Below are 72,089 nucleotides of genomic sequence, written 5' to 3'. Positions count from 1 at the left end.
AGACACATACCAGCATTACTTGGGGAGGAATCAGTGGTAAATTCATTGAGTGGTGAAGTCGTTTGATGGGCAAAGATTTATACTTCAGCCCTCTATCTTTCAACTTTCAATTTTTTAAAATGTAGATTATTGCATGGACCAGACTTGTGCTCATTCCTTTAGTTGTTTCCTAAACTGGCGGTTACTAAAGATCGAATATCATCCACAGTCTGTGGTCAACAATAGAAAATATCCAAAAACCTCTCGAACAACTGATCTACCTGTCCAACAATCTTCAGGGATCTGTGAATGTCCACTCCAAGATCTCTTTGTTCATGTACACCACTCAGAATCCTCATTGTTATTGTTACAACTCCCCAAATTCACTACCATTCATTAGTCTGGATTCAATTCCATTCGCCATTTTTCCTTTCCACCTGATGGATACATCCCTGCGGTCCCTGACATTATTCATCATAGTCAACTACACGACTATGTATCGTCAGTAAACTTCTAAATCATGACTCCTAATAAAAAAGTTTGAATTATTGATCTACATCAGGAAACAGTGGTACTTCACTGGGAACAAGCATCCAAACATGGTTCCTTGCTGCATGGAATGAACAACTGCCACGTTCCAATCTCCAAGGGTTGCTAGCCCAGTATGTCGCCACTACATTTGCAGATGACACAAAGATTGGTGGAGTAGCCAGAAAACATAGGGGACTGTCAAAGAATTAAGTGGAATATAGGTAGACAGAAGAGTTGAGCGGAGAAGTGGCAAATGGTGTTCCATTCAAGCAAATGTGTGGTGATGATTTGGAGAAGTCTAATTCCAGAGCCAAGTATACAGTAAACGGAACAGCCTTGGGTAAACTTTATGAGAAGAGAGATCTGGGAGTTCAGGTCCTTTGTACCCTGCAGTTGACTGCACAGGTGGATAGAGTGGTCAAGAAGGCATATGGCATGCTTGCCTTCACCGGATAGGGCATTGAGTATAAGAGCAGGCAAGCCCTGCTAAAATTGTACAAGAGTTTGTTTCGGCTGCGTTTCGAATACTCTGTACAGTTCTGGTCGCCAAATTATCAAAATTATGTGGATGTTTAGGAGAGAATGCGGAGAAGGTTTACGCAGATGCTGTCTGGTATGGAAGATGCAAGCTCTGAAGAGAGGTTGAGTAGGTTACTTCTGCTTTCATTAGAAAAAACGAGATTGAGGGGACCTGATTGAGGTCTACAATATCATGAAGGGTACAGACAGGGTGGATAGAGATAAGCTTTTTCCCAAGATGAGGGATTCAATAATGAGAGGTCACGCATTCAATGAGAGAGGTGAAACGTTTAAGGGAGATAGACATGGAAAGTATTTTACACAGAGGGTGGTAGGTGCTGGAATGCGTTGCCAGCAGAGATAGTAGAGGCAGGCATGGTAGATTCATTTCAGGTGCGCCTGGACCCATGCATGAGTAACTGAGAAGCAGAGGGATACGGATGCTTAGAAATTGGGCGACATGTTTAGATAGTTGATTTGGATCGGCTCAGGCTCAGCTGTCCAAAGGGCCTGTTCCTGGGCTGCACATTTTCTGTATTCTTTGTTCTTCTTTGTTCACTACACTACCAACTGTGGGTTACAGGTGAAGTTGTGTTACCTCTGCAGTCATAATTACTTATGCAAGGTAAATTAACTCACACCAGTGTCCAATTGTTTCAACCAAGAGCTGAGTCAACAAGAATGTGAAGGAAATATACAATTGTTTTCATATTAGCTAAAATGTGCATACAAGAATGAAAGGTGTCTGCAGACAATGGTAGATGGTACAGACAAATAGATAAGGTGCTGTGAGGATGTCGGTTAAGCTAGAAATGGTTATACAAGCAGTAGTTATAAGCATTTGTTTCCCATTACTGCAAAAATAAAAAACAAACCCCAATTAAAAGGTCATAAGGTTCAATATGGTTGGGGTAAGGGAGGAAATGTCACAAGTTGGGGAAATAGATCGCAGTGAAGGAGGATATACCTAACAGTTGACTACAGCCAAGATGTGGTGAAAAGGCCAAGTCAAACCTGTACTTTGTTATGCCCAAGGCCGGATAAGGCAAGAGAGAAACAATAGTAATGGGTACCGGGTTTGGAGTAGTGAATCCTATGTACTTGCTAAACTCTGCGAGTCGATTTCAGGAACCACGCTTGCAAGCGTGTAATAAACATACTGATTGCTTCAGATCATGTCTCGCACTGAAATTATTGAAGTGAGTGGGCTTAGCTTCATACAATTGGGGGATCGTCCGGGATATTCTTCCATCGCCGGGGGGAGTGGCTGGCCCTGGACACTGGGAAGTTGCCTCCCATTCACAATTGAGGAGCGGTTTCTTGTCCAGGTTTTGTCCGCTCCCTTGGGCGACTGGTACGAATCCCACAAGAGAGACATCTGAATCAGACAGTGAAAGAAGGTCAATAAAAAGTATAGAAAAAAGGGGGCAGGCAACTCTGTGCACAGACCAACGTCAGAAAACGGACTTTTAAGTATTAAGTTGGTGGCCAGGAAAAGGGATATTTAATCGCTGAGGGACTGGTGAGGGCCCCGAGAAATGGGGGGGAGGGGGGGGGGGGTGGCGGGGGTAGGCAGAGTAAGTCGAACTGTCACGGAATAAAGAAAGAAAAAGTCCCTGGTAACATTCCTCCTGAAAGTCCGTTGGGGAGGATGTTGAGGGAATGGACAAGTGACACTTGTACAAGGGAAAAAGATAAAAAGAAAATGATTAAATATTGTTGTTTGGTATGGACCAAAGAACCAATCCTTCATCCAGCTGTCTTCTGGCCAAAGTATGATTCGGATGAGGATTGGGTATGTCAATATTTACATTTGCATGTGAATAAAAAACAAATTTTTAGTGAAGAAGAGGTGGACTATGCATCCTGTTGGAAGGGAAGTTTGGCAGTGATGGTAGTAAAGACAAATGATTCCCCCTCTGCCCCTCCCCCCCCCCCCCCCCCCCCAGTCCCTGGGATCCTTTTGCCTGTTTGCACTCCCGCCCCCCGTACCATAAAATCAGATTAGGTGAAAATGGGGGAGAGGAGAGACAGACAGACAGGGACAGGGAACGGATGACCCACAAGAGGAGAACGATGGGGCGGTGGGCGGGGATGTTGTTGTTCCCGACCCTCAATCCGCAACAAAAGGAAGGGACGATCAAGTAGATGTAGAGGAGGCCTCTGGAGTAACTAAACGAAAGCCTAAGGGGGGGGAAAAAAAGGGGAAGAATATAAAGACTTATCCCCTTCGCGAGGTACCAATAGGGGACAAAGAGATTGGGTTTGTAAGTGCCCCCCTCACCAGTGGGGAGGTCAGAACATTTAAAAAGGAGATGAAGGTCCTGGTTGAGGATCCGGTAGGGCTGTCTGATCAAATTGATCAATTCTTGGGGCCCAGTCTGTATACGTGGACTGAGTTAATGTCTATTTTGAATGTACTATTTACTGGGGAAGAAAGGGGACTTATATCGGGAGCAGCCAATAAAATATGGGACAGGGAACTTCCCATTGGGAATGGGGATACTGGACAGGGAGAGACGGAGGTTCCCCTCAGAGACACACAGTGGTAAAATCAAAACCCAGAGCATAGGGAAGAAATGATGGAATTGAAAGACCTGATTCTAAAAGGAATAAGAGAGGCAGTTCCGAAGTCGCAGAATTTGACTAAAGCCTTTGAAGTTAAAGAGGAGAAAGATGAGACACCCCCAGCTTTCTTGCAAAGATTAAGAGACTCAATGCGGAAATATTCTGGAATGAACCCTGAGGACCCAGTGGCACAGGGTCTTTTGAAAATATATTTTGTGACAAATGCATGGCCAGACACAGAGAAAGATACTGAAGATAGAAGGGAGGAGTGAAACACCATTAGATGAATTGTTAAGAGAGGCACAGAAAGTGTTTGCAAAGAGAGAGGATGAGAGACAAAAACAGAAGGCAAAAATGATGGTAGCTACAATTGATTATGTAGTTAAGAAAAGAATGGAACCAATAGTGAGCAACCGGAGCAGCGGGTGGCAGCATGTAGGACAGAGAGGGAGAGGGAGAGGGAGAAGACAAGGGGGAGCATTTGATAGAGGGTTCGGGCGACAGGGGCAGAGATGGAAGACTCCACAGGCAGGATGATGTTATTGCAGAAACTCGGGCATTTTAAGCGGGAGTGTCCTGATCTACAAAGGGTAGAAATGGCAATTCCGCTTATGAATTTTGATGAAGAATAGGGGTGTCAGGGGTTCGTGCCCCCGGGGAGCCACGAGGAACTGTTGATAAACTTGAAAGTGGGACCCTGTGGGGAAGAGGTAGTCTTCATAGAAGATACGGGGGCAGCACGGTCATCACTGAATTTTAAACCAAAGACAGTAGGAATGTCAACACGGTCAATTACTGTTTCCGGGGTAAAAGGGGAAGGATTTCCTGTTCCAGTATTTGAACCTGTGATGATAGAAGGTCTGAAGGATACAGTCACAGGGGAACTGTTGTATATCCCTGATATAGGAAGTAACTAACTAGGCAGAGTTTTAATTACCCTCTTAGGACTGGAGATTTGAATTCAGGAAAAAGAATTAGTTGTACAAATGGCAATGTTGACAGAAGATGTGGAGAGAGAGGTAGACTCGTGGAAAAATACAGATCCGTCCCCTAGAAATAAGTTTAAAAAGGAAAGGGGACGTTGTTTATGAGCGACAATATCCCATTTCCATAGAAGGTAAACGAGGACTGCAGCCAGTAATTGAGGGGCTAGAGATTGACTGTTGGAGCCATGTATGTCTCCTTATAATATCCTAATTCTACCAGTGCGAAAATCCGATGGAACCTATCGATTGGTGCAGGATTTGAGAACATTGAATCGAATAGTACAGATCTGGCACCCAGTGGGGCCAAATACGTTATTTAGCAAGATCCCTCATGACCACAAATGGTTTACTGTGATAGATTTAAAGGATGCCTTTTGGGCTTGTCCCTTGGTGGAGGGAAGTAGGAAATTTTTTGCCTTTGAATGGGAAGATCCCAAGACAGAACGGAAACAGCAATACCGGTGGACCGCGCTCCCCCAGGTGTTTACGCAATCCCCGAATTGATTTGTACAGATGCTAGAACAAATATTGGAGAAATTTAGCCGCCCTAAGGGGACTACCCTGTTGCAGTATGTAGACGACCTCTTAGTATCAGGAATAAGAAGAGAAAGAGTAGTAGAAGCCACTAACAAATTATTGAATTTTCTGGGCCAGCAGGGACTGTGAGTATCTAAAAACCAAATACAATATGTGGAGTGAGAAGTGAAATACTTGAGACATTTAGTTAGTGAGGGAAAGCGAAAGATAAGCCTGGAACGGTTAAAGGGAATAGTGGGGATTCCACTGCTCAGGACCAAACGGGAATTACGTAATCTTTTGGGTTTAACGAGATATTGCAGATTGTGGATTGATTATTCTGCTCAAAAGAGGAATAAATTATATCTCAAACTATTAGAGGAGGAACCAAAGTGTCTGAGTTGGGAAGAAGAGGAAAATGAAGTATTTAAGAATTCAAAAGTGATCTAATCCATGCCCCCATGTTAACCTTACCTTCTCGAGATAAACCTTACCATCTTTTTGCTACCGTAGATAAAGGAGCGGCTTTGGGAGTATTAACCCAGAGATGGGGAGGAATGAGACAGCCAGTAGCATATCTTTCGAAGCTATTGGATCCAGTATCCCGGGGGTGGCCTGAGTGTGTGCAGGCCGTGGCTGCCACTGCACTGTTGGTGGAGGAAAGCAGGAAGCTTACATTTGGGGGAGTCCTAATAGTAAGCACCCCACACCAAGTGAGAATGATCCTAAACCAAAAAGCTGGGCGATGGTTGACAGACTAGCGGGTTCTGAAATATGAGGCAATATTAATACAAAAGGATGATTTAGTGTTGGTCACGGACAATTGTTTAAACCCAGCTGCCTTTCTTTGGAAAGGGGAAGGAGAATCTCCTCAGAATCCAGAGCACGACTGCCTTGACATTATAGAATACCAAACTAAGGTCCGCATGGACCTGAGAGATGCTCCGCTTCATGTAGGAGCCTGACTTTTTATAGACGGATCATCCCGGGTGACTGAAGGGAAAAGACATAATGGGTATGCAGTCGTAGACGGGACAAACGGTAGTGTGGTAAAGGCAGGAAGGTTGCCAAATGGGTGGTCAGCTCAGACCTGCGAACTCTATGCATTGGAAAGCGCCCTTAGGGCATTAGAAAATAAAGAGGGAGCAGCATACAGTGACTCTAAATATGCATTTGGTGTTGTGCACACTTTTGGAAAGATATGGCAGGAAAGAGGACTGATCAATAGCCGGGGGAAGGAATTAGCAAATGAGGAGTTGATTAAACGGGTCTTGGAGTCCCTATTACTTCCCCCCCCCCCCCCACCCCCCCACCCCCCGAGAAATAGCGGTAGTGCATGTAAATGGTCATCAGAAAGGAAATGAACCAGAAGTTAGGGGGAATAGATGAGCCGATGAAGTGGCTAGGGAAGCCGCCCTGAACCCACAAGGGGTGCTGATTCATTCCCTAATACCTATTGTCCCTGATCCCCGGAAGCTCCTATATTTACTGAACGAGAAGAAAAATAATTGAAAGATTTTGAGGCTGCAAAAAACAGCAGACGGGCAATGGATGTTACCTGATGGACGGGAAATGTTAAGCAAAATGATGATGCGAGAAATTATGGCTGTCCTACACCAAGGCAGCCATTGGGGAGTACAAGCAATGTATCTTTTAGTTCTTAGGGAATACGGATGTAAAGGAATATATACCATTGCTAAACAAATATGTGAGGAATGTATAATATGCAGAAAGTTAAATAAGAAAGTCTTGAGAAAATAGACCCCGGGAGGAAGAGACCCAGGATTCAGACCCTTCCAGAGTATACAAGTAGACTATACTGAACTACCCAGAGTAAGAAGACTAAAATATATGCTGGTCATAGTAGATCAACTATCTGGTTGGGTTGAGGGATACCCCTAGCTACCGCCACTGCGAGTGTGGTGTCTGAAACAATATTAGAGCACATAATTCCCCGATATGGGCCAGTGAACGGTATAGAATCCGACCAAGGAACTCATTTTGCCTCTAAAGTGTTACAGGAGATAATGAAAAGGTTGGGAATTTCCTGGGCGTTCCATGCTCCATGGAACCCACCATCATCAGGAAGGGTTGAGAGAATGAACCAAACACTCAAACGACAGCTCTCTAAATTGATAATAGAAACCAGACTCCCTTGGACCAAATGTTTACCGATAACTCTCTTGCGAGTATGAACAGCCCCAAGGAAAGATTTGGGACTATCCCCTATGAAATCATATTCGTTCCCTTACCTGGGAACGAACGGAGAATTGACAATTCCCGAAACTAAAGACTTGTTCTAAATAAATATATACTGGGCTTGTCCGCCTCTTTGTCTCTCCTCAGGAAACAGAGTTTATTGGCACAGACTCCGCCCCTTGAATTCACCGTTCATCACATGCAGCCAGGAGATTGGGTCGTGGCAAAATCATGGACAGAGACTAAATTGCAGCCGGACTGGGAAGGGCTGTATCAGGATCCTTTGATTACCGAAACGACAATAAGAACAGCGGAGAAAGACTGGACTCACTACACTCGGGCCAGTGAAATCTCCAGTTGAGGAAGAAGTCTGGACAGCCGAATCAACGCAAGACGCGCTGAAACTCAGGCTGAAGAGACTTAGAGTAACTGATTATACAGTGGCGACGCGAGCGCGGGATTATTTCTGTAGGATTGTATATTAAGTTTTTTTGTGCTTCAGCACAATTTTTAGAATGTTGGGGATGCTTAGAGTTATGATGCTAGCTCTCTTAGTAATGGGATTTTGTCAAATATTATTTTCATATGTGTTATTAACGGTCTCTGAGTCTGATAATCCGCAAGTAATAGACCTGATGCATGTAGCTTAGTAAATTGTGGGGATGTAGATAATCAGAGACAGTACCGCAGCTCAGAGATACATCTTAAGTCCTTTGGGGATGGTACTTGGTATAATAGTCTTGTCACAATACACAGGGCCATCTTCCGATTACCTCTCGATTGTCCCGATAAAGAGCGTAACCCAATATACCTAATATAAAGAAAACCATATGGCACAAAGCAATTCTCGGGGTGGGGATGGAGCACCTATGAGATACAATTAGATGAAACATTTGGGACAGAAATGTAAGCAAACGGGAAGGATTTCTAGGGCTGTTGTTTTCAAATTAGTGTAGGACAGGGAAAACGGGCAGAACTATTGGATACTGAGCTGAAAATGTGTTGCTGGAAAAGCGCAACAGGTCAGGCGGCATCCAAAGAACAGGAGAATCGACGTTTCGGGCATAAGCCCTTCTTCAGGAATCGGGCATAAGCCCTTCTTCAGAACTATTGGATAATAAGGTACAACCTTTCACCCCTCCCGATGATCCTGAACTAGTAAAAATTATAGAGATAAAGGACTTGAAACAGACCATTGAAATACAAACTGGGTACGGGGATGCAAACACCTGGTTTGAATGGGTAAAGTATACTGTAAAAAGTCTGAACAAGAGCAATTGCTATGCATGTGCCTCCGGTAGGCCAGTGACCCAGGTGGTTCCCTTTCCGCTCGGGTTAAGCGAGACAGGAAGGGCTTGAAATGTATAATAGCCCTGTAACAGGATAAGACTGCATGGAATGATAGGAATTGTACCTCCCTATCTCTGAAGTTCGCTCCCTTGGAGAAGAAAGATTCAAAAGACCCCCTACTTTTTCAGCTGCAGTCAGAAATCACACGACGTGTGTGCATAGACGAGATACAAGTCAGTCTAGAGATTTGGGGGAGCTGAAAGTATGTTCAGAGATTAAGAATGTTACCAAAACGGAGAAGGGAGGGAACTATTCAGCACCAAAGGTTCCCCGAGCGGATCTGTGGTGGTACTGTGGAGGCAAAATATTGAGATCCACCCTACCACCGGATTGGAGAGGGATATGTGCAATTGTACAATTGGTAATTCCATTTACCTTGGCATTTGAGAAGGAAAAGATAGTAGGGAAAAAGGAAAGGGATAAGAGATCACTGTTAGGCACTTGATTCGATGACAGGATTTATCTCGATTCTGTAGGAGTCCCTAGGAGGGTACCTGATGAGCTCAAGGCTCGTAACTAGATTGCAGCAGGCTTTGAGTCAGCTCTCTTTTGGTAGGCAACAATTAATAGAAATGTACATTGGATAAATTACATTTTCTATAATCAACAGCGATTTATAAATTATACAAGAGATGCGGTTAAAGGAATATCAGAACAGCTTGATGCGACAAGTAGGATGGCATGGGGAAAACAGAATGGCCTTGATATGATTTTAGCGGAAAAAGTGTGTGTGTGATGTTAGGAGGAAGCTGTTGTACCATTATTCCTAATAACACTGCACCTGATGGTTCAATTACTCGGGCCTTAAGGGGATTGACTACCTTCGCAGAGAAACTGGCTGAGAATTCAGGAGTAGATACATCTCTCACGGGACGGCGTGAATCATGGTTTGGACAATGGAAGGGGGTGTTGGTTTCCATCCTTACTTCCCTGATAGTAGTAGCCGGGGTATTGGTAGCCATTGGCTGCTGTATCATGCCCTATATACGAGGACTCACCCAAAGACTGATTCAGACAGTCTTAGTAAAACAGATACCCCTAAAATGGAATCAGGCAGAGGAACTTTGTCGATTAAATAATGAGGGGATGGGTGAGACCAAGATGGATGAAATCTCCAGAATGATTATTGCGAATTTTGGGGGCAATGCTTAAAAGAAAAGTGCAGAAGATAACAAATGGTAATTAAAGAAAAAGGGGGAAATTTTGGGATATAGGTAAAGTAGTGTCACTTCTGCAATCATAATTATTTATGCAAGGTTTATGCACTCACACCAGTGTATAATTGCTTCAACCAAGAGCTGAGTCAACAAGAGTGAAAACTATGTGAAGGAAATATATCATTGTTTTTGTATTAGCTAAAATGTGCTTACAAGAATGAAACGTGCCTGCAAGCAATGGTAGATGTTACAGACAAGGAGATAAGGTGTTGTGAGGATGTAGGTTAAGCCAGATATGTTTGTACAAGCAGTAGTTATAAACATCTGTTTCCCACTTTTGCAAAAACACAAAAACAAACCCCAATTAAAAGGTCATAAGGATCAATATGGTTGGGGAAAGGGAGGAAATGTCACAAGTGGGGGATTTAGATAATAGTGATGGAGGATATACCTAACAATGGACCACAGCAGGATGTGGTGAAATGACCAAGTAAAACTTGTACGTTATTATGTACAAGGCCGGATAAGGCAAGCGAGAAACAATAGTAATGGGCACCGGGTTTGGAGTATTGAGTCCTATATAAGGTATGTATTTGCTAAACTCTGTGTGCCTTATTCCAGGCACCACGCTTGCAAGCATCTAATAAACAAACTGATTGCTTCAGATCTTGTCTTGGGCTGAAATTATTGAAGTGAGTGAGCTTTGTTTCTCACAGTCTGTAATTTAAATTTACTGTGTTTTCTATTCTCTCAAGTTCTCATATTAATTGCTCCTCGTTTTCTTCATAACTTTGAGACAAATCTCAAAATTCCGGGCACAATAAAAGCGATATGAATTATAAATTAGTATCTGACTAGAGAACCAATGAACAGCTACATAGACCTCTTGAACATGCGGTTGGGCATTAAGAACAGAGGATCAGTGGTTAGCACTCGTGTCTTACAGTGTTATGCACTTCGGTTTGATTCCATCCTCGGCCACATGTTTGTGTGGAGTTTGCATGTTCTGGTTTTCTCCCACAATCCAAAAATGTGCAGATTAGGTACATTGGCCATGCTAAGCTGCACGTTCTGTTCAGGGATGTGTAGGTTATGTGCATTAGTCAGGGGTAAATGTCCTGTAATGTGAGAGCAGAATGGTGCTGAGTGCATTATTCTTTGGAACGTCAGTGTCGACTTGTTGGGCCAAATGGCTTGTTTCCACACAGTAGGGATTCCATAAACGTAGAATTGTGTTTCGCTAAACATAACTGACATTTTTTTTAACGTTGCATTTAAAACTTATCTTTAACTGTTAATTGTCAATCTTGTAAAATATCTCAATGTTACTGAAATCAATGTTCAAACAAAACACTGCACATAAAGCCACACAAAGATCTTCATGACCATCTAATTACTGTTCAGTGGAATAATCACAGTAAACTTTTATTGTTTCTGAGATCAATTCCCACTATCACAGTAAGGATCTGGTTATCATTCCCTTCAATAAATGCAATCGTTGTCCTCTGGTACTTCAGTTCAGTAGTTATACACCACACTGGCTGTTCAAAGCATGGTTATTCTTTATTATGAAGGGCCACGGGTTCTAACGGCAAGAGATGTTGTTCGATCTTATTTGTTGCACGTTATCAAACAAGTTTTCACTATAAATATTGCAAAAAAATGTGTTTATTTGGTCTTGTTCAACTGCTGATCCTAACATTTTCAGTTCATGTTCATTAAGCATATTTGGAGAAAGTGAGGAAAGCTGTGGTGTTGGAGAAGTGCAAAGAGCAGGAGTATCGAAAAGATTCCTGATGAAGGGCTTATGCCCAAAACGTCGATTCTGCTTCTCCTTGAATGCTGCCTGACCTGCTGTGCTTTACCGGCACCACGCTCTTGCCATTAGAAATATTTGACTGAATATTCAGAGACAATACCAGAAGTTACCTCTGTCAATTTAATTTACTGTGCTTTCTATTCACTGAAGTTTTCATGTTAATTGCTCCTCTTTTTCTTCTTAAATCTGATACAAATTTCGAAATAAAGAACACATTAAAATTCACATGAATTATACATTTACATTCGCGACAAGAAAACCAATGGAAGGCGATATCGAATTCTTGAACAGCCTACACATTTGAATGAAAAAGCAATTCCTTCTAAAAAATGTTTCCATGTCTATATCTTTTTCTCAATTCAATGATCCTGCAAATAGTTTATAATTGTCAGTTGATCTCTCTGAATGAGTAGCTAATCAATGTCAATGTAACAGCTGAAACATTAATAACAGATTGATAACTGGGTGTTAAAGACCTTATTTGGAGCCAACAAATGTTTGATATTTACTAGAATTCCACCAGAAAACATTCTTGAATCATAGTACAAGAAGTGAGATTTGTGAGAGATGTGCAAACCTTATTTTTAAATGAACAAACTCCAATATTTTCAAAGCATTTCAATCTTACGGTCAAAATGAACAGGTGAATGGAAAAATAAATACAAGTTTCTGACAATTCATAAACTGAACAACAATTACATATTCACTTTGATCAAAGGACAGAGGAATATTTAGATGAATCACAACATTTGGTTACAAAGTAGGTAACCAGCTGACTGACAAGTAATAGGTGGTAGCATTTGTTAGTTTACTGAAGAAGATATCAACTTTATTTCCAATTTATAACACGAGAGAATAATGTTTAATGTGTTTCAATTTTTTGGACTTGCCCCTTTGCAACAAAAAAAGATCAATCTCATTACTTAGACATCGTAATCTTTAATTCTGCAATATTTTCAAATATTCTCAAGGAATTTATAAGCAACAGAATTAGATACAGGTATCCCCACTATCCGAACATAGAGGGTATTATGAAACCTTACATAAACTGAAAAGGCGTAGATCGAAGAAGCATTAATTTATATAGGAAACACCTCCCCTTTTTTCGTAAAAGTGAAAATCCTCTTCAGATTTCTTTCAGTTAGAGAAAACAGGGCAGATGTAAGTCTTTTGTAAAAGCAAAGTGGCTAAAGCGAATTTTCCAACACATATTTCTTGGTACCCTGACACAAGTAAGTATCAGATTTTGTGATTATTGATATAATAGATAAAAACAGATCTAATGTTGGATTGACAAGCAACTCAGTATTTTACAATAACAATAGAATAAATGAATGATAGTCTTAAATGAAGAGGAATCTCATGACAATTCTTTCATAGACACATTGACAAATCTGCGTGATCATTGTACTTTAATTTTAAAAATGCATCAGTCATTTAATGTGAATATTCAGCCGAAGACAAGTTCCCTTCCTTTCAACAATGTACAACTTCCACAATTTCAAAATGAACAGTCACTGATAAAGGAAGGAACAAGCAGATGTTAATTCTATTTTCTTCACATAAACGTGTGATTAATTTAAGTAAGTTTCATATATGTAAAAAGGAAACTCTTATTGTGGTTCAAAATACAATAAATGTTAGCATGAAGTGAAATGTAATCAAATCAATTCAACTGTGTTTTCTCAGTTAAAATACCGTTCAATATTCAAAGCAGTCGAGTGATTGTACACTGCAATATCTTTACATTAATTCAGTGCTGAGACATAATTCCACATTTATACCCCTGATAGTGAAGCAAACTTGTGCCAGGAGTCAGAGGAGGTAGGGGAGGTCCTTAATGAGTACTTTGCTTCAGTATTCACGAGTGAGTGGGACCTCGTTCCTTGTGAGGACAACATGAAACAGGCTGATATGGTCGAACAGGTTGATGCTAAGGCGGAGAATGTGCTGAAAATATTTAAAAATCATGGAGATAGATAAGTCCCCTGGGCCAGAAAGGATATAACTTAGGTTTTTATGAGAAGGGAGGCAAGTGATTACTGTGTTTTGGCAATGATCTATGCATCCTCACTGTCCACTGGAGTCATACCAGATGATTGGAGAGTGGCAAACGTTATTCCCTTATTCAAGAAAGGCAATTGAGATAATCCTAGGAATCATTGATGAGTCAGTCTTACATCAATTGTGGGCAAATGTTTGGAGAGAATTCTGAGAGACAGGATTTATGATTATTTGGAAAAGCATAGATTGATTAGAAATGGTCAGCATGGCTTTATGAGCGGCAGGTTATGCCTCACAAACCTCATTGAATTATTTCAGGTTGCGGCAAACACATTGGTGAGGACAGAGTAGTGGATGTGGTGTATAAGGACTTTAGCAAGGTGTTTGATATGGTTCCCCATGGTAGGCTTATTGAGAAAGTAATGAGGCATGGGATATAGGGAATCCCGCCTGGTTAGATAATAAATTGGCTGACCCATAGAAGACAGGGTGAGATTAAATGGATAGTTTTCAGTTTGGAGCACGGTGACCAATGGTGTTCTGAAGGAATTAGTTCTGGGACCTCTGCTCTTTGTGATTTGTGAAGTTATTCATTTTGGAATATCAAATTTGAATGCATATTTTCAGATTAAATGCAGGATTCTTGACAATATGGAGGAACAGAGGGATCACGGGGTGCACGTCCATACATCCCTCATAGCTGACATCTAAGGTGATAGGGTTATTAAGATGGTGCATTGTGTGTTGGCTTTCATTAGCGGGGAGATTGTGTTTAAGAGCCACGAGGTTATGGTGCAGCTCGATAGATCTCTGGTGAGACTACACTTGGAATATTGTGTTCTGTTCTGATCACCTCATTAGACATAGGATGCAAAAGTTTTAGAGAAGGTGCAGATGAGATTTATCAAGATGTTGCCTGGACTGGAAGGCATGTCTTATGAATAAAGGTTGACAGAGCTGGGACTTTGTTCATTGCAGTGAAAGAGGATGATAGTTTACTTGATAGCTTTGTGTAAGATGATGAGAGGCATAGGTAGAGTGGACAATGAAAGACTTTTCCCCACAAAGTGGCATAATTTTAAGATGAATGGGGGAAGTTGTGGGGAGATGTCAGAGACAGTTTCTTTATCGATAGTGGTGAGTGTGTGGAATGCACTGCCAGTGGTGGTAGCAGTTTCAGATCCATCAGGGACATCTAAGCGACTCTTGGATAGGCACATGGATGATAGTAAATGAAAGCCATGTTGGTTAGTTTGATCTTAGAGTAGGAGAAAAGGTCGGAACAACATCGTGGCCAAAGGGCCCTGACTTTGCTGTACTGTTCTATATTCTATGGACTGAAATGAGCAATTATTATATATTAGCAACATATAGATTTTCAAAATTCCATTAGCATACTTAAGAATAATGATTACTGTCATCTTGCTATTGACTGTGCTATCTGCAAAAATGACCAGGAATTGTTGCAGGGAAAGCGATTAGGTTTTTCTAAATGTATAAGGCTGGGATGACACAGATCATTCAAACGGGAAAAGTCATATTTTTAACAGTGCACGTTGCATCAGAAATAATGGATTCTTTTGTAGGTGGGTTGATTGGAAATAAAATGGATTTTTATATTACTGTATAGGTACTAGGGAATATTGGATTAAATTCAAATATAAACTTTACTGTAGTTGTTAGCAAGACTAAACTAAAGTATACTATAATTATTGTCATGCAAATGCCTGAACAATTACTCTTAGATTCCTGAAAAAAGGATATATCGTACCATTTTTCAAACAGTTAATAAATTAAATTGTGAACCTCAGTATACTTGTTACCCAGACCAATTATTATGCAATTATTGTAATGGTAATGACGTGATAACTAATGCTAAAACCTAAACAGGTAAATTGGTTCAATACTTTGTCAGCATGTTGCTCTGAAATTGATTGGATATTTATTAAGATCGGGAAACTGAGGGACAAAATATAATAGCTCGCTTGATAGAATTGAAGGAAAAAATGAGACAGTGCTTATTGAACAGGATTGTTTTTGTTTAAAAATGCAGTTGATGCAAAAATAATATATTTTCCTCCATTGGTTTTCTTGTAGAGACATGTTTTTTTTTAATTGTCATGATTCAAGGTTGAGACACTTGTGTCAGAGTCTGCAAAGGGGAGAGTGAGAGAGAAATATTTTTTTAAAAAAGCAGAAAGGAAAGGAACTGGCGAGCAGAGGAGCTCCAACTGTAGTGTCTTACCCTGCCAACATCTTATTGGGTGAGCTGGAACGCAGACTAGTGAAGCAACAAGCTGACACAGTCATACGCACAGAATTATAGCTGACAATGTCCTAGACACCATCGTCACCATCCTTGTATGTCCTGTCCAACCAGCATGACATGGATGTAACTGAAATGCTGGAACATGCAGGGTTATGGACTAAGATCTGCAGAATGTGATCAATGTGATTTATTTGACATTTCTCCAGAATATTAAACTCCAGTCCAATTTGAAAAGTTACTATCGTCATCAGATTTGAACTACAAATGTCAGAAAAAAAAATATCAGAAAGTTACAGCACACTTGGCCAATCCTGGGTATATGTTGGCTGTAATAGAACTCCCCAGGCTTTACAGCTTCTTGTACTCACCATTGAGATTAAAAATTTCAGACTGAACTCTGCCCTCTATGCTTTTATAATCTGCTTTTTAACATATTTCTTTGGCAGCTGCATACCTTCTTTTCTTGTTTCTTTCCCAGCTCAAACTCCATTCCCCGTGGCCTTGAGGGACTACCATTTCTGCTATTTAATTTCTCCTGCCATCCCCCGTGTGACAGACTGTCTTTTTGTCCTTGTCTCACCCCCACCTTGCTCACAACCTGTTACATTTCTGATGGTTCCCAGACCTCTGTAACTTTCACTGCGCCCCCCTGGATCAATGGCGCGAGTTTTGAATTCTTTTCCTCCTGAGATAATCAGAAATTTTTCCGGTTGCAGTATCCCTCAGATTTTATTTTGAAAAGCAGAGCATTTGTGTCAGAGTCAAGTATTTGTGAGCCTTCATCCACAATTCCCAGCATTTGGGTGTAATTTGTGACCCTCCCACAGATGTGTAACGTTACTGGATTGGCTCTGCTAACATGGCCTGCAGTGTGCAATTTAGGTGAGTTGGGCGAGCCATGGTTAATGTGGGATTATGGGGGTAGGGTGGGTGAGTAGGTCATTGCAGACTCGATGGGCCGAATAGACTCTTTCTGCACCCACTGGATTCTGTGATTCGAACTAGTTGTGATTGTTGTCATGTTTTCCTCATGCCAGGTTCATTCAACTCATACATATGATTCTGTGGGTGCTCACTCACTCATTTCCTTCAGTTTTACATCAATTTCACACTGAATGTGAGGGTGGGAATGGATTTGTAAATATAAATACTCCAACCAAAACCCCTCACAGGTCAGGAAATGTTTCTGCTACTTTCATCACTCACAAGGAACAGGAAATGAAGGTTCAGTCACAAATCTTACAGGAACATAGCGGTTATAATCACCAGGAAAGGCTGGACAGCTGAAAACGCTTTTCTCAAGAAAAGAGGAGGCTCAGAGACAACCTGTTACAAGTAGAAAGCTTTGTGTCTGTGTTTTCAGAGATTTGTGGTTGAAGTAATTGGGTTGGAAGCATGTTTCATTGCCCCAGATTTTCAAAGGTGCTGTCTAAATGTGCATCTTTCTTTCAGTCAGTCTGAGTTAACTATCAGATGGACAGGTCAATGTCTGAGTGTCTTACCAAATCCCTGATTGAATCTGTCTCCGCCCACAAACTCAGGTGCCTCACCACTCACTGATCACGGAGAAACTCTGCCGGTACAATGACAACTATCTTTGCTGTCAGCTCTCCTCGTACTTCCGCCTAATCCCCACTTCCCTTCATTAAATCCCAGCTGCATCTCGTCCACCCACATGGACATGTTGAAGAGCATGACAGGAGAAAGGATTGAAACCGAGAGTTCAATAGCCAGAATGAGAGAGGAAGAAGGAAATAAACGGTGATTGTGGATCCCAGGGGATACAGACTCCAGGATTAGTCCTTGTGGGCATTCCCGCAGTAATACAAGACAGCATTCCATGATGAGAGTTGAACCCGGGTGGCAGGAGAGGGAGCCACTGAAAATTAGCAAGTTTATTTCAAACACAGGAGGTTTGTTCAGTCAGTAACAATGTGTTCGACATGGAGGTGAAGTGAGCAGTGAGGGCAAATGTTACCACAAGCTGACGATGGATAACATTCATTAGAACAGGAGGATGCCATTCAGCCCCTCAACTTTGCTCTGTCATTCATGATGATCATAGCTGATGTGTGACCTAACGTACAATTTTCAAAACACTCTAATTTCATCAATAAACTCCTCTGCAACAGACAAGATGAGTGTTGGAAAACTAAACATCTGCAAGTGCTGGGAAATCAGAAAAAAAAACAGAAATTGCCGGAAAAATTCAGCAGATCTGTGTAGAGTGAACCTTTCAGGACCAGTGACCGGTCAGGTGACCAGCTGCAGCTGACCATTCTGCCTATTCTGGAACACTCTCTGGAACAGGTTCTGGTGTGAGATTGTCAATAATAACTGAGAGAAAACAGGAGGATGGGCTCAATTAGAATAAGGAATTCGCTTACCCCTCCCAGTGGGACACTCACCGACACAGTCACACTGTAGAGAGGCCATTCACCTGCCCCACGGATGGGAAGGGATTTACTCGATCTTACAATCTGCTGAGGCACCAGAGATAGCACAGTGGATTTAGACCCTTCACCTGCTCCATGTGTGAGAAAGGATTCATTCAAATCTCTCACCTGCGGAGACATTAGTGCATTTCCACCGGGGTGAGGCCATTCACCTGCTCAGTGTGTGTGGGAAAGCATTCACTCAGTCCTCTGACCTACTTAAACACCAGCGAGCTCACTCTGGGGAAAGATCATTCACTTGTCCCCAGTGTGGGGGGAGATTCACTCAAATGCAGCACCTGCGGAGTCCCCAATGAGCCCACACAGAGGAAGAGGCCATTCAGATGCTCAGTGTGTGAGAGAGGATTCAGTGATTCATCCTCCCCCCCCCCCCGACCCCAAGACCCCAGTGAGCCCACACAGTGGACAGCTCATTCAGATGCTCAGTGTGGGAGAGGGGATTCAGTGATTCATCCCATCCCGAGACCCCAGCGGGTTCACACTGGTAGGAGCTGTTCACCCCTCTGTTTGACAAGGGATTTGCTGCATCTTCAACACGACTGAGAGACCAGTGAGTGCTCACAGGGAAGTGGTCATCCACCTGCTCCGTGTGGACTGCAGGACTCTGATTCTGATGTTACTGTCCATCAGAGTCAGGACAGGACCTTGTTCATGATGACACTGTTGGAGTATTGATGTTGTTGTTAACCACATTAACTGGGCTGGAGTTGATTGAATTTATTTTGCCACTTTCTGAACCTGAGGATGTGTCCCTGGGCAGTAAGTCTCCACAAACAGCAATGTGACAATAAACAGGGATCATATGTTTTGATTTAAATTGTGACTGTAGCACTGCTGCTTCACAGCATCAGGTACAAGGTTGGAGTCCAGCCTTGTCCAACGGCCGGTGTGGAGTTCCCACATTCTCCCCATGATAGTGTGGGTCCCCTCCAGGTGCTCTGGTTTCCTCCCACAGTCCAAAGATGTACAGGTCAGGTGGATCAGTCGTGCTAAATTGTCCACAGGATCCAGGATTGTGCAGACGAGGTGGATCAGCCATGGGAAATGCAGTGTTACAGTGATAGAGTGCTCTGGGCGTGATGTTCTTCGGATGGTCGCTGGGGTTTGATGGGCCAATGCTCTCCTTCCACACTGTAGGGATTTTATTCTATGATTGAGGGTAAAGGCTACACAGCAGGTGTCCTTGGAGAAGGAGCATGTGGTGTGCATCAATACTCTCGATGCCTTTAGATAGAGGTAGGCACCGCAGGGGATATAGTGCTTTATCTCCACCGCTGCCCCCTCCCCCCAACTCTACTTTGATTTAGTCCCTTCTCACTCTGTCACTTATAATGGTTTGCTTGGCCCATAATGGGCTTTGTTTGGAAATATTCAATTGGTTACACAAACGGTTTACTGCTGGTGATTATATGTCTAGATTAGAGTGGTGCTGGAAAAGCACAGCAGGTCAGGCAGGATCCGAGGAGCTGGAAAATCAACGTTTTGGCAAAAGCCCTTTTCCAGCATCCCTCTAATCTAGGCTCTGGTTTCCAGCATCTGCAGTCCTCACTTTTGCACTGCTGGTGATTATATGTTAACCAAAAGCAAAATGGCGTAATGATGATTTTGATGGTGGAAGGTTGCTGTGATCACATTTCTGGGTCGGAGAAATGGGGAAAAAGAACGCTTCACAGCTCATAGAACGAGAACTGAAAAGCAGTTAAATCAAACCAAAGGTTCAGACAGGGAGGGAATATTTCCCTGGAGTTTGAGTAGCTGGAAAGTGATAGTATCCGGGAATAGACAGGATTTTGTTTTAAAAAAGGTTGAAAGTTTTAAAACTGTTATAGTCAGACAGTTTACGTTATTTTCTTTAATTTTATTTGTTGTGCAAAAAACTTTTACAACATTTTAAAACCAAAATTTACAAACCTTGTGTTAAAGATAAATGTTAAATAAAATTCATCAAACCATCCCTCACTGAAAACTGATGTGGAGGTGCAATCTCCTGGAGAATCCCTGCCCCCTTCTTCCTACCCGGGCTCCATGGCTATATACATACCTGGGAGATAGCAGCAGGAGGAGACCATTCAGTCTTTCAATCCTGCTCCACCATTCAATGGGAAACAGCTGACCATCCAGCTCAGTCTCCTGTTCCTGCTGTGCTCCAATCCCCTTTCATGACTTTACCTCGAAGAACTATATCGAAGTCCTCCTTTGGTTTCACTGCCTTTTGTTCCAGTGACGTTGCGGTATTACTGTGTGGGTGTAGGCAGGGTTAATGTGATGGTGCTGCCTCCTGGAGGATGCACTCAGCATTCCTTATCATCCTGCAGTAACATCAATTGGGTTTCAGCAACTTGAGATAGAAACCATTTCCAGGATATGGGCATCATTGGCTCAGCCAGCATTTATACCCCATCTCTCGTTACCCTTGAGAAGATGGTAGTGAGCTGCTGTCTTGACCCATTCGCAGTCTATTTGGCGCAGATAGACCGACAATGCTGGGAGGGTGAATGTTGCAGGATTTTGGCTGAGTGATTCTCTATCTTTGGTTCTTCAAATGTTGTTTAACTTAATCACGATCTGCACATGATTTTGAGGTTTCAGTCTGCAAATCTTCACCATCTCGCACCCTGTATAAAGGAATATGTACAGATTAGAAATTCAGAACAGACAATTCTAGTTTCTCTGGAATATCTTTTTCCCCTTTCTTCCCCCAAAGCTGTAACCCTCCAGCTCTCTTACTCTCTCCCACCATTCTGACTCTACTACCCCCTAATGTACACCCTCCCCATTCTCATGGAATTGTTGATAAACAGATCTATGCCACCACTTCCCGTCCCTGGTTAGACTCTGCACCCTTTCTGGGTTCACTTCCTTTCCCTCAGTTGCTGCAAGTCAATAATGTAACAGCAGAATGAAACAAAAGGAAACAGAAAGGGAGGTGGCAGATCCTGGACAGAACAGGAAGCTGCAGTCTGGGAGAATGGGTCACATCCTTTGTTTCTCATTGGTTGATTCTAGTGTTATGACAAGTTGGGAATGTAACTTGGTCCCATGTAGGTGTGGAGATACTTTGATCCTCCAACAGATCAATACTACAAGCAAATACGTTCCTCCTCCAGATAAACACAGTGTGAAATACTTTCCATTAGTTACCCCAAAGCACATGCTCCAAAACTCACCCACATTCTGTACTTGTGCAGTGCCAGGTTTCCCCACAGACGTGTGGTCCCTGCCTCGGAATTTGGGAGTTGCAGTCCTCATGCAGGCACTGGAGCCCTGTCTCTGGAACATGAATGAAAAGTGTGGGATGGAGGATGTTGTGTATCGGATCCCCATTCAGACACATGGGACATGTGGGCTGTCACTTGGATTTACTGAGACATCCGCTTAGACAACCTGATTTCTGACGTAAGGAACATAGATTCAGCCAATTGGGGGATAGGGAGGTTATTAAGGCGCAGTAGGCTTTAAGAAGAGGTGGCTCAGTGGCTAGCACTGCTGCCTCACAGCGTCAGGGACCTTAGGTGATTGTGTGGAGTTTACACATTCTCCCCATGTTTGCATGGTTTCGTGCAGTTCTCCAGTTCTGACAGAGGACAGAGGGTGCTAAATTGCTGACAGTGTCCATGCACGTGCCGGTTAGACAATTAGCCATGGGAAATGCAATGTTACAGGGAACGAGTGGGTCTGAATGGGATGTTCATCATAGGGTTGGTGTGGACTCGATGGATGAATACTCTGTTCCTGCACTGTAGAGACTATTCCTGCACTATAGAGACTCTATTCTATTCTCATGAGGAAGAATGTCCTTATCTCGATGTGTTGTGAATCTGTGGAATTCCCTACTCAAAATGCAGTGGATGCCAGGACAATGAGCCAATTTAATGAAGAGATACAGATGTTGAATTTGCAATGAGATGAAGGGTGAGAGAGAGCAGGCGGGAAAATCCAGCTGAGACCGATGTGAGCTCAATCATCACCGTATTAAATGGTGGGGCTGGTTCTCCTGTGCCCAGTGCTTATCTTCTTACGGTAATAACTGGAAAGCTGAATCCAAAAATCACCACCTTCACCAAAGGAGAATTTCGGAAAATGACAGATAGTCAGGTGGATTAGCATTCCAAGCTTAGATAGTGAGGAAATGTGTAGGAGATAATGATTTTGAAATTTTAAACTGAGGGGAGACAGTGATTTATGGTTTTAGATTGTGTCGTATATTGGCAGCGTCCAGAGTACGCTGTTGTGAATATATATCCTGTACTTTATTACAAAGCCAAGGTCACTGACAATGAAAACCAAAACACCCAGGAAACATCGCCTCCCCTCGTAATCTGATAAAAGACTTCTGATAAGTCTGATTGAACTTAGAACACTGATGGAAAGCTGGAAGATTAGATCCGCTCCCAAGATCCTGTGCTTAAACAAAAGGAGACTACAATAGGATGAGGCAGGAGTTGGCTAATGTAGACTGGAAACAAAGACTTTACGGTGGGAAAGTTGACGGACTGTGGGGGAATATCAAAGCAATTTTTTGAAGTGCTCAGCAAAAGTATATATCAGGGAAAAAGAAGGACTGTAGGAAAAGGAATAATCTGCCATGGGTGGCTCAGGAAATAAGAGAAGCTTCAGCAAAATCGACGTTTCAGGCATAAGCCCTTCATGATTCCTGAAGAAGGGCTTTTGCCCGAAACGTCGATTTTGCTGAAGCTCCTTTATGCTGCCTGAACTGCTGTGCTCTTCCAGCACCATTGATCCAGAATCTGGTTTCCAGCATCTGCAGTCATTGCTTTTACCCAGGAAATAAGAGAGTCTATCAAACTGAAATAAAATGCATACAAATTGCCAAAGACCAAGGAGATTAGAAAAACTTTAAAGATCAACAGAAAGCTAGATGGGATTGGGGGAGAAAAGGGCCAGAATAGCAGTTTACACTGCTAGAGGGGAACCTATTGTGTGGGGAACATATGGCCTCTGTAATTGTTGAAGCACTTAACGGTTACCATAGAGATAATCCTGATCAAGTTACAAATTACAGCACACTCCAAAAGCTTGTTCTTCCAAATAAACCTGTTGGAGTATAACCTGGTGTTGTGTGATTTATACGTTTGTTCACCGCACCCCAACACTGGCTCCTCCACATCAGAATCCTGATAGATACCCCACTGAAACTGAAACGTCTGTCAGATACTTAAGGGAGCCACGGGGGCGTGGGGGAGGTGTGTGTGGTTTAACCACAAAGTGTTGAGCTGAACTCGACTTTCTAACTGCCGTTGCCATGGAGAGAATACTGAGAGACAGTCTCTATTCAAAGTCCCAAACCACAAAGGTATAAGAATGGGAGCGGCACATCGGACAGGCGGGGAGTTACCTGATGCTGCCTGGAGGTGTTCTGCATGTACACTATCCAGGTAACTGCCATGTTTCATCAATAAAGACCTCTCAGAGTTCTGTGCTGAGTTATTCCTATCCAGCAGGGTTCAGGAATATGAGTACACAGCAGTCAGTCTTCACAGTGGAGGATACGAAGAACATGCCAGTAATTGATAAGGAGACTGAGGAAGGTGAGGACCTAGAAATAACCATTATCGTGAAAGAGTTAGAGCTGGGCAAGGTAATGGAGCTAAAGGTAGACAAGTCTCATTGTCCTGATGGAATACATCCCAGGATACCAACAGAGTTAATGGGAGAAATAGCAAATGCACTTAGAGTCATAGAAGCCTACAGCAGAGACAGGCCCTTTGGCCCAAACGGGCCCATGCCGACCAGAATGTCCATCCATGCTAACCCCATTTCCCTGCACTTGGCCCATTTGCTTCTGACCCTTTCCAATCCATGTATTTGTCCAAATGTCTTTTACCTGTTGTGAGTGTTCCTGCCTGAACCACTTCCACTGGCAGCTCATTCCGTATACATACCACCCTCTGTGTAAAACATTTGGCCCTCAGCTTCCCTTTTATTCTTTCTCCTCTAACCTTAAACTGATCCAATCAAGCCGTCCAATCCTTGAGTTCCTGGGAAAAAGACTGAGTGCATTCACCTTATCCATGCCTCTCATGGTCTTATACACTTCTAGAAAAGGGCCCCCTCAGTTTCCTCTGCTCTAAACATTAAATCCTCACTTGTCCAACCTCTCCCTATAACTCAGACCCCTGGCAACATCCTTGTAAATGGTTCTGCACTTATTACAGTTTAATAACTGAAACCTACATTACATTCATCATATTTCCAGTATTTCTCCACGGTGCTGGAACCGACGTGACAATGGCAATGGATTACAATCCATGATCGAGAACGAACTCCTTTACAACAATCCCATTTTCATAGTGTTTCCCATGGTGCAGGTAGACTTGTCTCTTTCTGGTTGCATGGTTAATTAAAGACTTGTCTTTCTACAAAGCAAAGTTGTGGCTTAATTGTTCCTGGGAAATGTGCCATGATTTTTCAGATTTTCAAAAACAAATGAAACCTCTCTCCACACTCACCATGCTGACATGGACTTCGCTGTGTCTCAGTACTTTTGCAGTCACACTGAGATTTGGAATATTCGCCCACAGACAGAATGCACACCTTTCCTTCCAGATGAAAAGGCCAATGATATTCAGATCGCCACGGCTCAAGTAACGATCAGATCTGAACATGAAGTTCAATTTGTATTTCTGTGAACTGAAATCCAAACCAATCCCCCACTCCTTTCCTCCACACCCAGTTCTCACACACTCTCTCTTCGAATTCAGTTTCCTAGCTCCTGATGAGAACCATCCTGCATACACTGCTTCCTGCACACTCTGGCCATGACCCATCTTACTAAAATGAGCCAAATTAGAATTCTAATTGCAGACCCATCCTTGTCCCATTCCATAACAACCCTGAATCTTCACAAAAGAGTTCTGATAATTTTCTGCAAAACGCTGCACCACTGATAGTCTGATCACATGTCAGGGTAGCAAGAAAAGGGCCATTCCTCTGGGTCCTGCTCCCAGAGGGATGAAGCTGCTAATGATAGATTAATCCCTCACACCCACAGCCTCCTTCCCAAGCACTGGACCTATACTGCGCATACTCCCACAGTTGCCAGCACTGCACCCATGCATTGGTCTCCCCTCCTACAGCACGTGGTCCCGATCATACAGGAGTCCGGGTGATTGACAGCAGCTGCTGCCCAATATATCAGAATTCCTACAGTATGGAAACAGGTCCCTTGGCCAAACAAGTCCAGACCGAACCATTCCCCCTAACTAATGTAACTAATACTATGCGCAATTTAGAAAGGCCAATTCACCTGCCCTGCACATCTTTGGATTGTGGGAGGAAACCGGAGCACCCGAAGGAAACCCGCTCAGACACGGGGAGAATGCGCAAACTCCACACAGACAGTCGCCGTGGCCGGAATCGAACCCGGGTACCTGGTGCTGTGAGGCAGCAGTGCTAACCACTGAGCCGTCTCTATCGACGGGAGGGGGCGGGGCTGGAGGACTGGGTCAATGGGATTGTTAACAATGAATGAATGCGGAGGACACTGAGGGATGGACAGGTCAGTGAGGGACAGGATCAGTGCAACAGCAGGAGGGGATACTGGACAAACTGAGCAATGGGAGAGTCTGACAGGAGAGAAACTACAGGAAGGTTCTGTTTGGAGGCTCAGGCAGGGACAGCTGGGAGACAGTATGGCCTGGTGGCTTGGGCAGGTTTACTAATCAGCCTCTTCAAAGATGCTGTTACTCAACTCTGAGCCTGATTCTCCTAGTCCAGAGGTAAGGACACTTACATTATTTCCTGGTGGGCAAGGGATACAGGCACTGCCTTTCAAAAGGAACTCACTTGTGTTGGTGACATTAACAAGACTCAATAGAAAGTCACTGACAAAATGCTGGTGTACTTAAACTTCATCCAGAATATTAACACCTATAACTGGGCAACGCAGACCCCATGTACAGTGTTAAATCCTGGATACTAATAACAGCTTTGTGCATGGGAAATCATATCTCATGAATTTGACTCAGTTTTTTTGAAGAAGTAACAAAGAGGATTGCTGAGGTCAGAGCATGGATATGGTCTACATAGACTTCAGTAACGTGTTTGACAAAGTTCCTCATGGGAGACTGGTCAGCAAGGTTAGATTGCATGGAGTACAGAACTGGCCCGAAGGTAGAAGGCAGAGGGTGCTTTTCAGGCTGGAGGCCTGTGACCAGTGGAGTGTCACAAGGATCGGTGCTGGATCCACAACTTTTTGCCATTTATATCCATGATTTGGATGTGAACATAAGAGGTATTGTAAGTACGTTTGCAGGTGACACCAAAATGGGAGGTGTAGTAGAGAGTGAAAAGATTACCTCAGAGTACAAGAGGATCTGAATCAGATGGGTGAATGGACTGAGGAGTTCAGTTTAGAAAAATGCGAGCTGCTGCATTTTGGAAAAGCAAACTTTAGCAGGATTTATACAGTTAATAGCAAGTTCCTGGGGAGTGCTGCTAAATAAAGAGCCCTTGGAGTGCAGGTTCATAGTTCATTGACAGTAGAGTAGCAAGTAGATAGGATAGTGAAGACGGCAGTTGGTCTGCTTGTCTTTATTGGACAGAGCATTGAGTATAGGGGTTGGAAGGTCATATTGCGGCTGTACAGGACATTACAAAAGTTGCTGAATCAATATTCCATATCATTCTGTTCTCCTTCCTATCAGATGGATGTTCTTAAACTTTAAAGAGATCAGAAAAGAATTATAGCATGTTGCCAGGGTTGGATAGGCTGTTTTCCCTGGAGCGTCAGAGGCTGAATGGTGACCTGAAAGAGATTTTTAAAATCAGGCTGGGCATGGATATGGTAAATAGACAAGATATTTGCCCTGCAGTGGGGGGAGTACAGAACTAGGGGACTGGGAGGGAGGGTAGGCAGACAGGGGGTGTGTGGATCGAGAGGGGTGAGACAGAAATGGCTGGGGAAAGAGGGGGGGTGACAGAGAGGGCGGCACAGAGATAGGTGGGGACAGAAAGTGGGATTAGAGAGGAGGGGAACAGACAGGGGGAACGGGGGGAGGCTGACAGAAAGGGGGAACAGGCCGACGGGGGGGGGGGGGGGGGACGGACAGAGTGGGGGGAGACAGAGGGGGGGAGCAGACAGAGCGGGAGAGACGGGGGGAACAGAGGGGGAAGATGGAGAGTTATTTTATAGATCTAAAACTCAACCCTGTTCCTGTTTTCTCCTCCTCACCTTAATTCCCTCTGGAGGGCTCAGAACAACTGTATAGTTCTTGGAAAGTAGTTTCAGGGAGATCAGGTGCTGAAAGTGGCATTTGGGACACTAACATTGAATGGAATGTGCTGATTCGATTCGATTCCACTCTCTGTGTGGTGTTTGCACATTCTCCCTGTGTCTGCGTGGGCTTCCTCTGGGTGCTCTTAATTTCCGCCCACAAATCCAAAGACATGCAGGTTAGCTGGATTAGCTTTGGGTAATGGTAGGTTACAGAGTTAGGGTGGAATGCTGTCCCGATGGTTGGTATAGTCTCATGGGCCGAAAGGCCTGTTTCCACACTGTAGGGATTCTATCACTGAGTATAGGGATTAGGAGGTCATGTTGTGGCTGAGTAGGGCATTGGTGAGGCCAGGTTTAGAATACTGCATTCAGTTGCGTTCTCCCTGATTTCAGAAAGTTATTACGAGAATAGGACTCAACCTCTTAATGACAAGTTCCTGGGAAGTGTTGACAGACAAACAGACCATGCAGTGTGGGTGGATAGTTCCTTGAAAGTGTGGTTGAAGGTAGACAGGTCAGTGAAGGTGGTGTGCGGTATACTAGCTGTTTTTGGGCAGTGCATTGAGTATAGGAGTTGGGAGATCATGTTTCGGTTGTACAGTTTATTGGCTCGGCCACTTTTGGAATCCCAGACTGCTTTCAATTCCAGTCTCCCTGCTATAGGAAAGACGTTGGGAAACTTGCAAGAGTTCAGAAAAGTTTTTCCAGGGTGTTGCCAGTATTGGAACATTTGAACCATAGGGAGAGGCTGAATAGGCTGAGGCTATTTCTCTGCAGCACTGGACACTTTAGGTGGCTTTATCGAACTTTATAAAATTATGAGGAGCAATGATAGGGTGACTAGTCATGGTGTCTTTTTTCCCAGGGTAGGGGAAACCAAACAAATGTGAATCTTTTTTCCAAGGTGGAAATGACAAATTCTATAGGAGAGTTGGCAAGTTTAAAGGATATGAAAACCGAAACAACTGAAGATGCTGGAAACCAGGAAGAGAAACAGAAGTTTCTGGAAAAGCTCAGCAGGTCTAGCAGCATCTGTGAAAAGAAATTAGAGTTAACGTATCTGAGGAAGGGTGACCAGACCCGAAACTTTAACTGATTTTTTCTTCCCAGATGTTGCATGACCTGCTGAGCATTTCCAACAACATCTGTGCAAGTTTAAACGGAGTTGTTTGGAGTATATACCTGAGAGTAACTTTATAAAGTGCGAGTGAGATCACATCTGGAGCAATGACAGATGTTTTGGTCCCTTTATTTAAGGAAATGTGTCATTTCATCAGAGGCATTTCACAGAAAATTGACTGGGATGAACCCTGGATTGCAGGGATTATCTTTTAAGAAAAGGCTGAAGAAATTGGGTCTCTACTTACTGGATTTGGGAAGAATGAGAGGTGATCGCATTGTAACATGTAGGATTCTTAAGGAGTTTGACAGGGTAAATACTGAGTGGATGTTTCCCATCATGAGGGAGTCTGGAACCAGATTCTGGGTCACTCACGGAATCACGGGTTCTGTTTTGGATTCGTTAAGTTTAAGACAGCACTGACACAGGTCAGGGGTTTCAGTAGCAATGGAGCTGGGGTGAGGTGGAGATAAGCAACATTTTAAGAGTTTGAAATTCCTGGTGTTTGTGATTATGTAGATGTCTGATCAGAAGGTCATCTTGGGGTCAGATATGAGAGCAATATTGTGAAGGGTGCGGTTCTGTCTCAGATAGTTCCCAGTGGGAGGGAGGGGCTCAGCAATAAGGGAAAGTAATTTGTAATAGCAACTGAAGACAATGGCTTTAACCATTGCAACGTTCCGTTGCAGGAAATTGCAGCCAATCGCGTAGTGGGAGCGTGATGAGCAGTTTGATAACTGAGTAATGGAGAGCGATGATGGTGAGGGAGAGCTGGGCATTGTCAGTGTACATGTGAAACCTAACACGGTGCTTTTGGACAATGTCACCTCCTGGAAGTATGTGGATGAGAAATAGGAGGGACCGAGGAGAGATCCTTAAGGGACACCAAATACAAGGAATTAAGAAAGGAAAGGGAGAGTTGGGATGGAGCAGGTTTTTCCAACAACGGTGGGATCAAATATTAGTTTGCAGCAGAATGGGAGAGAAGGACATAACCAGAAAAGACAGACAGATAGAACAAGGAACAATATCTGTGAATTGGGGAGGGGGAGTGATGAAGAGGAGGAGCGATGAAGAGGAGGAGCAGCCCAACTCCAAAAGCACTATTCCTACATTAGTGACATCACCCAACTCCACCCTCGTCTCAGCTCATTTACTGAAATACTCGTCCATCCCTGTGTTATCTCCAGACTTCATTATCCAAACACACTCCTGGCCAACCTCCCACATTCAACTTATATGTAATCTCAAGAGTATCTAAAACCCGACTGCCCTAGTGCTCACTTGTACCAAAACTTGTTGATCCATCAAAAGGCTCCTATTAACAAGCTACAATTTAAAATTCTCACCTTTGATGTAAATCCTGGCTGTGAACATCCCCGTCTCCCTGCACCACACAACCTGTGAGACCCCGACAACTGATTTTCTTTCAGACTCCCAACGATGTGTTTATTCATTGCTTCACCTGTCTGGCTGTTTCTACTGTTACCAAGACAACACGGTCTGGAATTCCCACCCTAACCCTCTCAGACCTGCTTTCCTCCTTTAAGGTATTCCTGAAAACCTGTTTATTTGGCCATTCTTTTGAGCACCTGACCTAATATTCCCATCTGTGGCCTTATGTCAGAAGTTCTCAATAGTATTTCTGTGGAATTATAAACATGATAAAAAAAAAACTGTTGATGATTTGCACATACATTGTCAACTCCTCACTGTCGCTGAGTGAATAATCTAAAACAGCTCTTACCCAAACACATTGTGGGAGCACCTTCACCACACGAACTGCAGCTGTACAAGGAAGTCAAACAGCACCTTCTCCACAGGCAATGGGGCGTTGGCACTGATCATTGGTATCTGTGGAGGGAGAAACACACAGCTGATATTTCAGGGAGTGCAAAATGCATTATAGGGAGGGAAAATGGTGCAGAATTTGGGATTTTCAAATTTGCGTTTTAGAATGTGCACTAAGTTCTATAAAACCTCTCATCCCATACCATGAAAATTTCCTCCTCTTCCTGGTCAATATGTCTTTCCTTTCCCCTTCCCTTCACCTTCACACATTTCCAATGCCTTGGCCACAACAACACTGTGCTGTCAGTGAAGTTTATCACGTGGTTGAGTATTGTCCCGCCCCTCATTCACTCCTATTGGTTGAAGGCCCAACTAGCACCTCTAGCCCCCGTTCCCCCACTCTTATTGGTCCTGCGCTGACATCAATAATCCGAGGCCCATTGTGTGCTGGAGCATGCTCAGTGCTTCCTGCTTTTGCTGTTGTTCATCAGGTGTAAGAAAGAGAGGGCTCATCCCTATTTCTCCTGATGTCAGACAATAACAACAACTACCTGCATTGTATGGAGCCTTTCACATTGACAAATCTCCAAAAATGCTTCATGAATGATGGAAACGTTGATTAAAGAGAATGATTTTTAGATACATCATTCAGGCGGACAGAGGGGGTTCGGGAGGATATTCCAAAGGTTTGTGTCCTTGGCAGCTTCAATCGTGGAGTGATATAGGTGGGCAACAGCTTACAATGGAGACAGTGGCTAACCATAGGTTAACAACGTCATGTCGTAGCCCCTACCCCACACACCAGGCCTTGTTCTCACAGCCTGCCATTACACACTACCTATGGTTAGCCACTAACAGTCTACATTAACAACTAGTCACCCTCCCCCAGCCAGATGGTTATCCTTTATCCAACTGTTCTTCTCACTCTATCCCCACCTATCCTTTACTCCTTTTATCCTCCCCCCACACTATCTTCTGCACATAAACTAACTTTTATTCTCAGTAACATCTGTTCTGTGGAAGGGACACCGGATCTTAAACTTTAACTCTGATTTCTCTTCACAGATGCTGCCAGACTTGCTGAGCTTTTCCAGAACCTCTGGTTGTTGTTTCTGATTTACATCTTCCGCAGTTCTTTTGGTTTTAATTTACCAGGAGTTTGTAATTCAGGTCCAACAGCATCTGTCCCAGTCTCTGCTGTCTCTCCCAACCCCAAACAGTGACACTGCACCCACACAGCTCATGGACAGGTGTTGTCTTGCTGGCCACACCCCTCATTCAATCCCATTGGCTGCAGGACCACACAGACTCTTCTCCCATTGGTCTAGAGCTGCTGTCAATCAGCCGGGCCCCATTGTGATGAGAGTGGAGGGCTAATCCCTCTCTCTGCCCTGGGATGAGCTTCATCATTCACAGTGAATGGGGCAGTATCACAGAGCACAGGGGCTGGGGGCTATTCAGCCCATTGGGGCTGTACTCTCTCCCTCTGGAGATGCTGCAAATCTGTCCCAAGTCCACTCCCATGTGCCCACAGCCCCCCAAATCTTTCCTTAAAAAGTAAAATTCCAAGTCTGTTTCAGAATACCTGCTGAATCTGTGTCATTCAGACTGTTCCAGATGCTCAGAACTTACTGAGTAAAGTAGTGTTCACATTTTCACCTTGTATTACTTGTCAATTACTTGAAAGTAGTTACTAAAAAATGTGACAGTGTTAACAATTCCTCTCTCTCTCTCTCTGCAAATTCAAAACCTTGGAACCAAATCTGCACCAGATCAAAATCACTGCTTCACCCTTCTCAGCTGCAAGGATAATTATCTGTGCTTCAGCTAGCTCTCCACAAAATTGAGGAATGCATCTTAATTTATTAAGATCAAAGAAACAGACCTTTGGTCCAATTCGTCCGTGCCAACAAGGAATCCTAAACTAATGGATTCCCATTTACCATCTATTGGCCTGTATCCATCAAAACCCTTCCTATTCATGTACCCAATTGGAAGCTTTTTACATGTTGTTATTTTATCAGCCTCCACTACTTCATCTGGTAGCTCCTCCCATACACACACCACACTCAGCTTGAAAACGTTGCCACTTAGATCCCTTTTCAATCTTTGCCCTCTCAACTTAAACCCACGTGCTCTAGATTTGGACCCACCTAACCTGAGGAAAAAGGACGCCAGCTGCTCACCTTATCCACGCTTGTGATTTTATAAATCTCCATGAAGTCACCCCTCAGTCTTTGACTCTCCACAGAAAATAGCCCCAGACTATTCAGCCTCTCCCTGTAGCCCAAATCTTCCAATCCTGGCAACGTTTCTGTAAATCTTGTCCAAACCTTTTCAAGTTTCACAACATCATTCCCAGAACAGGGAAATTCAAACTGAAAACAGAATTCCAGAAGTGGCTTAATCAATGTCCTGTCCAGCCACAGTATGACGTCCCAGCTTCTGTATTCAATGCATTGACCAATAACGGAGTGTGTTAATGGAGTCCCATTTGCCAGCGGTTCACCCTTATCCCTCTAAAACCTTCCTCTTCATATACACAATCAAATGCCTTTTAAATGCTGCAATTGTACTAGCCTCCACCCCTTCCTCTGGCAGTTCATTCCCTACTTGCAATGCCCTCAACATGAATAAGATGCCCCTTAGATCCCTTTTAAATCTTTTCCCTCTCACCTTAAGCCTGTACCCTCTAGTTCTGGACCCAACGAACTTGGGAAAAAATCCCTGACTGCTCACCTTATCCATGCTCTTCATGATTTTATAAGATCACCTCTCAGCCTCCAATTCTCCAGGGAAAATAGTCCCAGTCTATTCGGCCTTTTCCAATAGCTCAAACCGTCCAACCCTGGCAAAATCCTTGCAAATATTTTCTGAACCCTTTCAAGTTTCTCAACATTATTCCAAGAACGGGGAGATTGGAACTGAAAACAGAATTCCAGAAGGGCTTTAATCAGTGCCCTGTCTTGCCACAATATGATGTCACAACAGCTGCATTCAATGCATTGACCAATAACGGGGGTGGGGGGGTAGGGTACCAAATGCTGCATTCACTGCCCCGCCTACCTGTGACTCTACTTTCAAGGAACTATGAACCTGCACTCCAAGGTCTCTTTGTTCAGCAATGTTCCCCAGGACTTTACCATTAAGTGTATAAGTCCTGCCCTGATTTGGCTTTCCAAAATACAACAGCTCACATTTATCTAAATTGAACTCCGTCTGCCATTCCTCGCCCCATTGGCCTATCTGATCAAGATCCTGTTGTATTCTGAACTAACCTTCTTCACTGTCCACGACACCTCCAATTTTGGTGTCTTCTGTAAACCTACTGACCATACCTCATATAGTCACATCCAAGTTATTTATTTAAGGGCTCAATATCCATCCTTGCAGCACATTGCTCCTCACAGGCCTCCAGTCCGCAAAACAACCCTCCATCATCATCCTCTGTCTCCTACATTCAAGGCAGTTTTGTAATGGCTTGTTCTCCCTGCATTCCATGTTATCTAACCCTGCTAACCAGTCTGCTTTGTGGAACCTTGTTGAATGTCCATATAAACAACATTCACAGCCTGGATTAATCAATTTTCTTTGTCACTTCAAAACATTCAGTCAAGTTAGTGAGACACAATTGAGCACGTACAAAGCCACATTGACTCTCCCTGTCATTCCTTACTTTTCCAAAATAGATGGATATGCTGTCCCTCAGAATCCCTTCCAACAACTTGCCTGCCACTGACTTCAGGCTCACTGTTTTCTTGTTCCATGGCCTCTCCTTACCAGTGTTTTAAAATAATGGCACCTCACCTGTCGCTATCAACGATATAAATACCTCAGGAGAGGCCCAACAATCACTTCACTAGATTTCCAGAAAGTTCCAGAATACACCTGATCATATTCCAGGGCTTTATCCACCTAGATGCGATTTAAGACATCTAGTACCACCTCCTCTGTAACATGGATACTTTTCAAGTTATCACTGTTTATTTCTCCAAACTCTCGAGCTTCCATATACTTCTCCAGTAAAAATAACGTGAAATATTTGCATATCTTTTGCACTCCCTGTGGTTCCATTGACAGCCTTGTTGACCTTTAAGGGGTCCTATTCTCTGGGCCAGTTAATCTTTTGTCTGTGATATTTGTTTAATCTCTTTGGATTCTATTCCAGGACATCTGAGAAAGACCTACTTCACGGACCGTAATTTTCCTCTGACTGGATCAACAACGCCCTCCAACACATACCCTCCACTTCCCGCACCTCCGCCTTTACCCCACCCCTTCAGCCACAATAAAGAATATAACCCTGCAGTCTTCACCTTCCACCCACTAATCTCCAGATACAGCACATTAACCTCTGTTATTTCTGCTACCTAAAGTCAGACCCCACCACCAGAGACATATTTCCCTCCCCACCTCTATCTGCGTTCCACAGAGACCATTCCCACTGCGCCTTCCTTGTTCGGTCCACTCCCTCCCACCAACCCACGCTCCACACCCTTGACCCTCCCTTGCCGCCACGGGAGATGTAAAACGTGCGGCCACACCTCCCTCTGACATCTGTCCAAGTTCCCAAAAGGATCTTTTCACATCAGGCAGAGATTTGCCTGCACATCCCAAAACCTCATATACTGCATCTAGACACTATGGGAAGAAGGGCTTATGCCCGAAACGTTGATTCTCCTGTTCCTTAGATGCTGCCTGACCTGCTGCGCTTTTCCAGCAACACATTTTCGGCTCTGGGGAGAATGTGCCAACTCCAACAAAGACAGGTGCCCGAGGCTAGAATCAAACCCAGGTCCCTGGTGCTGAGGAAGCAGTACTAACCTCTGAGCCACAATACTCTGGGATCTTTGGTGCTGATGCGCTGCCCCGCTGATACCTCAGTCACTCACCCTGCCTCATTTCCTAAGAGGCAGTGATGACGTAGTGAAATTATCGCTAGACAGTTAATCCAGAGACCCAAATAAGGTTCAGGGGACCCGGGTTTGAATCCCATCACGGCAGATTTTGGAACGTGAATTCAATAAATATCTGGAAAAAATAATCTAGTGACGACAAGGATTCCACTGTCAATTGTTGGAAAACCCATCTGGTTCACTAATGACCTTTAGGGAGGGAAAATGCCATCCTTACCTGGTCTGGTCTGCATGGGACTCCAGACCTATAGCAACGTGGTTGACTCTTAACTGCCCTCTGGGTAAACGCAGCAATAAATGCTGGCCGAGCCAGTGACAGCCTTATCCTGTGAATGAATAAAGAAAACAGATCAGGTTTTGTTCCTTCTCTAGTAGGTACATCCTACAAACTGATTCTGAAATGTTCTCGTACACACTGAACAAATACCTTTCCATCCAAGCCCTTAACACTACAGCACTCCGAGGCTATGTTGGTAAAAAAAAACCCACTTATCATTGCATCCATAATATTCTTACAGATAACTGAAGTCTCCTGGTAAAATTGTGTCTCAATTCCCCGCTGACTATTGGGAGAGAGTCTATAATACAATCCCATTAAGATGGTCATCCCTTTCTTATTTCTCAGTACCAACCAAATAACTTGCCTGGATGTACTCCCAGGAATATCCTCCCAAAGCCCAGCCATAATGTTATCCCTAATCAAAAACACCTCTCCCCCTGCTCTGTTGCCCCCTTTCTATCCTTGCTATAGCATCTATACCCTGGAACATGAAGCTGCCAGTCCTATCCATCCCTGAGTGAAGCCTCTGTAATTGCTGTAATATCCCAGTGCCATGTTCAAAACCATACCCTGAGCCCACCTGCCTGACCTGTAAGGCCTCTTGCACTGAAATAAATGCAGTGCAACTGGTCCGTCGCACCTCATTCTGTGACTTGCTCTTGCCTACCTTGACAGTCTGACTGGTGAACAGTACCAGCCTCAGACTCACCTCTTTTCTCACTATCTCTTTAGGATTACCCCGACTCCCTCACTGGTTTAATGCCTCCCGAGTGGCACTAGCAAATCTCCCTGCTCGTCAGGACCCCATGCTTTCCCCTTCCTATGCCATTGGTACCAATATACAATGACCTCCCACTGGTTATTTTCCCTTTTGAAAATACTCTGCTCCCTCAGAGACATCCTTGACACTGGCACCAGGGCAGCACCACCCCATTCTGATGTCTCACTGTCAGCTGCAGAAACAGCAGACTGTGCCCCTGACTAGAGAGTCCCCTATCACCATCGATCTTGTGGAACTGGGTATACCTCATATTATGTTAAAAGCCAGTCTCAGTACCAGTAACTTGATTGTCAGTGCTACATTCCCCTGAAAGTCTCTGACCACCTATATTTTCCAAAACAGTTTCCTTGCCTGAGATGGGGATAGCCACAGGAGACTCCTGCAGTACCGACCTACCCCTCCTAGCTTTCCCGGCGGTAACCCATCTACCTGACTGTATCTGCAGTATCCTGCATTCCTGAGACTGCCACCTATAACACCCCCCGGCTCCTGTCAATTCCTCACTGCCTTTAATCACTCCTCCACCAATCCATGCGATCCAAAAGGATTTGCAATCACACTTGCTACAGACATAATCATCAGGATCATTGAAACTCTCCCTAATCTCCCACATCCGACAGGAAAAGCACGCCACTCTACAACAGGCCATCTCTCCGCCTTAACAATCTACACACCAAAACAAAGACACAGTCTTACTGCTCGAAAAATACTGCCCGAGAATAACAATGCTTATGTTTCATATCTTAAACATTTAATCAAGAGACCCTAAGACATTAAAAAGAAATCCTCACCTTACTCACTATTGTAGATTGAATAAAATAAAACCGGCTAAGATTGACATTTGAAGAGAGTGAAACTCACTGATCTGATCCCCAGCTCGGAGTACTTCCAAGGGCGAGGTCTCTCGGAGGGCAGCTGTGAAATGTCACTGTTTCTCTTCTCTGCCCACTCCATTTCCAAAGAGGTTTTTAACTTCACAGCAAGTCAGCTCAGAGAGGTCACTGCTTGGTTTTACTCACTGGGGATTGCCTTTGCTGCCCAGACCAGTATTTACTGGCCACCTTTACTTGTCTTGGAGAAAGTGGTGGTTAACCGCCTCCCTGAAATGCTGCAGTCCATGTACACCACAGTGATGTTTGGACAACAATCCCCCTGTGGCCCCACGTCCCTCCCTGTCTCTGTAATCCCCCTCCGGCTTCAGAAATTACATGTCCGTGGCATAAGATTTTTATTTGGATTCATTTTTGTTTAATAACCCCCCCCTCCAAAAAAAAGGTGAAATATTTGGCCCCAAACAAATTTCTGTTGATTGACCTTTCGGAGAGGCTGACACATGGACGTTGCAGTATTTTATCTCACATTGTACACCTAGAATGATGGAACTTTCTTTTAAACATTGCTAAAAAGGGAGGCAATGGCTTAATGGTATTCCTGCCAGATGAGTGATATGTACAGTGTTCCGAGGATTAGGGATAGAATCCCAACATGGCTGATGGTGGCATCGGAATTGAATACCACCTAGAATGAAAAGGCGAATGATGACCATGAAACTATTGTCAATTGAAACCCACCTGGTTCACTAATGTCCTGCAGGGAAGGAAACGGTCATCCTCACCTGGTCTGGCCAACATGTGACTCCAGACCCACAGCAATGTGGTTAACTCAACTGCCCTCAGGAAAAATACTTTAAAAACTGTTAACAAATAATCCGCAGGTATCACTTAAAAACTGGCTGTTCACATTGGGACCATGTGAATATCTGAAGGGCCTGAACTAAAACTGAGTTTCAGCCTCACCTTCTCCCCGTCTCACATCAGTCTGTTTACACCCAACTCCAGAACACTCTCATTGAGCCAAGCACCCCTCACAGTGCAGCCCTGTCATTTTCATTGCCTGCTCATACCTACATTGCCCTCAGCCTCCTGTACTGTTCGAATGCATCTCAATGGGAGCTCAGGGGCAGCACCTCATCTTTCAATTCAGCCCTTTGTAACCCCAGAGTCAACATGGACCTCAGCAGTTTCTGGATGAACAGACAGTTGTCAGAAGCTGGAACATTCCACTTGAAAAGGTACTGGAATTTGAGTCCAAAAGGATTTTTAATGGGAAGTTTGCAGGTAATAGAAGTTTACAGGTTAACATCATGAAGTGGGTGATTGGGTCTAAATCTGAGAGTACTTACAAAGAGACGAGGTGTAATTTGGATAAATCTGTGCTCCCTCGCAGGCCAATATCTCCTTCCTCAGCTGCAGGGCCCAGAACAGAGCACACACCCAAAGAGTGATCTAACCACGAATTTGTACATCTTTCTGCTTAACAAGAATATTGGAGATATCTTCCCACAAACAGAACAGACAAACCTTTCTCCTTCCACAGTTAAATGCCAATGATATTCAGATCCCGATGACTCCATTGACTGTAAAAACTGCTTTTGAGATCCCAGCCTCAATTATTCTGATTTAATATCCTATGAAATGAATTCACAAAACAAAACTCACAGTCAGTACAGGAAGAATATAAAGACATAATTTTTTCTAGATATGTGCTTGATGTGTAAATGCCTCTCTTCAAATCGCACACTGCCACCCCCCCCCCCACCCCCCAATCCTCGGAAGGGGACATGCACATGCACCTCACTGGACCTTACCCCCAATTCAACTAACCTGCAGATCTTTGTACTGCAGGAGATAAGGGTTAAAGAGGAAGTCATCGGCACGGTCAGAACCCAAAGACAGATCGGAACATTTGGAAAGACAAAGGAGTGGTTTAGGATCTGGCTGGGAGGGTGCATAGCTGTTAATGGAGGGGACAGGAACCTGTGTCTGGCAGCATCTCCGTGGAGGTGGTGGAAATGGCGACTGATGATCTACGTTCTGCTGCAAAAACAGACCCCGAGCTTCCAGCTGCCTGCCACTTTAACACACAAGTCTGTTCCCTGGCCAACATCTCTGTCTCATGCTTACTGCAGTGTTCCAGTGAGGCCAGAACATACAAAATGGCCCCGTATTTCAAGGACTGCAATTTCCACTCCCATGTGTCGCTATCATCCACTATATCTCCTCCACTTCCCGCACCTCTGCCTTTGAAACCCACACCTCCAACTGCAACAAGGATAGAACACCAAGGGGGGGGGGGGAAGGGGGGGAAGGGGGGTGAAGGGGGGTGAAAAGGGGGGGAGAAGGGGGGGAGAAGGGGGGGAGAAGGGGGGGAGAAGGGGGGGAGAAGGGGGGGAGAAGGGGGTGAGAAGGGGGGGAGAAGGGGGGGAGAAGGGGGGGAGAAGGGGGGGAGAAGGGGGGGAGAAGGGGGGGAGAAGGGGGGGAGAAGGGGGGGAGAAGGGGGGGAGAAGGGGGGGAGAAGGGGGGGAGAAGGGGGGGAGAAGGGGGGGAGAAGGGGGGGAGAAGGGGGGGAGAAGGGGGGGAGAAGGGGGGGAGAAGGGGGGGAGAAGGGGGGGAGAAGGGGGGGAGAAGGGGGGGAGAAGGGGGGGAGAAGGGGGGGAGGAGGGGGGGAGGAGGGGGGGAGGAGGGGGGGAGGAGGGGGGGAGGAGGGGGGGAGAAGGGGGGGAGGAGGGGGGGAGGAGGGGGGGAGGAGGGGGGGAGGAGGGGGGGAGGAGGGGGGGAAGAGGGGGGGAAGAGGGGGGGAAGAGGGGGGGAAGAGGGGGGGAAGAGGGGGGGAAGAGGGGGGGAAGAGGGGGGGAAGAGGGGGGGAAGAGGGGGGGAAGAGGGGGGGAAGAGGGGGGGAAGAGGGGGGGAAGAGGGGGGGAAGAGGGGGGGAAGAGGGGGGGAAGAGGGGGGGAAGAGGGGGGGAAGAGGGGGGGAAGAGGGGGGAGGGAGGGAAGCAGCAGATCGGATTATCTCAGTCTTAGTGACAGAGAAACTCCATGTACTCCAAACTCTTGTTGTTGGAGCGAAGGATGGAGGAGACAGGATGATGAACAGTGTTTCACAAAGAAACAAAACCTGGGTAAGTGATATTTAAAGTGAGTGAACAAACGTAATGTGTTTAAATTTTATCCAAAATATTAAAACAAACGACTGAAGTCCTGGTTCGAATCCCATCTTGGCAGATGTGGAATCTGAATTCAAGAAAAAATACCTGGAATTAGGAATCTCCTAATCTCCATGGAATCATTGTCAATGGTGGAAAAAAAAACCTGCCAACCTGACAGTGGCCCAGCCAGCTACTCACTATATTAATAACTGCAAAGTCTCAACAAAGGAATGAAACTGGATGGACCACTCGGCATCTAACAAGGCACCATTTAATACAACCACAGAATCAGCCCTCTCGATGGTGCAACGTCCTCCAGACTAACATCTGGATTTTGGTACCAAAATGTGCAGAGCTGTCTAACAGACCAATCAAGGAACAGCCTGACATAGTCATACTCATGAAATCAACCCTTACAGACAATGACCAGACACCACCATCACCATCCCAAGATATTGAGATTGTGGTGATGGAAAAGCACAACAGGTCAGGCAGCATCTGAGGAACAGGAGAATCGATGTTTGGAGCCTAAGCCCTTCATCAGCCTGACCTGCTGTCCTTTTCCAGCACCAGACATTTGACTCTGATCTCCAGCATCTGCAGTCTTCACTTTCTCCTGAAATCTCTGGATATGTCCTGCCCCACCAGCAGGGCAGACCAGGCAGAGGTGATGGCACAGTCAGGGAGGATTTGCACTTGGAGTACTCAGCATTGGCTCTGGAGACAAGGAAATCTCATGGCTCCTGCTGATTACCACGTCCTGTCCTCCCTTGACTGACGGATCAGTTCTCCTTCATGTTGAACAACATTTGGAGGAAGCACTGAGGCAATAAAATGGTGTCAAACGTACTCTGGGTACAGGATTTCAACGTCCACAATCGAGACTACCTCTGCAACAGAATTACTGACTGAGCTGGCCAGGTCCTGATGGACATAGCTGCTCAACTGAATCTGCAGCGGGTGGTGAGGGAACCAAGAGGGAAAAACATACTTGATCTCATTGTTATGAATTGACCAACTGCAGATACATCTGTCCATGACAGTATCAGTACGAGCGACCATCACACATTCCTTTTGGAGACAAAGTCTTGCCTTAAAGTTGAGGAAAACCTCCATTGCGTTGAGTGACACCATCACCGTTCTAAATGAGACAGACTTCGAAGAGATGTAGGATCTCAAACTGGGTATCTCTGAGGCACTGTGGGACATCAACAGCAGCAGGGCTGTACTCCAACACAATCTGTAATCTCATGGGTTTGTAAATCCCGCTCTCACCCACCACAATGGACAGGAAAGGAGGGCTTGCCATGAGCAGCACCAGGCAGTCCTAAAAATGAAGTGCCAGCCTGGTGAAGCTACCAAACAGGACCATCTGCATCAAACAGCATCAGCAGCAAGCAACAGAGCTAAGTGATCCCACAACCAATGGAACAGATCAGAGCTCTGCAGTTCTGCCACACCCAGTTGTGAACGGTGACGGACAATTAAACAACTCACTGGAGGAAGCATCACAGATATCTCCACCTTTACTGATGGAGGGGCCTCACACATCCATGCACCAGATATGACGACAGCATTTGCAGCAATCTTCAGCCAGAAGTGCAAAGTGGGATGATCCATCTCGGCCTTCTCCAGTGGTTTCCAACATCACAGATGTGAGTTTTAAGCCAGTTCGATTCAGTTTGAATAACATCAAGAAATGGTTAAGCAGTGCAAAGGCTACGGGCCCTGCCAATATTCTGGCAATAATACCGGTGGCTTGTGCTCCAGAACTTGCCACCCACCAAGCCACGTACCGCTCCAGCACTGGCATCTACCGACAATGTGGAACATTGCCCAGGCACGTTCAACACAACAACACAGGGCAATCCAACCCAGGCAATTTCCCTCTGTCAGTCCACACTCGATCAGCAGTAAAGTGATGGAAAATGTCATCTACAGGGCTACCAAGCAGCAGCTGCTCCGCAACAGCCAGCTCAGTGTTTTAAAAAATTCTCAAGGTCAGGTTCATAGGAAAGTAGTCTGACACAGAACAAACGACCAAGAGGCGAGTCTGCTAGAATATGAGCATTTTATTCCCCGCAGCGTCGCCACAACCAGGTCTCATACTTACAACGGGTCTGGCTTATACTCACTCTACATGTTACCAGAACTGGGAGCCGTCAGTTCTCGTAGAGCGGTTGCCAACAACCCACGCTCGGCGGTTAAACGTAACCCCGGAGCAGACTCACCGAACTGGAGACTTTTCCAGCTGATATACTCTTTTCCAGATGTAAACATTCATGTGAACAGCAGAGCAAGGCTAAAAAACACATTCCATTCTGGTTACATACAGATAAGAAGATTCACACGGGGAGGTGTGTAATAAGATTCACACGGGACTAAGCAACACCTCCATTCCGGTTAGATTCACACATGTATTGGGACATAATTTTTAACCGTTTCACCACATTCCACTGCTTGGCCCAATACATGTGTTACATTATGATTCACACATGTATTGGGACATAATTTTACACCACATTCCACTGCTTGGCCCAATACATGTGTTACATTATGCTTAATTCAGTTCAATTCGTTTCAGTTAATTTCAGTTCAGTCAATTCAGTGTAGTTCAATTCAGCTCAGTTCAGGTCTGTTCAGTTCAATTCAATTGTGTTCAATTCAGTTCCGTCCATTTCAATTCAATTTAGCTCAGTTCCATTTTGTTCCGTTCAATTTGATTCACTTCAGTTCCACTCAGTTCAGTTCAGTTCAATCCCATTCAATTCTGTTAACTCCGCTTCAGCTTTTTGGACATGCCCACATCCTCCGCTGTACCCCAGGCAAGGGGTTCTTCGGCAGGACTGGGATCCTCTCAAGGGTGGACAGCAGCGACCCTGGGGTTCCTCCGGTCGCCCCCCACCATTTCTCAAACAAACTGCCACGTACATGCCCACATCCATGCCATCCCGGGACGGTCGGGACCTCCACAGTTTGTTCTTCTGGTTTCTTAGTCTTTTTCCAAAACATTGTTCTGTATCAAAATCTCTCCTCAATTGCGATTGACCCTGCTCGCAGCGCCAAATGTTTTAAAAAATTCTCAAGGTCAGGTTCGTAGGAGAGTTGTCTGACACAGAACAAACGACCAAGAGGCGAGTCTGCTAGAATATGAGCATTTTATTCCCCGCAGCGTCGCCACAACCAGGTCTCATACTTACAACGGGTCTGGCTTATACTCACTCTACATGTTACCGGAACTGGGAGCCGTCAGTTCTCGTAGAGCGGTTGCCAACAACCCACGCTCGGCGGTTAAACGTAACCCCGGAGCAGACTCACCGAACTGGAGACTTTTCCAGCTGATATACTCTTTTCCAGATATAAACATTCATGTGAACAGCAGAGCAAGGCTAAAAAACACATTCCATTCTGGTTACATACAGATAAGAAGATTCACACGGGGAGGTGTGTAATAAGATTCACACGGGACTAAGCAACACCTCCATTCCGGTTAGATTCACACATGTATTGGGACATAATTTTTAACCGTTTCACCACACTCAGTGACACTCATTTTAGGCTCCACCAGGGCCACTCAGCTCCCGATGGTGTTACCGCCCTGATTCACAACCTGACAACCAGCTGAATCCCAGAGGTGAGGTGAGAGCGACAGCCCAGTCCCACTCCAAGATCACTATTTCTAGCTGATTCTACCCTTGTATCAGCTCATATACTCTCATCCACCTTGTGTTATCTCCAGACTTCATTATCCAAACACACTCCTGGCCAGCTGCCCACATTCAACCTCCCTGTAATCTCAAGAAACACTATATCTCTGCTGCCCAAGTACTCCCTCGTAGCAAAATTTGTCGATCCATCAAAAGGCTCCTATTCATAATCAACAACATAGAGCCACAGAGATGTACAGCATGGAAACAGACCCTTCAATCCAACCCGTCCATGCCGACCAGATATCCCAATCCAATCTAGTCTCACCTGCCAGCATCCGGCCCACATCCCTCAATTTAAAATTCTCACCCTTGATTCAATTCCTGGTTGTGATCATCCCGAGCTCGCTGCAACACACACCCTTTGAGACCTCAACAACCCATTCTGTTCGAGACTCCCAATGATCTGTTAATTCATTACCTCACCTGTGTGGCTGCTTTTACAGTTGCCAAAGCAAAAAGGTCTGAAATTCACAGCTAAAACCTCACAGATCTGCTTTCCTCCTTTAGACATTCCTCAAAACCTGCTTATTTGGCAATGCTTTGGTCACCTGACCTAATATCATCCTTCTCTGGCCTTATGTCTAAAGTTCCCAATAATATTTTTGTGAAATTATAAGCAGGATAACAAAACTACAAACTGTTCTTTAATTGGACATTATCTTCAAAGCATCACTGTTGCTGTAATGAATACTCTGTAATGTCTCTTACCCAACCACATTGTGGGAGTGTCTTCACCACACAAACTGCAGCTGTACAGGAAAGTCAAACATCGCCCTCTCCCCGGGCAACACGGATTTGGCATTAATCACTGGTATCTGTGGAAGGAGAAACACAGTTGACGTTTCAGGGAGTGCAAAACGGATTACAGGGAATGAAAATGGTGCAGAATTTGATAGTTAGAAATGGAAGGAAAATGCACTTGCTTATTTTCCAGAAAACAAATTAATAAGCAGCACATGGTCAGGGGCTGGGCAGCAATGAAAAATTAACTTCCAAAAATGTCTGTAAAAGTAATAGTAAAATACTAAACAGACCAAATATACACCCATTGTTTGAGACTGAGGAAGCTAGATATTGACAAAGTGGTCATGAGGGAGCCCAGAGATGAAGCAGAACAGTGTAAGCTGTTCTGATCCCACAGTCATAAAGATGTATAGCACCAACACAGACCCTTCGGTCTAACTCATCCATGCCAACCAGGTATCCAAGCCTAATCTATTCCCATTTGCCAGCACTTGGCCCATATCCCTGTAAATGCTTCCTAATCATATCATGTGTCTATTTAGATGCCTTTAACATGTTTTAATTGTACTAGCCTCCACCACTTCCTCTGGCAGCTCATTCCACCCACTGCATGAAAGAGTTGTCCTTTAGGCCCCTTTGAAATTTTCTCCGTTCACCCTAAATGCCCTCTACATCTGGACACCACCACTCCAGGGAAAACACCTTGTTCATTTACTCTATTCATGCCCCTCATGATTGTATAAACCTCCATCACATCACCACTCAGCCCATGGCACTCCAGGGAAAACAGCCCCAGCCTTTTATGCCTCACCCTACAGCTCAAATCCTCCAACCCCAACAACATCCTTGTAATTCTTTTTTGAAACCTTTCAAGTTTCACAGCACCCTTCTGATAGGAGGCAGGCCAGAACTGCACACAATATTCCAAAAGTGGCCTAACGAATGTCCTGTACAGCAACATGACCTCCCACATCCTATACTCAACGCTCGAACCAATAAAGGAAAATATACTGAACACCTTCTTCATCATCCTATCTACCTGCAACTTGACTTGCAAGGACTATGAACCTGCAATCCAAGGTCTCTTTGTTCCGCAAACGTCTCCAGGGCCTTGCCATTCAGTGTACAAGTCCTGCCCTGATTTGCTTTTCCAAACTGCAGCACCTCACATTTATCTAAATTAAACCCCATCTGATCAATATCTCATTGTAATCTGAGGTAACCTTCTTCATTATCCACAATATCTCCAATTTTGTATGACCTGCAAACTCATTTACGATACCAAATCATTTAAATGAATGGCGAAACAAATCCAGAAATAAACATCCATTTCTCTGAGTTTGAATGTGCTCTGTGTAAATCCTGCCCAATGACTCTGTACCAGAGAAAGGCTGAACATGCGCCTGGCTGCACCTTGCCCCCTACAAAGCTGGCGGCTCCGCACGTGTCCAGTGAATTCTTGCCCTGAATAAAGATGGCGGCGTGCACTCATGCCTGCAGCCACACTGAGGCAATTCCCCGTTTACTGAAAACACGAGACTGAAACGTTCAAATTTGTGTTTTCCGATGTGCACATTTTGTTTGTAAAACCTCTCCGTTCATACAGAATCGCTCTCACCTCCTGCGGTTCCACAGACAGCCTTGATGACTTTTGCGGGTACCTATTCTCTGCCTGGTTACTCGTTTGTCCTTAGTGTATTTGTACAATCACTTTGGATTCTCCTTAAACCTATTTCCTAAAGCTATCTCATGTCCCCTTTTTGCCCTCCTGGTTTACCTCGAGTATACTCCTACTGCCGCTACACTCCTCTAGGGATTCACACAAACATAGCTCTCTGTACCTGCCATATCCCTCCTTCATTTTCTCGACCAGGCCCTCAATTTCTTTCGTCAGGCAGCACTCTTTACACCTCCCAGCCTTGGCCTTAACAGGAACATACTGTCTATATACTCTCATTGTTGCAGGTCTATGGAGGCAATGGCAGATCAGGATACAGAAGCAATCATTCTCAGTAAAGAGGTAATGTTGGGAAAGATAACAGCCTAAAGGTAGATGGGTCTCCTGGCTCTGATGGAATGCATCCCAGGGACTAAAAGAGATGTTGGGAAAGGGGGCGGGGGGGGGTGGGGGGGGGGGGAGAATAACAAATAGACCTCGTGATAATTCACTAAAATTTGTTGGATATCTGGTTTTGACAGACTGGAAGCTGCAAATGTGGTGCCACTATTTTTCAAAAAGGATCCGTTAGCTTAACTTCTGTAGTGGAGAAAATGCTTGAACCTCTCAAGGAAGTAGTGGTGAGATATCTGGGTAGAAATTGTCTCATTGAGCAGACACAGCATGGATTCATGAACGGCAGGTCACGTTTAACGCGTTTACTAGAATTACTTGAGGATACGACGAGTGCGTTGGACAAGGGGGACTCGGTGGATGTGGTGTACCTGGATTTCCAGAAGGCATTCGATAAGTTGCCACATAAAAGGCTGCTGAATAAGGTAAACATGCATGGCATTATGGGTAATTATCATTGATACAGGATCGGTTAACCAACAAAATGTAAAGAATGGGGATAAATGGGTGTTTGGATTTGTGTTGGCACTACAACTGTTTGCAATTTACACAAATGTTTTGGAGTTGAGGACCAAGTGTACGGTGTCAGAGTTCACATTTGATACAAAAATGAGGTAGAGCAATGTGTGCAGAGGCCACTGTAAGTCTGCACAGGGATACAGATCAGTTATGTGGGTGGGTAAGGATCTGGCAGATGGAGTTCAATGTTGGGAAATGTGAGGTCATCCATTTTAGTCGGACTAACAGCAAACTGATGACGAAATGGTGAAAACGTGCAGCATGCTGCTGTACAGAGGGAGCTGGGTGTCCTTGTGCATGAATCACAGGAAGCTGGTTTGCAGGTGCAGCAGGTAATTAAGGCAGTGAAGGGAATATTGTCCTTCCTTGCTAGAGGGATGGTAATGCTGCAGCTGTACAGGGTGCTGGGGAGGCCACACCTGGAGTACTGTGTACAGGTTTGGTCTCCTTACTTCAGGAAGATGTACTGGCACTGGAGGGAGTATAGAGGAGGTTCACTAGTTTGGGTTAGGAGTTGAGGATTGGTGCATGCGGAGAGATTGAGAAAACTGGTTCTATAGTCATTGTAATTTAGAAGAATGGGAGGTTGGATAGGAAACAATAAAATTATGAAGGGAGTAGATTAGACAGAAGCAGGGAGGCTATTTCCACTGGGGGTGGGTCAAACTACAGAGCATTACCTCAAAATAAGGGGGAGCAGATTTAGGACTGAGTTCAGGAGGAGCTTCTTCAGCTAAAGGGTTGTGAATCTGTGGAATTCCCTGCCGAGTGCAGCATTTGACGTTATCAACTTGAATGCCTTTAAGGCAAAATGTAGATTTGTGAATAGGAAAAGAATTAAGGGTTATGGTGAGAGATCAGGAAAGTGGAGCAGAGGCCATGAGAAGATCAGCCCTGATCTTATTCAATGGTAGAGCAGGCTTGAGGGGCCAGATGAAAGTTCTTGCCTTGTGCTATCAAAATTGGCCTTTGTCCAATTCAGAACCTTAACTCTTAGATCTGGTATATTATTTTCTGTAACTATTTTAAAACTTGTAGAATTATCAGAGACTCCCAACAGTGTGGAAGCAGGTCATTCAGCCCATCATACTAATACTGACCTGGAAAGCCTCCTAACCTCCTCCTATAACATTGCACTTCTCAGGGCCAGCCAACCTACACATCCCTGAACATTATGGGCAATTCATCCTGGATAATCCACCCAACCTGCACATCTTTGGACTGTGGGAGGAAACCAGAGCACCCGGACAAAATCCATGCAGAAAACCCCAATAAGGTGATTATCCCTTTCTTATTTCCCAGTTCCACCTAAATAACTTCACTGGGCGTACTCCCAGGAATATCCTCCCTAAGCAAAAACATAATGCTATCCCGAATCAAAAATGTCACTCCCCCTCCTCTCTTGTCCCCCTTTCTATTCTTCCTATCGCATCTATACCCTGGAACATTAAGCTGCCAGTCCTATCCATCCCTGAGTGATGCCTCTGTAATTGTTATAATATCCCAGTGCCATGTTCAAAACCATACCCTGAGCTCCTCTGCCTTCTCTGTCAGGCCTCTTCTATTGAAGTAAATGCAGTGCAACTGCTCAGTCCGACTTCATTCTGTGCCTTGCCCTTGCCTGCCTTGACTATTTGACTTCTGAACTGTACCAGCCTCTTTCCTCACTATCTTCTTGGGTTTACACCCACTCCCTCACTGGTTTAATGCCGCCCGAGTATCACCAGCAAGTCTCCCTGTCTAGACATTAGACACCTTCCAATTCAGGTACAATCCATCCTTCTTACGCAGGTCAACTCTACTCCAGAGGAGATCACAACGATCCAAAAAACGTGAATCCTTTTCCCCTGCACCAGCTCCTTAGCCACTCAATGAGCACCTCCTCCTCCTCTGTAATATGGACATTTTCCGAGATGTCACCATTTATTTCCCCACATTCTATATCTCCCATGTACTTCTTCACAGTAAACACTAATGCAAAATACTTGTTTCCTATCTCGCCCATCGCCTGCAGCTCCACACAATGGCTGCCTTGCTGATCTTTGAGGGTCTCTATTTTCTCCCTAGTTAGCCTTTTGCTCATGTATTAACAAAAGCCCTTTGGATTATCCTTAACCCTATTCGCCAAAGCTATCTCACGTCCCTTTTTTGCCTCCTGATTTCCCTCTTAATTATACTCCTACTGCCTTTATACTCAAATTTTTTTTGGATTGGAATAAATGCAAAATATAACATCCTGACAAAACAAACGAGAGTAGGACTTACACTCAATAAAAGTAGGGCCTTGAGTAGTGATATGGGAACAAAGAGACCAAGGGGTTCACGTCTTTGAAGTCTGTGTTACATGTAGAAAGGGCGGTTAAGAAGATACTTAGCACACTTACCTTCATTGTTCACACCTTTGAGTACAAGAGTGGGGACGTTGCGTTGAGGATGTACAGAACGTTGGGGAGGCCTCTTCTGGAATACTCTGTCCAGTTCTGTTTGTGCTGTTATAGGAAGGATATTATTAAATTGGAGCATGTTGCCATGAATGGAGGGATTGCGTTTTAAGGAGAGGCTGGATAGGCTGGGAATGTTTTTCACTGGCATGCACAAGGTTGAGGGGTGACCTTATTAGAGGTTTACAAAATCAGAAAGAGTGTAGATAAGGTGAATAGCCGGGGGAGAGAGGGATTCAAAACTCGGGTGCATTCATTTTGAGAAGAAATTAGAAAGATTTGAGAAAAGACATTAGGGTTTTTATAAAAAAATATATGTGTGAAATGAACTTCCAGAGGAAGTGGTAGCTGTGAATACAATTACAATATTCAAAAGACATTCAAATAAGTACATAAATAGGAAATATTTGGATGAATGTGGACTAAGCGGAGGCAGGTACAATTAGTTCAGTTTGGAATTATGGTTGGCATGGACTGGTTGGACCACAGGGGGCCTGTTTCCTTGCTGTATAACATTATGACTCTAATCCTCACTAACTCTAAATTCCTCCATCCTCAACTCTCCCGATCACTGTCACTTCATCCAGCCTCATAACTCTTCCTTATTTGTATACTTCCTCACCAGCCACAGAACGCTCCCTATCTCATGTCCTCCAGTTTCTCAAATCTCTGCGATATGTGCCTTTCTTTAGTTCCAGCCTTGAGGATGCCCTCATTCACTCCGATTGGTTGGAGGACAAACTGGTCCTCCAGTACTGCCCTGTACCCCCTATTGGCCTGTGCTGACATCAATCATCGGGGCCCATTGTGAGGTGAGTGGTGGGATCCTCCCTCTCTCTGCCCTGGGATGAGTTACAATATTCACAGTCAATGGGGCAGTATCACAGAGCACAGGGGTTGGGGCTATTCAGCCCATTTGGGATGTACCCTCTCCCTATGGAGATGCTGCAAATCTGTCCCAATTCCCTTCCCATTTGCCCATAGACTCCCAAATCTTCCCTTAAAAAGTAAAATTCCAAATCTGTTTATGAATAACTGCTGAGTCTGTGTCCAGCTGCCATTCAGACTGTTCCAGATACTCAGAACTTACTGAATAAAATAATGTTCACATTATTTGCCAATTACCTGAAAATTGTTACTAAAATTGTGACATTGTTAACAATTTCACTCTCTCTGCAGATTCGATATCCTAGAAACAAATTTGCACCTGGTCAAAATCACTGCTTAACCTTCTCAGCTCCAAGGACAATTATCTGTGCTTCTGCTAGCTCTCCTAAGATGTGAGGAACACATTTTAATTTATTAGTGTCATAGAGATGTACAGCACAGAAACGGACCTTTGGTCCAATTTGTCCATGCCAACTAGGAATCCTCAACAAATGGAGCCCCATTTGCCAGCTATTGGTCTGTATCTTTGGAAACTCTTCCTCTTCATGTACCCAATCGGATGCCTTTCAAATGTTGTAATTGTATCAGCTTCCACTATTTCATCTGGCAGCTCATTCCACACATACACCACACACAGCTTGAAAACTTTGCCCCTTAGATCCGTTTTTAATCTTTGCCCTCTCAACCTAAGCCCATGTGATCTTATTTTGATCCCACCTAACTGGGGGGAAAGGACCCTGGCTGTTCACCTTATCCATGCCCTTCATGATTTTATAAATCTCCATCAAGTCACCCCTCAGTCTTCGACTCACGAGGGAAATTAACTCTGGCCTATTCAGCCTCTCCCTGTAGTCCAAATCTTCCAACCCTAGCAAAGTCTTTGTAAATCTTGTCTGAACTCTTTCAAGATTCACAACATCCTTTCCAGAACAGGGAATTTCGAACTTCAAACAGAATTCCTGAAATGGCTTAATCAATGTCCTGTCCAACCACACAATTTGACGTCCCAGCTTCTGTACTCAATGCATTGGCCAATAAATATAAGCATACCAAACACCACCTTCACTAGTCTGCCTACCTGCGAGTCTACTTTCAAGGAACAATGAACCTGCACTCCATGGTCTCTATGTTCAGCAACATTCCCAAGGACTTTACCATTAAGTGTACAAGTCCTGCTCTGATTTGTCTTTCCAAACTCCAACAGCTTACATTTGTCTAAATTGAACCCAGTCTGCCATTCCTCGCTCCAATGGCCCATCTGGTCAAGATACTGTTGCATTCTGAACTTGTCCACTTCTTCATTGTCCACTACACCTCCAATTTTGGTGTCTTCTGTAAACCCACTGACCATATCTCATATTCACATCCAAGTCATTTATTTAAGGACCCAATATCCATTCCTGCAGGACAATGCTGCTCACAGGCCTCCAGTCCGCAAAGCAACCCTCCATCACCACCCTCTGCCTCCTACCTTCAAGCCAGTTTTGTATCCAAATGGCTCGTTCTCCCGCCATTTCATGTTGTTATCTAACCTTGCTAACCAGTCTGCTTTGTGGAACATCGTTCAGTGTCCATATAGACAACGTCCACAGTCTGCCTTCATCAATCATCTTTGTCACATCTTCAAAAAAACTCAATCAAGTTAGAGAGAGAGAATTTCCCACACACAAAGCCATGTTAACTATCCCTAATCAATCCTCGTCTTTCCAAATACATGTAAATCCTGTCCCTCAGAATCCCTTCCAACAACTTACCTACCACTGACGTTAGGTGGACTGTTCTCTTGTTCCCTGGCATTTCCTTACCACCTTTTTTAAATAATGGCCACCCATCTTCCAGCACCTCACCTGTCACAAACAATGATATAAATACCTCAGGGACGGGCACTGCCATCACCTTCCTAGCTTCCCACAAATTTCTGGGATACACCTGATCAGGTCCCAGGGATTTATCAACCTTGCTACTGTTTAAGACATCCACTACTTCCTCCTCTGTAATCTAGACACTTTTCAAGTGATCACTATTTATTTCTCCAAACTCTCTAGAATAGAATAGCATAGTATTTCTCCCACCTCCTGTTGTTCCATAGATGGCCTTGTTGATTTTTAAGAATTCCTATTCTCCGTCTGGTTATTATTTTATCCTTAATGTATTTGTAGAATCTCTTTGGATTCTCCTTAAAAACTATTTCCTAGAGATATTTCAAGTCCCCTTTTTGCTCTCCTGATTACCCTCGAGTATATTCCTGTAAAAACGTGATCCTGTACTCCCAATTCCTCTGCCTCTGTCATATCTGCTCCAGGCAGAAGCAATTCCACTCCAGGACATCCCAGAAAGGTTTCCTCTTTCAAGGACCGGATTTCCCTCCCACTTGATCAACAATACACTCCAACGCATATCCTCCACTTCCTGTACCTCCGCCTTCCTCCAACCACAATAAGAATATAATCCCCCGGTCCTCACCTGCCACCCACTAATCTCCATGAACCTCTGCTATGTCCGCTACCTACAGTCAGACCCCACCACCAGGGATATATCTCCCTCCCCAGCCCTTTCTATCTTCCGCAGAGACCATGGGATCTTTGGTGCTGATGTGCTGCCCCACGGATACCTCAGTCACTCATCCTGCCAAATGGCCTCGTGAGATTATCACTAGATGGATAATCCAGACACCCAGATAACATTCTGGGGCCCAGGGTTTGGATACCATCACGGCAGAGAGTGGATATGAATTCAATAAAAATTTGGAAGTAAGAATCTATTAAAGACAATGAATCCATTGTTGATTATTGCGAAAAAAAATCTCATCAGATTCGCTAATATCCTTCAGGGAAGGAATCTGCCATCCTTACCTGATCTGGCACACATGTGACTCCAGACCCACAGCAATGTGGCTGACTCTTTACTGCCCTTTCAGCCCAGCCAGTGACACCCTCATCCTGTGAATGAATAACAAAGAAGGTCAAGTCTTGTACACAACCATACTATTCTTACAGAGAAGTCATCTCTTAGTAAATTTGCTTCTCAACTCCCTGCTGACTATTGGGGAAGGGGGGGGTCAATAGTACCATCCCAATAAGGAGATCATCCCTTTCTTATTTCTCAGTTCCATCTGTATCACCTGCCTGGATGTACTCCCAGGAATACCCTCTTGAAGCCCAGCTGTAATGTTATCCCTAATCAAAAATATCTCTCCCCTTGCTCTGTTGCCCCCTTTCTATCTTTGCTGTAGCATCTATACACTGGAACATTAAGCGGCTGGTCCTATCCATCCCCGAGTCATGCCTCTGTAATTGCTATAATATCCCAGTGCCATGTTCAAAACCATATCCTGAGCTCCTCTGCCCGACCTATCGGGCCTCCTGCATTGAAATAAATGCAGTGTAACTGCTCATTCTGTGCCTTGCCCTTGTCTGCCTTGACTGTTTGACGTCTGAACTGTACCAGCGTCAGACTTAGCTCTTCCTCACTCTCTCTCTGGGTTTACCCACATTCCTTCACTGGTTTAATGCCTCCTGAATAGCACTAGCAACTGTTCCCTTCCAGTGCAGGTACAATCCATCCTTCTGATGGAGGTCAATTCTACCCCACAAGAGATTCCAATGATCCAATAATGTGAACTCTTCTATTCCTATGTCATTGATACCAATAAACAACAGCCTCCCCTCAAAATGGTTATTCTCCCCTTTAAGAATATTCAGCTCCCTCTCTGAGACATCCTTATACAAAAATTACACATTCGAATAATAAACCTTATACTCATCACGTCATCATAAAAGGATTACATGACACATTGAAGGTTTGGGGAGACCTTTTGCGAGAATGCGATGATTCAAAGGAGAATTTTTAAGCAGCAAATGGGATTTATCTGGAACACAATGCGAATATCCAGATCCTGATATACTGAGTAATTCAATCAGAGTTTAGCAGAATATTTACTAAGATTACCATCTGAATGTCCACCTGTAATATCCTGTAATACAAGTTTATAAAATCTGTCACTACCAGTTCAAGTTAGAAACCCACACCATTCCCTCCTTGTGGCCCAGGATGACTGTACATATTACCCTTGATGACATCAGCAGTCAACTAAGGGGGAAATCTGTGGGTTTCTAGGAGATTCCAACGTGAGATCTCATGTGACTGAACACAGCAGTTCTTTGACAGGTTGGAGAAAATGATCCAAGCGTCAGTGAGATATGGGGAACAAGAATGACTTTCTTTTCTTTCATTCCGTGCTGCCGCTCTGCCTCATCAATAAGACATGGGTGTGAAAGGCTAATGCCTAACGATGGGCAAGTTGTCTCCATCCTGACCAATGGGTAGGAAGATCCTCTCAATCACTCCAAAGCGTATCCCTAAAAAGATAGCAACTCTGTCTGCTTCCCACTGCCCAGTGCTCCCAGTAAATGTTTGGAAGAATGGGAAGGGGGGATATCTCCTAGAAAAGGCATAACTGTAAAAATGTCTAGGAGGATTATGAAACGAGAGAGATGCACAGAAGAAGGGGGCAACAAGTTGCCAGATAGGGAGTAACTTGGAAAAGTGGGAAGTTGCTCAGTTTGGAGGAGATAATAAAAGAACAAAGTACTATTTAAATGGTGGAAACTGTAGAAAGCTGCACAACAAAGGGACCAGGGTTAATTGTTCAGGAAACACAGAAAGCTACCACACAGTTACAACAGGGAATCAGGAAGGGGAATGGAATGTTTTGTTTCAAAGGTTTTTAGTATTAGAGTTTGGAATATATACCTGAGAATAACGTGTGGAAGTGCTGGTGAGACCACCATATCTGCAGTAATGAGAACAGTTTTGGTCTCTTTAGATAAGGAAATATGTCACTTTATTGGAGGCATTTCAGGGAAGATTCAATGAGATGATCCCTGGTTTGGAGGGATAATCTTTTAAATAAAGGCTGAAAAGGTTGGGACTCTACTCACTGGATTTTGGAGAAAGAGAGGTGATCTCATTGAAACAGATGGGATTCTTTAGGGGTTTGACAGGATAAATACAGAGAGGATGTGTCTGAGGGTAAATACTGAGAGGGGAGTCTGAAACCAGATTCTGAGTCACGGAATCAAGAGTTCTGTTTTGGATTCAAGGTTAAGGCGACACAGACACGGGCAAGGGGTTTCAGTGGCAATGGAGCTGGGGTGAGGTGAAGAAAAGCAACGTTTAAGAGACTGGAATTCCTGGTGTTGTGATTGTGTGGATGTCTGATCAGAAGGTCATCTTGGGGTCAGATATAACAGCAATATTGTGAAGAATATAGTTCTGTCTCAGAGTTCCCAGTGAGAGGGAGGGGCTCAGCAGAAAGGTAAAGGTAAGGCAATGGGTTTAACCGTGACAATGTTTCATTGGAGGAAATTGCAGCTAATCGAGTAGTGGGAATGTGATAAGCAGTTTGATAACTGAGTAACAGTGGAGTAATGGAGAGGGATGATGGGGAGGGAGAGCTGGGCATCGTCAGTGTACATGTCAAACCTAACACAGTGTTTTTGGACGATATCACCTCCTGGCACTATGTACGTGAGATAGAGGAGAGACCAAGGATAGATCGTTGAGGGACACCAAATGCAAGGAATTCAGAAAGGAAATGGAGAGTGGAGATGGAGCAGGATTTTTCAACAACGGTGAGGTCAAATATTAGTTTTTCACAGAATGGGAGAGAAGGACATAGCCAGAAAAGACAGAACAGACAGAACAAGGGACAATATCTATGAATTGGCGAGGGGGGGTGATGAGGCGGCAGCGGAGGAAAGAGTGTTGGAAAGTGAGTTTAGTGAGATTAGAGTAAAGTGTCAAGTTAAGCTCTGATAAGGCTTGACAAGAGATGGAGAAAGATGTAGGTTTAGGACAAAAACCAGGAACATCACCTGAGGCAGCTTGGCTCAGTGGGCTAGTGGGAGGGAGAGAAACAGCAGATTGGATTATCTCAGTCTCAGTGACAGAGAAACTCCATGTGCTCCTCACTCATTGTTGGAGGGGAGGATGGAGGAGACAGGATGATGGACAGTGTTTCACAAAGAAACAAAACCAGGGTTAGTGATATTTAAAATGAGTGAACAAACCTGATGTATTCAGCTTTTATCCAGAATATTAAAACAAATGACTGAAGTCCTGGTTCGAATCCTATCTTGGCAGATGGTGGAATCTGAATTCAAGAGAAAAAACAACGTATTAGGAATCTCCTGATCTCCATGAAACCATTGTCAATGGCGAAAAAAATCCTGCCAACCTGTCAGCGGCCCAGCCAGCTACTCACTGTACTAATCACTGCAAAGTCTCAACACAGGAATGAAACTGGATGGACCATGTGGCATCTAAGAAGGCACCAGAAATTACAACCACAGAATCAGCCCTCTCGATGGTGCAACGTCCTCCTCACTAACATATGGTTTTTGGTGCCAAAATGTGGACAGCTGTCTCACAGACTAGTCAAGGAACCGCCTGACATTGTCATACTCACGGAATCATCCCTTACAAACAATGACCGGACACCACCATCACCATATCTAGATATCGAGAATGTGGTGCTGGAAAAGCACAACAGTCAGGCAGCATCCGAGGAGCAGGGGAATCGACGTTTGGAGCCTAAGCCCTTCATCAGCCTGACCTGCTGTGCTTTTCCAGCACCAGACTCTTGACTCTGATCTCCAGCATCTGCAGTGTTCCCTTTCTCCTGAAATCTCTGGATATGTCCCGTCCCACCGGCAGGACAGACCAGGCAGAGGTGGTGGCACAGTGGTGTACAGACAGGGAGGATTTGCGCTAGGAGTACACAGCATTGACTCCGGAGACCAGGATGTCTCATGGCTCCTGCTGATTACCATATACTGTACTGGCTGATGAATCAGTTCTCCTTCATGTTGAACAACATTTGGAGGAAGCACTCAGGCAATAAAATGGTGTCAAACGTACTCTTGGGTACAGGATTTCAAGGTCCACAATCGAGACTAGTTCTGCAACAGAATTACTGACTGAGCTGGCCAGGTCCTAAAGGACATAGCTGCTCAACTGAGTCTGCAGCGGGTGGTGAGGGAACCAACAAGAGGGAAAAACATACTTGATCTCATTGTTATGAATTGACCAGCTGCAGATACATCTGTCCATGACAGTATCAGTAAGAGCGACCATCACACATTTCCTTTGGAGACAAAGTCTTGGCTTAAAGTTGAGAAAAACCTCCATTGTGTTGAGTGACACTATCACCGTTCTAATGGGGACAGACTTTGAACAGATGTAGGATCTCAAACTGGATATCTCTGAGGCACTGTGGGACATCAACAGCAGTAGAACTGTACTCCAGCACAATCTGTAATCTCATGGGTTTGTAAATCCTGGTCTCACCCATCACAATGGACAGGAAAGGAGGGCATGCCATGAGCAGCACCAGGCAGACTTAAAACTGAAGTGCCAACCTGGTGAAGCTATCAAACGGAACTACTTGCATATCAAACAGCATCAGCAGCAAGCAACAGAGCTAAATGATCCTACATCCAATGGATCAGATCGGAACTCTGCAGTTCTGCCACACCCAGTTGTGAACGGTGACGGACAATTAAACAACTCACTGGAGGAAGCATCACAGAAATCCCCACCCTTACTGATGGAGGGGCCTCACACATCCATGCACCAGATAAGATGACAACATCTGCAGCAATCTTCAGCCAGAAGTGCAAAGTGGGATGATCCATCTCAGCCTTCTCCAGTGGTTTCTAACATCACAGATGTGAGTTTTAAGCCAGTTCGATTCAGTTTGAATAACATCAAGAAATGGTAAAGTAGTGCAAAGGCTACGGGCCCTGCTAACATTCTGACAATAATACTGATGGCTTGTGCTCCAGAACTTGCCACCCACCAAGCCACGTACCGCTCCAGCACTGGCATCTACCGACAATGTGGAACATTGCCCAGGGATGTTCAACACAACAACACAGGGCAATCCAACCCAGGCAATTTCCCTCTGTCAGTCCACACTCGATCAGCAGTAAAGTGATGGAAAATGTCATCTACAGGGCTACCAAGCAGCAGCTGCTCAGCAACAGCCAGCTGAGCGACACTCATTTTAGGCTCCACCATGGCAACTCGGGTCCCGATTGTGGTACCGCCCTGATTCACAATCTGGCAACCAGCTGAATCCCAGAGGTGAGGTGAGAGTGACAGCTCAGTCCCACTCCAAGACCACTAATTCGAGCTGATTCCACCCTCCTCTCAGCTCAAAAACTGAAACTCTCATCCATCGTGTGTTATCTCCAGACTTCGTTTTCAAACACACTCAGGGCCAGCTTCCCACATTCAACCTCCCTGTAATCTCAAGAAAGTCTTCATCGCTGCTTGTTGATTCATCAAAAGGCTCCTAATTAGAATCAACAGCATACAGCCATAGAGATGTACAGCAAGTAAACAGACCCTTCGGTTCAACCCATCCATGCCGACCAGATACCCCAACCCAATCTAGTCTCACCTGCCAGCACCTGGCCAATATCCCTCAATTTAAAATTCTCACACTTGATTTAATTCCTGGCTGTGATAATCCCTAAGGTATTATCCCTGCTGCGAATCCTCTACAAGGATGCCTGCCTTGAAGAAGTTTTCCTCCTCTCTACAAGAATCTCAGGGAGTCTCTCTCCCACTGCAACTCCCAGGTCATTTCCTCTGCCCTGAAGCTCATCAACCACGTCCTGAAACAAACCCGCTACTACAGCCACATTTGCTTACTTGTCCGACCTGCCCAGCTCCTTTTCCACCTATCCACTCCACCCTCTCCTCCCTGACCTATCACCTATCGTCCCCCACTGACCTATTGTACTCTATGCTACTCTATCCCCACCCCCACCCTCCTCTAGCTTATCTCTCCACGCTTCAGGCTCTCTGCCTTTATTCCTGATGAAGGGCTTTTGCCCGAAACGTCGATTTCGAAGCTCCTCGGATGCTGCCTGAATTGCTGTGCTCTTCCAGCACCACTGATCCAGAATGTGATAATCCCTAGCTCCCTGCACCACACACACTTTGAGACCTTGACAACACATTTTCTTCGAGACTCCCAACCATTTGTTAATTCATTACTTCACCTGTGTGGCTATTTCTACATTTGCTGAAGCAGCATGATCTGAAATTCGCAGCCAAAACCTCACAGGTCTGCTTTCCATCTTTAAGACATCCCTCAAAACCTGCTTTTTGGCAATGCTTTTGGTCACCTGACCTAATATCTCCATCTCTGGCCTTATGTCTAAAGTTCTCAATAGTATTTTTGTGAAATTATAAGCATGATAATAAAAATACGAACTGTTGTTGGTTTGGACATTATTCATTCAGCAACAGTGATGATTTGAAAATAACCTATAATGCCATTCCTGAGGAAGGGCCTGTGCCTGAAACGTCGAATCTCCTGTTCCCTGGATGCTGCCTGACCTGCTGTGCTGTTCCAGCAATAAAGTTTCAACTTTGATCTCCAGCATCTGCAGACCTCACTTTCTCCTATAATGCCACTTACCCAACCACACTGTGAGAGCACCTTCACCACACAAACTGCAGCTCTACAAGAAAGTCAAACATCATCCTCTCCACAGGCATCAGGGCTTTGGGATTAATCACTGGTATCTGTGGAAGGAGAAACACAGTTGATGTTTCAGGGATTGCAAAATGCATTACAGGGAATGAAAATGGTGCAGAATTTGATAGTCAGAAATGGAAGGAAAATACACTTGCTTATTGGAAAAAAGAATTCTTGATTGTCAAAAATATTTTAGAAAATAATCTGATAATAGAGCAGCACATGGTCAGGGGCTGGGCCGCAGTGAAAAACTAATTTACAAAGGGTCTATAAAAGTAACAATACAGTCGTAAACAGACCAAAAATACACCCATGGTTCGAGACTGAGGAAGCTAGATATTGACAAAGTGGTGATGAGGGAGCCCAGAGGTGAATCAGAGCAGTATTGGCTGCTATGATCCCAATAACTCTAAACTGGAGAAAGTCTGCACATGCGCCTGGCTGCACCTTGCCCCCTACAAAGATGGCGGCGGTGCACATGTCCAGTGAATCGTAGTCCCGAATAAAGATGGCGGCGCTCACTCAGGCCTGCAGCCGCGCTGAGGCCATTCCTCATTTACTGCAAACACGGGACTGGGACGTTCAAATTTGTGTTTTCCGACGTGCACAATTTGTTTGTAAAACCTCTCCGCTCACAGCAACACAGTTTTTCTCCAGTTCCCCGTTTATTTCTTTCCTTACCGTATCCTTTCTCTCCATAACTTCTCGAGCATTCATTTCAGCGACTCTGCGCCGCGCGCGAGGATGATCACATGGTTTAGTTTAGCTCCGCCCTTCATTCACTTTGATTGGTTGGAGGACCAACCGCCCGTTAGGTCCTCCAACGCCGCCCACCGTCCTTTCATTGGTCCGGTGCTGACATCAATCACCTGGGGTTCCTTTGTTGGCTAGAGCATGCGCAGTGTGTCCTGCTTTAGCTGAGATGTTGGGTAATGTGATGGGAGAGTTTGCTGAGGGTAAGAATTCCCTTTGTGTGAGCTCTGCAGTAGATTTCCTTTATTCATGGAGGGAATTGCCTTCCTACTTATAGCTGTGATTGATGAATCAATGCCACCTGAATCAGTACATAAACACTTTTTCACAACATCTGAGATCTTTAGCACATTGTATCACGTTCTTCTTTGGAAACAAAAAAAAACATGAAATGGAGCCTCAAGGAATCGGAGCAGGAGTAGGGCATTCATTCCCTTCAGCTTGTTCCCCCATTCTATCAGATCATGGCTTGGCCAACCCAGACCTCAACACCTCTTTTATGCTTGATCTGCATAGCCCTCAACTGCTCAATATTTCAAAAATCTATCTGCCCTCTTTTAAAATAATTTGTGATTGAATCATAGATTCCCTACTGTGTGGAAACAAACAGGCCCTTCAGCCCAACAAGCCAGAACAACCCTCCAAAGAGGAACCCAACCATTCCCCTCCCACATTTAATTTTCACAAAAGTTTGGGCGAGAAAATTCTAGCCATTCACTGAGAGAAAAAATTCTGTACTTTTCCTAAAATGAATGTTCCCTTATGTAATGTCCCCTGGTTTGAGACTTCACTGGTGCTAGAAGATCTAGTCAACATCCACCCTGTCAAACTCATCAGAATCTTGTTTCCATAAGATCACCCCTGCATATCTATTCTTGATAGGTGAACCCTTTTGTCCTCAAAGCAGCTAAGTGAATCTTATTTTGAATGGTCTCTGATGTTGGTTTATCCTTTATTAAATATGGGAGCTAACATTGTATACAGTACTTCAAGTGAGGACTCAACAACAGCCAGTGTGGTTAACCAATCCTCAGTCCATGCTAATACATTACCCTGATACCATGAGCTCCTAAATTGTGCAATTAACTTTTATGTAGCACCTTATCATTTGCATTTTTAAAATCCAAATACAGAACATCATTGGATTGCCCTTTATCAGCTCTGCTTGTTATCTCCTCAATGAACTGTCGCAAATTTGTCAAATATAGTTTCTCTTTCACAAAACCCAGTCTACCATGTTTAATGATAAGCTTTTCTAAATGTCCTGCAATTTCTTACTTTAATATTCTGTAGATTCTTTCAGTAGATTTGCTAAGTACTTAAATCCATGCAGACTCTGTCCAATCCTGTCACTGTTCAGTAAGAAACTTGACTGTACTCCAATATAGTTAGTAAATGTATCTGTATTTATTTTTAAAAATTGATTACTTATAAATGCTGGACCCATGCAATATCAATGAATTAGTGACTCTGAATTGGGGTTAGAATTTTTTTTTGTTAATTCCTTTTTGTACTGTGTTATGCAGACAGCACCAAGTGATCACTCTTAATTGTGAGTAACGTTAAAAATAATATGTTAAAAATGACATCCGAAAATGCTGCCTCATTATTGTGCAATGACGATTTTGCATTCAATAGTTTGCAGATAAAATTGAACAGATTTTTGCTGCAATTTGGCCAGACTACAGGTTACACCAAAGTGGCAACCCGGTTGTCAAATTCTTACTTGAAACTGCCCAAGGCGATACTGATGGGACTTCACTTTGCCATTCTTGTTCACCAGCTTTATTTCCAGGTTTAATTCTATAATCATTCTAGAGCTTGTAATTTTAGACAACTTCTCCTTTAGGTACATATGTAAATATCATACTGAAATGTTGCACTAAATGGTACCAATTCTGAAATTAGTCTCTAATCTGATAGTAACATACTCTGACCCTTCTACATATGTATTGGCATAAGTCTATGCCAGTTATTTTTCTGTAGCCTGTGATTCCTGATGAAGGGCTTATGCCTGAAACATCAAGTCTCCTGCTTCTCGGATGTTGCCTGACCTGCTGTGCTTTTCCAGCATGACAGTTTTCGTCTCTGATGTCCAGCTTCTTTGAGTAGATTAAACCAAGAATAAGTTTTGTTGATCACAGTGCAATAGGAACCAATTCATGAAATTCAGATATCTCACATTTACTTTAACTGTGTGAAGGCTAAGACATTACTAAATTATTGTCAGTAATTGAAATTGTGCTGACAAACTTGTGCAGTATCAGTGCCTCACCTTTCGAGTGTTCCCAGATAACACTCAGCTGCAGTATTTTGTTTTGTGCTCAGCTATATGTTGTTCTCACTTGTTTCTTTGTGAAAGATTACAAAATTAACTTGGATGAATGAACTTATGATTTCTTAAACCAATGTCAGTATTTCAAGTGCTGATAACGTAAAATAAACTGATAATCAGTAGAAAGGGTTTAAGATGGATATGGAACAAATGCTGGCAAATAGGACTAGATTAATTTTGGATATCTGGTCAGCATGGGCAAGTTGGACTGAAGGGTCTGATTTTGTGTTGTACAACTGTGACTTCATTCTCTCAGATATTCAAGAAGTTGAATACTTCGAGGAGGAAAAGGAGAATTTATGCAGAGAATGCACTTGAAATGATGATTGAGGTATATCAAACTCACATTATTTCATGACCTTTTCCTCTGGGTTCTTCAATGAACAAACTTGTTTTATTATCTGAATAACTATGTATCATGTGATTTGTTTCACACAAAATATTTCGTCAGGATCTGGTGAACTATTAAGAAGTGTTCATGTTTAAAATTTAGGCAGCGTGATTGTTAAGCAAGAAAAGGTTAGCGTTTTACTCCCACTGAATCATTGCTCTATATAAGGTAACAAGCTTTTTATCTGTTCTGGGCACTGAATATATGGAAGTCAATTCTGAAGGAAAAAAATCCTCGTCAGTAATGTTCCCACATTTGTGGAGTAATTGCTTCTGGTCACTCTTCAGGCGATAGAGGCTCGGAAAGAAATGAGTTGGCCAAAGTTAGCCACATCATTTCGATGGACTATGCTCATTGGGGAAACTTGCAGGATCTGTAGAAGGAACATGTGTTTCAGAGTGTATGCAATAAACCTGAACATTGTTATTTTTTCACAGAGCTTGAGACCCGACTGGAGCAGCAATGAAGCTCGTATTGTTTTTTTAAATTTCCGAGTTTGCCAAATTATTGTTGGTAAATGCAGGTGACTTTATCAAAACACATTTCACATGCCCCAGCCAGGAATTTGGTCCCAATTCTGTCAGTCCATCCATTCATATGGATAACAGGTATTTTAAATGTGAACACTCCATTTAACTATTTGAATTGAATAATTCAGTGGTTACGTCCTCTTGGATTCTTAATTACTCAGTGATTTTTTTTGTCCCCCCTGAATTTGCCAAGCACTGGGCAGTTCTGGAATATTCCAAATATTTACAATAAATGCATTCACACTATTGAAGGCAACCTGGCAGATTTGAATACCATTCAGGTAGTCAACAACAATACATAAGTAACTTTATGAATTGCTTACTGTACACCAACAACGCAAGCCAAGTATTAGTGAAACCACAGATTGTTTCCCATGGATTCCCAAATCTAAACAGTGCATTCCAGATGTGCTCACTATCACCATCTGGGAGCAGTCTCCCAAAGTGCTCCCAGAATTTAGAATGCGCATACACTGCCCTCCAAAGCTAAATCTGTTGTCACAGGCTTCACTCTTATTGTATACAATGACATTTATTGTCCAGTTCTTTAATGTGACAATGATTTTACAAACAATTTATAAAATACTTTAAATCCTGAAGAAATGTGATGTCAGCCCTTTGTAAAAGTGAATGGAAAGTGTGATGTTTGCTTGACCTTTGGCTCTATGTATCAGGCCAAACTGAACCTTTAGCAAGGTGTGGGATGTTTCCCACACTCTTTGTTTAAAAAAAGCAAAGATTATGCTCTGAGATTTAAATGTTCAATCAGGTTTAATAAAAATCTTTCCAAAAATTGAGTTTGACTTCAGCTCCTTTAAAGAGACATGCTCTTGGCCTTCAATTTTGTGACATGTGATCAGTCTTTGGTAAAAGTGGCTGTGTGCAACACTGCAGGATGTTGTGCTGAAGTGCCTCATTGGGTGGATGAGCTTTATTACTGGTGTAACTCGGCTAATTTTGAGATGGAATGTTACTTTGAGTTAAATCTTGTTTTTAAACTGAGACGTGCTTGTGTAACTCAAGTGTGGAAACTATGCTCATGTTTGCAATGAACCTTTCACTTTTGGAGATTAGTATTTTTCCGATCTGCTTTGTAAATAAAGTTCACTATAGAAAGCACAGTGCTGGAGAACCGCAGGTCCAGCAGCATCTCTGAGGGGGAAAACATTGTAAGCTCCAAGTCTCATGACCATTTGTCCGTTCAGACGAAGAGTCACTGAAATTGAAATGTAACATTTTTTCTCTTCACCGATGCCCTCAGAACTGCTGAGTTTCTCCAGCACTTTGTTTCTGGGGTTCAGATCTCCAGCAGTTTATTGTTTTGTTATCGATCCTATGATTTGACTTGGGGAGCGAGAGGCAGCAACTGTGATCAACGCGGATAAAACTCCCCAACCATGAAAAAAAACCACATAGTTCTTTATACTTTGCAAAACATGATTGTAAATAAGAAATGCAATTAAGCTAAGTGCAAGAAGGCAAACCACCTGCCTTGTCTCAAACTTGCTACTCACCTTTGAGGACTAATCTGGCAGAATTGTGTTTGCTCGCTTCCTTTGAGATCACAGTCCACAAATGTCCCAGTTCCAGTTCCTGGGCCGGGCCCAGTTACCACATTGCAGTGGGGTGGGGAGCTTTGTGTCAGCCTGAAGTTTTTGTTAATAACAACATTGCAGGTTGAAGTTGACGGTTTTGACGAATATTGTGTCATCAAACTTGGAGGAAATCCTTCCGAATGTATTGATTAACAGGACTGAGCCTGTTTACATGCAGTCCTGTTAGTAGTGCTGTAATATTCTAAGTTAGGAATCACACAACACCAGGTTATAGTCCGACAGGTTTAATTGGAAGCACACTAGCTATCGGAGCGACGCTCCTTCATCAGGTGATTGTGGAGGGCACAATTCTAAGGCACAGAATTTATAGCAAAAGTTTAGTGTGATGTAACTGAAATTATCCATTGAAAAATACCTTGATTGTCTGTTGAATCTTTCATCTGTTCGAATACCACGATAGTTTCACTTCTTTCATGTGTAAATCACAAAACATTTTTTTAAAAGTTGCATTCCTGACAGTGGCCCATCAAATCACTCATTGTATTAATCACTGCACAGTCTCAACAAAGGAATGAAACTGGATGGACCACATTACAGCTACCAATGCACTGGAAAATACAACAACACAATCAGCCCTCTTTATCCTGCATCTTCTGTCTCACTGTGGGCCAAAACAGCAGCAGAACTGTACTCCAGCCCAATCTGAAATCTCATGGCCTGGTATATTCCCCATTCAACCATTAACATCAAGCCAAGGGATCAACCTTAGTTCAATGGAGAGTTCCGCAGGGCATGCCAAGAGCAATACCAGGCATACCTAAACATGTGGTGCCAACCTGGTGAAGCTACCCAACCTACATGCCAAACAGCACAAGCAACACCAAATAGAACTATGTGATCCAACAACCAATGGATCAGATCTGAGCTCTGCAGTTCTGCCACACCTAGTCAGGAATGGTGATGGACAATTAAACAACTCACTGCAGGAAGCATCACAGATATCCCCACCCTTAATGATGGAGGGGTCTCACACATCCATGCAACAGACAAGATAACAGCATTTGCAGCAATCTTCAGCCAGCAGTGCCAAGTGGATGAGGCTTCTACATTGATCCCTGACATCACAGACGTGAATCAACTTGGTTGAAAACTTATTTCAAATCAGATCAAGAAATGGAGAAGTAGTGTAAAGGCGGTCGGCCCTACCAACATTGTGGCAATAATACTGATGGCTGTGCTCCAGAACTTGCTGCCCACCAAGACAAGTCCAGCACTGGCACCTACTGACATTGTGGAATATTTCCCAGGGATGTTCAACACAAAAACGCAGGACAGAGCCAACCCAGCCAATTTCCCTCCATCAGTCGACACTCGCTCAGCAGTGAAGTGATGGAAGGTGTCATCAACAGTGCTGTCACGCAGCTGCTCAGCAATAACCTTCTGTGACACCCAGTTTGGGTTCTGCCAGGGCCACTCAGTTCCTGATCTTGTTGCAGACTTGATTCACAAACTGACAAACAGCTGAATTCCAGAGGTGAGGTGAGGGTGATAGCCCAGTCCCACTCCAAGACCACTATTTCGACTTCAGTGATATTACCTGACCTCACCACAGTCTCAGCTCATTTACTGAAACTCTCATTCATTCATTTTGTTAACTCTAGATTTCATTATCTAAACCCACTCCTGGCCAGCATCCCACAATCACCCTCCCTATAATCTCCAGAATATTTAAAACTCTACCGCCCAAGTGCTCACTTGTACCAGAACTTGCTGATCCATCAAAAGGCTCCCATTTATAAGCAACAACAATTTACTTTCACATCCTTGACTTAATTCCTGGCTGTAATCATTCCTATCTCCCTGCACCACACACCCTTTCATATCTCAATAACTCATTTTAGTTTAGACTCCCAATGATGTGTTTATTTTTGAGTTCAGCTGTGTGACTGTTTCTATAGATTCCAAGGCAACACGGTCTGGAATTCCCACCCTCTAAGATCTGCTTTCTTCCTTTAAGGCATTCCTGAAAAATTGCTTATTTGGCAATGGTTTTGGTCACAGGACATAATATTCTCCAGCTGTGGCCTTATGTCAAAAGTTCTCAATGTTTTTGTGAAATTAAAAACATGTTGATTTGTACAGATATCTTCTACTTTTCACTATCGCTGAGTGAATAATCTGTAATGTCTCTTACCCAACCACGTTGTGGGAGCGCCTTCACCATTCAAACTGCAGCTGTACAAGGAAGTCAAACATCACCCTCTCCACAAGCAACACGACTTTGGCAATGATCACTGGTATCTGTGGAAGGAGAAATACACATCATGTTTCTGGGAGTGCAATATGAATTATAGGGAATGAAAACGGTGCAGAATTTGACTCTCAGAAATGGAAGAAAAATCCACTCACTATTGGCAAAAATTCTTGACAGTCAAAGATATTGTGGAAAAAATAACCTGATAATGGAGCAGCATACGGTCAGGAGTCAGGCAGCAGTGGACAATCCATTTACAAAAAGGTCTGTGAACGTAGTAGTAAAATACAAAACATGGCAAAAATACACTAATGTGAGACGGAGGAAGCTAGATAACAAACAAGTGGACATCAAGGAGCCCAGATGTGAATCAGAGCAGTGTTCACTTTTATGATCCCACAGTCAGAGATGTCTAGCACAAAAACAGACGCTTCAGTCCAACCCATCTATGCAAACCAGATATTCTAACCTAAACTATTCCCATTTGCCAGCACTTGACCAACATCCCTCTGAAGCCTTCCTATTCAAATGCCTTTTAAATGTTACAATTTTGGTTGCCCTTTAGGCTCCTTTTGAATTTTCCCCTCTCACCCTAAACCTATATCCTCTAGATCTGGGCTCCACCACCCCAGGGTAAACACCTTGTCTATTTACGCTATCCATGCCCCTCACGATTTTATAAACCTCTTCAACATCACACCTCAGCCTATGACACTCCAGGGAAAATGGCCCCAGCCTATTATGCCTCTCCCTGCAACACAAATCCTCCAAATCTGGCAACATCCTTTAAAAATCAATTCTCAATCTTCCATGTTTCAGTGCCTCTTTCTGATAAGAGGGAGACCAGAATTGCGCACCATATTCCAAAAGTGGCCTAACCAATGTCCTGTACAGCTCCTTTACTCAATGCTCTGACCAACAAAGGGAAGAATCCCAAACAATTTCTTCACTATCCTATCTACATGTGACTCTACTTTCAAGGAACTATGAACATGCACTCCAAGGTCTCTTTGTTCAGCAATACACTCCAAGACCTTACAATTCAGTGTGAGTCCTGCTCTGATTTGCTTTTCTAAAATGCAGCACCTCACATTTATCTAAATTAAACCCTATCTGCCACTCCGCAGCCCATTGGCCCATCTGATCAATATCCCATTGTATTCTGAGACAACCTTTATCACTGTCCACAATACCAACAATTTTGGTGTCATCTGCAAACTTACGAACCTTACTGGCTCTATTCACATCCAAATCATTCAAATGGATGAAGAAACAAATCCAGAAAAAAAAACATCAATTTCTCTGGGTTTGAATGTGCTCTGTGTAAATCCTGCCTATGACTCTCTACCTGGGAGGGCTGCACATACACACCTCTGAACTTTGCCCCCGACAAAGCTGGCGGCCGCGCACGTGTCCAGTGAATCTTTGCCCCGAATAAAGATGGCGGCGATCACACGATGAGGTTATTTTCCAGTTTACTGCAAAAACGGGACTGTAAGTTTCAAATTTGTAATTTCCGACGTGCTCCAAATATTTGTAAAACCTCTCAGCCCATACCAACACCATTTCCCTCCCACTTCCTGCTGTTTATTTCTTTCCTGACCAACAGTTCTCCATCCACACGTCCCGCACATCCGCACCCACCATGAGGATGATCACGTGGTATAGTCTAGTCCCGTCCCTCATTTACTCTGATTGGTCGGAGGACCAAATGCCCCGCCAGGTCCTCCAGCTGTGCCCCTGCCTTTCCATTGGTCTTCCGCTGACATCAACCACCAGGGGCCCATTGTTGCCTGGAGCATGCGCACTGCTTAGTGGCTTTTGTTGCTGTTTATCAGTTACAAGAGTGAGACACAAAGTTAAAAATCACACAACCACCTGATGAAGAAGCTGCAAAGCGAGTGCTTCCAAATAAACCTGTTGGACTATAACCTGGTGTTCTGTGAATTTTAATTTTGTCCATCCTAATCCAACACCAGCACCTGAAAGTCAAGAGTGCGGGAGGAATGCAAAATATAACAACAAAAGAACTAGGAACATGAGAAGGCCGTCCTGCCCTTTGAGCTTGCTCTGCCATTCATTAAGATCATGGCTGATCATTTCGTGGACGGAGAACCATTTACCAACGTTCTCACCATAATCTCTTAATTAATTAATTATTTATTTTTTTAAAAAAGTTACCTTAGCTTTAAAAACGTTTACTGAACTAGCATCAACTACTTCCCTGGGCAATGAATTCCATAGCGGTCAAGAAGTTCCTTCTCAATTCAGTCCTAAACTTGCTGCCTCTAATCTTGAGGTGATGCCCTCTTGTCCTGGCTTCATCTGCCAGTGGAAACATTCTCTCTACTTCTATTTTATCCATTCCATTCATTATTTTATTATGTTGCCCATTCTTCTGAATTCCAATCAATATAATCCCAATCTACTCAGTCTCTGTTAAGCCAACCCCCTCAACTCCAGTATCAATCTAGTTAACCCCCTCTAGTGCTGGTACATCCTTGAGCAAGTAAGGAGACAGAAACTGCATGCAGTACTCCAGGCGTGGCCTCACCAGCACCCAATACAGCTGGAACATAACCTCTGCTTTTAAACACAATCCCTTCAGCAATGAAGGCCAAAATTCCATTTGCTTTCTGAATTGATTGTTGTACCTGGTGACCAACCTTCATGCAGAAGGATACTCAGGTGCCCCCGCATAGCAAATGATGCAACCTTTTTAAAATTCATGTAATATTCTCTTTTTTAATGTTACTCCAACCAAACAGTAGGACTTTACATTTATGAACATTCTATTCCAAATGCCAGATCATTGCCCATTCACTCAATGTATTTATGTTCCTCTGCAAAGTTTCACAGTCCTCCGCACACTTTCTTCTGCTACTCATCTTAGTGTCATATGCAAACTTTGACACCCTACATGTGGTCTCCAACTCCAAATCATCTGTATCAATTCTAAATAATCGCAATCCCAACACTGATCCCTGAGGCACACTATTAGTCACTGATTGCCAGCCAGAATAGTACTCATTTATCCCCACACTTTGCTTCCTGTTAGTCAACCAATCTTCTATCCATGCTAATACTCTACTCCTAATGCCATGCACCTTTATATTATGCAACAGCCTCTTGCACAGCACCTTGTTAAAGGCCTTTTGGAAATCCAGGTACACCACATTCACTGGATTCCCGTTGTCCACCTTGCTCGAAATGTATTCATAGAATTCCAAAAGATTTGTGAAGCATGACCTGCCCTACATGAACCCATGCTCTGTCTGTCCAATGGGACAATTTCTATCGAGATTCTCTGCTATTTCTTCCTTGATAATAGACCCAAGCATCTTTCCCACTACAGAGAATAAGCTAACTTGTGTATAATTTCCCACCTTTTGTCCAACTTCTTTTTAAAAAAGTGGCATCACTTTTGCTGCTTTCCAATCTGCTGGGACTGCCACAGAGTCCAGTGAACTTTGGAAAATTACTGCCAGTGCATTTGCTATTTCTCCTGGCATCTCCTTTAGTATCCTGGGATGCATTCCATCAGGGTCAGAAGACTTTTCTGTTATTAGTTCAATTACCTCCAACAGTCCAACACTCGCTGTTCCCTAATAATGATAGGTGAGGATTTGGGAACTGTCTTTATCTCTTTGCTAATTATTGGCAAGTATTTAGTGTCCTCCACTGTGATATCCCATAATTAAATGCTCCTTCCAAAGGACCAACATTTACTTTAGCCACTCTTTTCTCCTTCAATATAAAATTTTGCTATCTGTCTTTATAGTCTGTGCTAGTTTATTTTTCTCATGTTCTGTCTTACGTTTCTTTATAACTCTTCTGTGGCTTTCTGTTGACCTTTAAAGTTTTCCCAGTTCTAG

The 72,089-nt window shown here is 43.9% G+C and overlaps 1 long non-coding RNA gene across 3 annotated transcripts; it reads right to left on the bottom strand.

Moving 5' to 3' along the window:
• Positions 1-20,196: 20,196 nt before the first annotated feature.
• Positions 20,197-60,443, bottom strand: LOC122554808 (uncharacterized). Of its 3 annotated transcripts, XR_015759283.1 has the most exons (10): positions 60,336-60,443; positions 56,911-56,993; positions 53,692-53,778; positions 49,895-49,999; positions 44,885-44,991; positions 38,840-38,946; positions 35,636-35,744; positions 30,459-30,565; positions 21,521-21,623; positions 20,197-20,968 (listed from the first exon to the last, which is right to left on the bottom strand). It is a non-coding gene; the product is annotated as an uncharacterized LOC122554808 (long non-coding RNA). The 3 variants fall into 3 exon arrangements; XR_015759285.1 differs by lacking the exon at positions 21,521-21,623; XR_015759284.1 differs by lacking the exon at positions 49,895-49,999.
• Between the last annotated feature and the right edge of the window lie 11,646 nt (positions 60,444-72,089).

Source organism: Chiloscyllium plagiosum, unplaced genomic scaffold (assembly GCF_037043375.1).
Source record: "Chiloscyllium plagiosum isolate Xiang-an unplaced genomic scaffold, Cpla_swu_hap1 HiC_scaffold_14, whole genome shotgun sequence".
In the NCBI taxonomy this organism is placed as follows: Eukaryota; Metazoa; Chordata; class Chondrichthyes; order Orectolobiformes; family Hemiscylliidae; genus Chiloscyllium; species Chiloscyllium plagiosum.
The sequence above is the reverse complement of the archived record's forward strand: the minus strand, read 5'-3'. Positions and strand labels throughout refer to the sequence as shown.